This window comes from Acartia tonsa, chromosome 11, assembly GCF_053477335.1.
Source record: "Acartia tonsa isolate MP-2025a chromosome 11, ASM5347733v1, whole genome shotgun sequence".
Classification (NCBI taxonomy): domain Eukaryota; kingdom Metazoa; phylum Arthropoda; class Copepoda; order Calanoida; family Acartiidae; genus Acartia; species Acartia tonsa.
Genome location: NC_137270.1, coordinates 49,022,912 through 49,095,000, shown reverse-complemented (window position 1 = coordinate 49,095,000; position 72,089 = coordinate 49,022,912). Strand labels below are relative to the sequence as shown.

Genomic DNA, 72,089 nt, shown 5'->3' with positions numbered 1-72,089 from the left:
AGGACATTTACAATATTGAAAATGTCCGGGAGAGGAGATGAGGCTCTTGAGGCCGCTGCTGGAGGCCCCAGGAAGATTCTGAAGGACAGCCCAGGTGTTGTCTTGCTCAGCCGCCACAACAGGCTGGCGCGGCTCATCCTTCAACAGTCCCACGATGAATTGGGGCATGGAGGCCATCGTAAGACGTTGGCGCAAAGCCGCAGGTATGCATGGATCACACATGGCCGCATGGAGGCTATGAAAGTGGTCAAGAGTTGTGCTGCATGTTCCATTGAATATGCCAAGCGTTCGAGTCCCGCAATTGCTGATATTCTGCCAGATCGTGTCGAGCCCTCTGTGCCCTTCAAGGAGGTGCATATGGACCTTGCGGGGCCGATCGAAGTTACGAAACCTGGCGTTGGTACCAGGAGTTCCAAGACCAAGTACAAAGTTTGGTTGTTGATTGTGGCCTGTAGATTTACACAGGCTGTGTTTGTTGATGTGTTGACTGATTATTCAACTGAAGCCGTGCTGGTCGGCTTGAGAAAACTTCAGGCGTTTTACAATATGCCTAGAAGGGTTACCACAGACAGAGGCACCAATATGGCCGGTGCCAAGCGAATTACGGATGAACTTTTGAAGGATACCCGAATGCATTTTGAATGGCATCTGGTGCCCACCGCAGCACACTCGTTCGTGGGTACTGTGGAGAGGCAGGTTGGGCTGGTCAAGCGTGTGTTGAACAAGAAGTTGGCTGGTGCTACTGTAACCTTCAATGATTTATTGGTGTTGTGTGCTGAGACTGCAAAAGTCTTGAATTCTAAGCCATTGACCTATGCCACCCAAGGAGATGACGTCAATTGCTGGAGAATAATTTCACCTGCTGATCTGTTAGGCGGCAGGACCAACGATGCAATCTGCATCTTTGAAACAGGTTGTAAAGAGCCCATCACTAGGAGGCTGGAGAACTTGGAGGAGTTGACCCGTCAGTTCCATCAGGTGTACAAGGAGCAGCTCATGCCTGAGCTACTCAAGTCCGTCAAGTGGCGCAGCAACAAGGTGCTGCTCAAGCTGGGAGACGTGATGCTGATCGACGATAGCACAAATTTGATGAAGAAGTTCAGATTGGGGCGTGTGGAAGAAGTGCGCCCAGGTGGGAGGACCGTGGTTTGCAAGTTCAAATTATCAGATGACGCAGCCGCCACGAGTAACGAGACTTCCGCAAGACGTCTGCTCAAGATCAATCTACCCAAAGTTTAGTATAAGTATCGTTCTTGTTTAACTTTGAATTTTATTTTTACGGTAGATTTATCAGACATTTTTTTCGAAAGACAAAAAACGCAAATTTTGACTCAATTTCGTTTAAACTTTCAAATCAACGCAAGATTTTTTCATTTGAAATGCAAACTTAAGTTATTTATACGTTTACGCAAGTTTTTTCAATGATTTAAGTCTTTCCGGGACCAGGGATTTTTTTTCGCGGAAATTTTCCTAGGTACCTACGCAAATACGAACATTTTTATCCTTGTTTAATTGAAATTCGATATGATAAAAAGTAACACAATGAGATTTTTTACATCATATAAATATTTCTTAAGATTTATTATAATCACATAGATAATTTAATATTACATATATTAATTATTTCCATTTACCTTTTAACCGATGTACCTAAAGAAAAATGCAGATTTTTTTTCGCCTTGAATTAAGTAGATTCTTTGAGTTCGAAGATTTAAGCTTAATAAGACCGCTCTATAGTGTATCTTAGCTCTGTTACCTCGGCCAGACATACTACAGAACGGCAAAACTAAAGCATAAGATAATTTTATTTTGATTGCTTTGATTGATGATTCTAAAGTTTCTTGAATTATTCATGATTCTTTTAATTTTTGATTTGATTTAAACATCACTAATTATGTTTATTTTCAGTTGATGGAGCCCTGCGCCAGAAATCCTGTCGGAAATTATGCAGTATCAAAAAATTGTGATGGAAAGACATAACGTCCGTCAGGATAGCTGGAACATGGCATTATTAATATTTGAAAGATTGGTTAGTTTGTATCTTGAGGGGTTCATTCTAACTGAGGCCCCAAATTGCCTTAATTTTGACTGTATGAATATGTACAAGTTGCTTTCTTCTTAAAACAGAGAGAAATTGCAAACTCAGCATTTAGAGAAGTTCTTTTCTTATAATTGAGCTTTTGTTTTATTTTGGTAATTTAATTTGCATATTTCAATTGCAATTTTATTTTACGCAATTTTAATTCACGAAGATTTAAAATTATGAAACTTTAATTTTCCGATGTTTGATGATTTTTTTACAGTCATATTTTGTTTAGATTTAAGTATCTATTTTATTAAACATGTTAGATTTAAGGATTTACCTATCTTATCTAAGAATGTCTAGATGTAAGCCCGAGTATTTTTCCGCTGGAGAAAATGCTTAATTTTGAGAAGTTTTTTATGAAAATTCTATTTTTCTTTTCTAGCAAAAAGATTTAGTAGAAAAAATGTCATTATTTAATCTTTCTTTCTTTTGATTAAAAGTTTGAGTTGATTATTTAATTATTGATGCGATTTTTAATATAAAAAATCATTTGCCTATTATTATGTAGGTACCTAATCAAAGTTTAGGTACTATTGATTATTAATTCATGTATTCGCAATTACATGGTCTGTAATTCTAACTTTAATTGAGATTATGAGGCCATGATTAATGAGATGTGTGAGTGGTAAATGTGCATTTCATGAATGTTGAATGCTTTTCCCATTCCTTATTCCTATCCTTATGTGGTAGTGGAGTCGGTTTGAGTTATTGTGGTGTTCGTAAGTTACCATAATTAATTTTAGGCCTGATGGCCATGCCATTTTAAACTCTTGTAATTTATGCGTTATGAGATTGTGATTTGTGGACACTGTCTGCACGCATGATGCTAAGATGAGTTATTGTGTTCGATTCCCAGTGACTAGACGGGTGTGTGTTGGAATGATTTTCTTGTATTCCCTGGCAAGTTCGAACCCATTAATTCCCTTTTCCTTACACCAGAGAATGAGTGTGTTACGCGGCATTCCTAACTATCTCCGCGCTTCGCTTGTAAACAAACAAAGGCGCGCACATTTTTTCCTTGTTGATTCCCATGTGAAGAGCTACGTGAATAAAAATAATGTATTGGATGGATATACATGCGCTCTAATCCGTGGAAGATCTCAAATAAGCCTTCCTGCTTAGTTTGACATCATAATGTGGTAAGAGTTTATCTTAATTCTTAATAATAAGTGTAGTATGGTATATTTTCACGAAGAAATTTAAAACATTAATTTTTCAACAAATAGACCATTTAACTGCTAACTTTTGACATACGAATATTTTCCTTAATTTTATTGATCATTTGAATCTAAAATTATCAATTTCTGATGCTATTTAATATGTTTCGTGCCAATTTAAAGTTTTTTAGAAATTTTATATTTTTAATTAAATTGAAATCACGCAACCTCGATATACAAAAATAATAAACCATTAATACTATGTAATTAATTTTTATATTTTTGTTTTAGATTCACCGTTTTCATGGTAATAAATACACATTTGTAAACATTCACATGTTGGTCATTCGGAGGGCTTGGAGATTAAGATTTCGTGTACGGCAAGGCATGCGTACCGAAACATACCCAATGATAATACTCAAAATTATTCCTTATGTAGATACAATCAAAATCGAAAAGTTCCCAAAGTTGTTAAACCAACGAGTAAGAAAACGTTATTAAAAACTTTGGGGACTAGTGTTATATACAGTCCAATATCCTTTCCCTCCCTTCTTAATGTTCGTTTTGCATGACCGTCTCATTCGTAATTGAGCTTCGCTTTTATTAATGTTGTCATCCTTGTTTAATAAACATTTAAAATAAATCATTTTTGGAAAATCAAAGAAAAAAAAAACATTACTTAAATTAACCTTATTAATCAAGTAGAATTTTTTCACAGGGATTTTGAGGGATAAGATAATGGATGACAAATTGATGCACTTCCCCAATGATGATAAACAAAATTAAGGGTAAGGCACAAGGACGTACAAGGGGGGGGGGGTAAAGTGGTGATTACCCCCCCACAAAAACAAATTACCCCTCCATTAAAAAAAATTTACCCCCCCCCCAAATTTCCAAACTTTTAAACCAATACGTTTAATCTACCGAAAGGTAACTTTGGGGACGTATATCATTTTATCATCAATTGCCTTATACCTTAAGATCATTGCTAAAAAAATGGACTAAATAACGAAATCTTTCTTTGTAGAGATGTGCTGAAAATGGATTGCCTATTTCTTGATTAATTTCCAAATGTGTACAGCAGATAATCCAATTATTGCAAACGCTATTTACAGCTACTCCGGTCAAAGGGAAAAGCGATATAATTTATACATCATAAGTGTCCCAAACGTTTCAACCCCTAATTATAATATACAGAAGGTTTATTTTGTGTATCATCATTGGGGATGTACATAAATTTATAGGCTATTGTCTTATTCCTTTAGATCCCTGTTTTAAAACATATTTTTTTATAGAAATAAAAAGTGTTTATTTATTGAATATGATTTTATTATATATAAGTATACTGTAATATTAAGCATTTAAAAAAAAATTATTTAAAATTTTCAGGGATTAAAAGGATAAGACACTGGTCGAAAAAGAGATCATTGGTGTAAAAGTTTTATACACTTTTATTTTGCACCAACCAAAATATTTAAAACTTTGGGTACCAGTATAATATTCTCCCCGGAAAATACATAACGGGTGTTTAATAAAAAACTTTTGGTACTAGTGTAATTAACAGTCCAATGTCCCCTCCCTCCCTGAGTTCAATACAGCAATTGATATACAATAATTCGGATGTTGCGCTATATTTTTATGTACTCTAATAAAGTAATACTCCCAGCTTGCTAAAATAACAACACCCCCCATTCAACACAATTACCCCATCCCCTCCTTCATACTGGATGAATGAACTGACCAATATATGAGGACCATAAAAGAAATCTAAATATATCCACATATATATTCTATATCCAATAATACATCTCTTCAAAGTTTATATTGTGGTAAAATTTTCATTTATGGCACAGCTTATTAAGTAGCGAAGCTACTCTATAATTAGAAATCTGTAACAAAACTGGCGTTTTTTCATGATTTTGATTCTAATATTTGTGGACAATTGTCTGTAATATAATATAATTCTAATATGTATATACATGGCGGAGAACTGATTATAATCCACCGGATATTAATCCGTTTCGAAGCCATACTGGAAAACAATTTTATAAATTACATTTGATTGTAATAACAGTTTAATCAGTTTATGATTTTCCAGTATGGCTTCAAAAACGATTATTATCTGAAGGATTAGAACCAGTTCTCAGTCATACTGAAAAAAACATGTATAGCATCTTATAAGAGACAAATGGAAATAAAAATTATAGAATAAATAACAGTTTTAACTGGTTTCTAGCTTATAATTTTAATATCCGCGGAAAGCTGTCTATACTACGATGCGACAAATAACTATTCCTACTTTCTAAATAACGCAAACAGATTGATGTTGGTCCCTCTTAGTTGGTTGGAACGATCCTTACTGAAAAGTTCCAAATTTTACCGGGGTATACTGGTCATGGAGGGTGTAGGGGGGAGGGGGGTGGTGCATGGTTAGGTTAGGTTCAGGGAAAACTATAAACGGGATGACATCCCGCCGCGGTTTTCATTTGCACACACAGTTGTACAGTACAATAATTTCCCGCGTTTTTTTTACAATAGCATGGTGACAGGTTAATTTAGGGTCTGATGTTGTACTCTACATTTTATGTACATTAGAGGTTTTATGTGAGTTTTACTCAATGTACAAAAAAAAAGAGATTTTAAAAACCTAAAGATAATATTATTTTTTAGAAGCAGTATTTAAAACTTTGAAACACCTCATTTTAACCCCAAAATTTAAAAAAATCATTAGAATACCCCCCTCAAATCTTTGGAACCCCTCATTTTAACCATTCAATCTAAAACGCTTGGACGTCCCTAAGTATTTAAGTAATTATTTGCCCTTGTACTTTTAAACCTAACGTGCATTTTTGGAATGTTTTGTATTTATCAACAATTTTATAATTGATAGGTTAGGCTGGCCCAAAATTTAGACATGTAAGAAAGAGTAAAAAATAAGATATAGTTTTATAGGCCCCCATAGACGTCCAAGGGTAGGGGTAAAGGGGTGTTTAAAACTTTGAAACCCCTCATTTTACCTACCTCAAAATTAAAAAAAATACATTAGATCACTCCCCGCAAACCTTGGAAACCCCTAATTTTATCCCCCCTCAAAATTAAAAGCTTGGACTTCCCTGAATATTTAAATGATCATTGTACTTTTCATCTGCTAACCCTTCCCCCCCACCTTCCTTTACAATAAATAATTCAGTTGTAGATAAACTCTCAAACAATTAGGTACACCATATTTCAAAGTAAAAAGATTTGGATTTTATTTTGTTTTAAAAAATTCCTTTTTTCAAAGTACTTAATATTTTTAACTTTTTTTTTTGTTAAACTTATATTAATTTTAACTAGTATGAAGCTTGTTGTTTTCTTAAGAATTTTTGCAAATATGGTTATTATTTTATAGAATTGAGAAGGCTTGAATAAAGCGAAATATATTTTCTACAAAGAAGTGTGTTCTTATTGTGTAGTTAGCTCTAGCCGCGCGTTTTTTGACATTGTACTATTAAACCTTGCATACATTCTTTGACTACTGGGTTTTTATCAACAGTTTTCAAATTGATTGGTTAGACTGGCCCATAATATCAACATTTCTCTTGGGAAGGTATCGAAACATATCGGTTCAGTGGTTAGCAAGATCATTTGGTACACATAGACAAACAGACTAACATACACTAACACAGATCCTGTTACTTTTAAAAACAGATTAAATATTAGGACAGTATTAAAAGTTCGGGACATGCTAATAATTATAAAAATTGTGTCCTACTATATCTCAGTATACTTTTAAGTTCACATAAAATTTTTCTTGGTAAGGTGGTGGTATCCTCCCCTAAAATAGTTATAAACCTGCGCATGGCTTATGAGAATCTGCTCTGTAAAGGACTACACTAGCGGTTCAGCGGTTAGCAAGATCCTTAATATGTGCAATAAAAAAATTTGGGACAGGCTAAAAATTTTAGAAATTGTATCCGACACTATATCTTAGTATACTTTTTAGTTCACATAACATAAAATGATAAGGCAAAGTTGGAGAATTTTTTTTCGTCGCAAATTTATGTTTTTTCAATACTGCAGATATGACCAGGAGAGATTTAAAAGTGTATAAAAGAAGGAAGAGTCAACCTTATCCCAGGAAATTAATACAAAGGCTTTAGGAAGCGATGAAAAGTGTCATGTTTACCTTAATAAAAATATATCTAAAAGGAAGGATGAGAGGAGAAAATATAAAGGAAATCCCTAACTGCTGAAATTACAGTAAAGGTTCTCATAGGCTCTGGGGAATGTTTATAACTATTTGGTACCTTCCAAGAGAAATAACTCATAAAACAAATAAAACACCACTCAAAAATATTATTTTAACTATTTCTTTTTAAACTACTATTGAAAATGGAGGGGGTTGACTCCCCCTCCCCCTCAAGTGTAACTAGAGGCCTCTTGGGGCGTAGCCGATAGTCCTTATATAAAGTTAACAGAATATATCTGGGTCTCTACAATGTAGCTTCGCATAGGTCCTTGGAAGGTTAACAACTATTTTGGAGAAGGGTAACTCTATCCTCCCTAGAGAAAAAAAAACCCTGAAAACTTTTTCTTTTTAAACTAAAATTTAAATTAAATTCAACTACCCCCCCCCCCCCTTTTCCTAAAATGCTTCTAGTGACCTCTTTGGGGCGTAGATGCTAGTTTTAAATAAACACCTTAAAAACCAATTTGAGATTTTACGCTTGGCAGGTGCAATTAATATTATAGCTTGCACAAAAAAAAACGATGGGAGAAATCAGAATGAACCATATCTCAGTTTACTTATATGTACGTTCAAAAAGAGAGATATAACTTTTAAATTATGGGTATGACACATAACTGAGAGTTACTCCATCCTGGCGAGCATAGGATGCCAGCAAACCTGACAGGGTTATCAAGGTAAAAAGCAAATATTTTTTTTACTTTAACAGAAATTTTATGTTACCAAACAACTAAAATATCCTATAGTATTTAATCCTAATGTGAAATGTAGGCGTTAAAGTCTATTTCAAGTTCCAGGTATGATCCTGCAGGTTCTTATCCTCCAGGTCTCCAGAAAAATCTTTATAATCCTCCTTTGAACACCCGTCCCCCCCCCCCCCCCCCGGCTAGAGCCCGACTGTTAAGGGCTAAGCATTTTTAAAAATTCAATCAGGCTATATTTTCTAGTAAATTGTTTTTGTGTGTGAGATCGTATTGTATACTGTAGTCTCAGTCTCATGATTTGCAATTTTAATGCCTTATTTAAAAATAACAAGTGGTTTGTCTGTATGTTTGTCTGTTTGTACCGCAAGAATGTAGCTTTTTGTTGGTCATTGGGAAGGTTTATGACTATTTTCAGGGAGGGTACCACTATCCTCCAAAGAGAAATCGGGCCGTAGAAATTTCCCCCTTTTCTTCTTTTCTTACCACCCCCCCCCCCGCCCCCTTCTATAGTACCCCTAGAGGTTTTTAGGGGCGTAGCCGCTAGTTTAAACTTTAAATAGAACGGGGAGAGAGGGAACATTGGACCGAAAAAAATTATAATAGTTCTATTTTTTTCTTATTTGTTGTCTTTTATGTGCCTTCGGCACCTCGGGGCTATAAAAACTAGTTTTAATCTCATAATTGCACATTCTATATCCGCCGAAAGCCGTTTAGAATACAATTCGAGAAATAACTATTCTCGTATTGCTTCGAATATCCGCTGGATTATAACCAGTCCTCGGTTATACTGAAAAATCATGTATATCATTTTATCACAAATAATGTTCCACGAATATTAAAATGAAAGTCATAAAATTAATACCAGTTTTGTTAGTCTGTGCCTTCGGCCACTCGTGGCTAACAAAACTGGTTATAATCTTATTATTTTTAATTTTAATTTCCGCGGAAAGCTGTCTATAATACGCTCAGATAAATAACTAGTCTAGTCTAGATATCTTTTGTTGCAAAGCAACTCCATAAGTAGAGGTTTTATAGTTTATGGTTTTAAACAATTATATCATCTTCTATAATACAAAGTAGAATGATGTCTTTCCGTCCGTCTGTCTGTCTGTCCGTCTGTCCCTTAAGATCTCGGTAACCACTGAACCAGTCGGATTCTACTCTTCAGGGAATATACCTACTGGTCCTGTGTTGGTTTTAGGCTATTTTCTTGGGGGGTGGGACACCCCTAACCCCCCCAAAAATCAAAAAATCCCCACCCATTTTTTTTTGGCAGAAGATTTCCTTGGTCCTTTATGTTTTTTTGTTTTTGCAGAAGATTTCCTTGGTCCTTTTTTTTGCAGAAGATTTCCTTCGTCCTTTTACGAATTTCGCCTAAATTTGTTTTTAATCACCTCTTAGGGCAAATCCCTAGAGGCTAGGGGCGAAGCCGCTAGTATAATATAAAGTGGTAATCTATCTATCTATTTATCTATTTATCTATCTATCTATTTATCTATCTATCTATCTATCTATCTATCTATCTATCTATCTATCTATCTATCTATCTATCTATCTATCTATCTATCTATCTATCTATCTATCTATCTATCTATCTATCTATCTATCTATCTATCTATCTATCTATCTATCTATCTATCTATCTATCTATCTATCTATCTATCTATCTATCTATCTATCTATCTATCTATCTATCTATCTATCTATCTATCTATCTATCTATCTATCTATCTATCTATCTATCTATCTATCTATCTATCTATCTATCTATCTATCTATCTATCTATCTATCTATCTATCTATCTATCTATCTATCTATCTATCTATCTATCTATCTATCTATCTATCTATCTATCTATCTATCTATCTATCTATCTATCTATCTATCTATCTATCTATCTATCTATCTATCTATCTATCTATCTATCTATCTATCTATCTATCTATCTATCTATCTATCTATCTATCTAACTATCTATCTATCTATCTATCTATCTATCTATCTATCTATCTTTTCATCTATCTATCTATCTATCTATATATCTATCTTTTTATCTATCTATCTATCTTTACAACCATCTATACAATTATTAAACCATTATCTAAGTCACGAATTCAGTTTTTGGATACCATTTATCTAAAAACCAGAATTAGAAAACTGCTGAATCATTCCGACGATGCACACCCGCCCCCCTTCCGCGACTTTTTCCCCGCAATTTTCCAATCCACGTTCTAATTATTTCTAAAATTATACATCTATTTCTGGTTCTTGGCTATGCACTTAAAAAGTGTTTTAAACTTTTTAAAGGCGAAGCTTTTCTATAATTAGGGTCGGCCCGTCCTTCCGTAAAAGTTAGATTTTTCCGTTAATTTAGGCATGTTAAAATTGTTGTATCGATTTAAAACTTTGCATGATGATTCCTGTAGTAGTTAGGTATGATTGAGAAAGTGTAGCAATTCTATAATTTTTACCAGAATGTTCTTACGTCCATTTAAAACATGGTGATTTTTAAACTTTTCTAAAAGCAATTTTTTTGTGATATAATTATTCAATAGATCTGATTTTTGGCCTACTGATTCCTAGGACAACAAGGCACAATATTATAAGCGAAGCATCTCTATAAGCAATCCTAAAGATGTAAGTATGTATTTAAAAATTATTCTTTATATTAGCATTTTTAAAACATTATTACTTACATTTTCGAACATGTGTAATTGTATTCTATCCATTCCGATCTGACACTCTACATGTTTCAATGTTATTTTTTAAGCTTTGCTTTTATTGATGTTGTCATCCTTGTTTCATAGTATATTCAATCAAAGTTATCTTTAGAAAGTAAAGTATAACAAGGATGACAACATCCATAAAAGCGAAGCTCTGAAACGGTAGGACAAACGAACCTTAATACTTGTATAGTGTCAGAACTGAATAATCAGAATATAAATGAACAAAAGTAGAACGAAACAAAATTGTAAGTAAATCTGCTGAAAAAACTGTTTAAATGCAGGATATTGTTTAAGGACATACTTATATTTTTAGGAATTGATTATAGAAATGCTTCGCCTATACCATTGTACCTTGTCGTAATAAGATTCAGTATACAAAGAATCAGATGAAACAGATAATTTTAACATATAATAATTTGTTGTCAAAAAAGTAAAAAAGTTTCCAATCGATAGGACAATACTAACCTATTTAAATTATTGAAAATAGCTAACCGTAACGGACGAACGGACTGACCCTAATTATAGAAAATCTTCGCTTTTAACAAGTATAGCTTAGCTTCATAAGTAGCGCAGCAATCATTTTGTTCATTTAGGCATGTTAGAATTATCCGATTGATTTCAAACTTTTAATGACAAACAAGTTATGAAGTATTTAAACTGTTTATCTGATTTTTGGAACAATGATTTCTAGGACAACAAGGTACAATATTTAAGGCGAAGCATCTCTATAATCATGTCCTAAAATGTAAGTATGTAATCAAATACAAAGTGTACATGTTCGTTTGTTCTACAGGTTTGAATTCAGGGCTTCATTTTTTGGATATTGTCAACCTCGTTGCATAATTCTAATTATTATAATTAATATGTATAATGAATTTATTATTACTTGGATCTTACACCAGATTTTTATGTACTTTAATAAAGTGAAACTTGTAGCTGGTTAAAACTACGATCCCCCATCCCCTCCCCTCCTACTGTTTAAACGAACTGACCAATATAATATGCCCATGACAGCAACCCAAATTTTCCCCTATAATAATATCCACGTATATTATATATCCATTTGTGAACTTTTTTGTTTGTTTGTAAATGATTATTTTTTTTGTACAGTTTCATATGTTTTGGGATCTTAAGGGATAAGACAATGACGATAAATGCATTGTACATAATTAAAGACAACTAAACAATAACCTCTTAACCCTTAACGGTCGGGGGGGGGGGCGTTGAACGCCCCCCCCTCCGGTTTTTTCTATCTCATTTTCTATGTGTGAAAGATAAAGAGCCCAAACTGCTTGACTTTTTAAGTATGGGTATGACACATAACTGAGAGTTGGAATTTTTTGAATATCTCCATCCTGGTGGGCACAGGATGCCAGCAAACCTGGCAGGGTCATCCAGGTAAAGAGCAAAAATATTTTTTTGACTTAAACAAAGCATTTTATCATACCAAAATACTAAAAAATCCTCTAGTAGTACATCCTCATATGAAATACAGGTGTTCAAGTCACTTTCAGGTTCCAGGTATGATCCTGCAGGTCCTGATCCTCCAGGTCTCCAGAAATCTTTAAAAAGCTCCTGTGGCCGCAATTTTTGACTTAAAGACTTCAAATTTTAAACTTAAGCTTTTCTTACATGTCTACATAACGTATTAAAATTTCATGAAGATCCGCCGCCGTTTTCCCGCCGACCGCCGACTGCGGCGGCTGGCAGCTGCCAAGTACAGCTGCGGCCGCTGAAATTTATATTTTGATATTTCTAATGTAAAATTTACATAAAGAAAAACATTTTCTGGGAAAAATTTTTTCTTCTAGCTTCAAAAATAAGAAAATTACAGCCGTTTGAAATTTTTAAGTAAAAAAAGACCTAAAAACAAAGGTTGTTAAATAAAAGGGTGAAGGAAGCGAAAATTGACTTAGACTCATAAAAGGTCGGAAATTCATTATCAAACAGGGGACTTGCACAAAAAAATTTAGCCCTCTAGCTCTTATAGGAACTGAGATAATTAGGGGGGGCGTTGAACGCCCCCCCCCCGACCGATTAAGGTGCGGCAAGGGGCCCGACTGTAAAGGGTTAATTAGATAAAATTTATTGGTTGAAAAGATTGGACACTTTAATGAATTTTAATTGGTTGGTTCATGAGGTTGATCCAAACGTTTCTACCCTTAATTAAAATCTACAGATGGGATATTTTGGGGATTTGCATCAATTTCTCGGCCATTGCATTTGGTTGCTAAAATGTATTTGATTACAACTTTTAAGACATTTAACTTTATTCAGTGGGGGGGGGGGGAGTCATGAAAATCCCTATAACCGGGGGCATACACCGCTCCCTGCTTTTTTGGAAATTGTAAGAGATATCAAAAATAGAGATGTAAAGGGATAAGACAATGGCCAATAAATTGATGTTTATCCCCAATGGTGATGCAAAAATAACCCTTCTTCTGTATATAAGAAATAGCGTAAGAAACGTTTGGAAACTTAACTTAATGAACCAAATAATCAAAATTTATTAAAAGTCCCCAAAGTTGTTAAGCCAATTTATATATAAAAAAAACATTAAATAAAACTTTGGGGACTAGTGTAATAAACAGACAATTGTCCCCTCCAATGCAGGGATGCTTTATTGACTTTTTAGTGGAAATGTGCAAACCAAAGGGGGTGTATCCAACACCCTTTTACTAAAATACACACTTCATATTTATCAACTCTCTTTCATCTAGGAAAGGCTAGGATCAATAATGTTGTGAAAAAAACTTTTTTTCATGAATTTTTTTTTCTATGTATTTTATTACAGTATAAATAAAAATTCAGATAAATTTATTAAAATAGTAATTTTATTAAACAAGGTATAAAAAATTATCAAAACATATATGTTTATAATAATCATTTTATTGCAGTTAATCACCAAACCTCTGACAACAATCTGAAACAAATTGTTACAAAATAATGTAATTATTTCTTAATTAAATGTTATTATTTAGGGAGGGAGGGAAAATTGACCTGTTTATTACCCTAGTCTCCAATTTTTTTATAAATTTTTTATTAATCGTTGGCTTAACAACTTTGGGGACGTTTTTATGAATATTGAAGACATTAACGTTTCAACCACTAATTGTAAACTATAAAAGTGGATATTTTTTGTTTACCATTATTGGGGATGTACATCAATCTATCGGCTATTGTCTTATCCCTTCCGATCCCTGAAAAATATTACCTTTTAGAAACGTTCAAAAACAATTTTCAATTGACAAAAACTCTTTTAACAGTCTAGAACATTACAAATTTGTTATGATATTTTCATAGTTTAAAATTAATGTTTAATTTTTATTAGAAAAAGCTTTTAAGGGATTTAAAAAAATAAGTTCTGGGCTAATGATTTTTTTTTTATTTTTACATTCATGGGAAGTTGTCTACAATATGATACATGATTTTTCAGTATGGCTCGAACTGGTTCTAATCCAGCAGAAACCAATGTATTAAAAAAAATATTACCATTTTTAAACATTTTAGAAAGTTAACCACCAATCAACAAAAACTCCTTCAATAATCTAGAAAATTTAAAAGTTGTTACACACTACTAATTTTTAAAATTTAAATAGTTTAATAATCTTACCTTTTAAAAGCTCAACTTAGATATTCCTGCTGTTCTCTAATGATAACTAAGTTAATAATTATAATATTACAAAAAAAATGTAAAATAATATAAAGTAAAAAATATCACCTGACATTTCATTAATGCTTCTTGATCCAGAGAAATTCTTCATTTCTTATATTTTCCCCATTTTTTTTTTATAATATGGATTAAGGATTTCTCCTATTTTTATTAAATTAATTGAATGAATTCTTAAAATACACAAATGTTCAAGTTTTGTGTAACATGCTCAAATTAAACACAAAAATATGCATCATATTTAAAACTATCATATATTACTGTATTAAAAATAAAACATATTAATTAAGAGTCAACAAAATTATGTATAACATTTTTGTAATATTGCATAGAATAGATTTTATAATTTTTCTGTCAATATACTGATCACTCAGCCAGCAAAGTTCTTTGCAAATAAAAGCTAAAAGTAATATATCTATTATCTACAAACAATATTTATTTATTTTACATTTTATACTATAGAGTACAAGCAAATATCTTTAGAAACACTAAAAAGAGTCTACAAGGACTATCACATGCCAAGGTGACCACATTCAAAAGCAAATAGTGAAAGATTTTTAGTAAATTTATAACAAAAATAAAACATATGTCTTAACAGATTCAGTCATACATTAGAATTTGTAATAATTTTAGTCATGTCAATCATAAATGGTAAAATATTATTGATTTACAAGCAAGAAAAAACAAAAAACACACTAGTTAAACAAAATAAACAAATGAATACATAACCTGTATGATAAACTATGTCCAATGTAATCATCTTTGCCAAAATTACAAGTTACACTAAAATATTTTTTTTTCAACAACTAATAATAGTTATAATAAAGAGCGTTCTGCAGCTTTAGAAATGTACAATACTAAGAGTAAAAACAGGTTTGTTGGCCCTAAGATGCCAAAGGCATTTGCTAACATAAAAGGTTTTAATATTATGATTGTACATTTTTATATTCGAGAAAATTGGATTTGATATGGTATGATACATGATGTTTCAGTATGGCTGAGAACTAATCCATTGGTCATTAATTGGTTTCAAAGCCATACTGAAAATTTTATTTTTATAAATACTTTTATTTTATGTGAAATTTTTATCATTATCTAAAAACAAACTTACATCACATCATTGCCATTCACCGATATCCTGAAAGCAAGAAAAGTTATAAGATTTTATTTTTTATTTTATTTTCTCGTATTCATTCAAATCCGGTGGATAGGAACCAGTTCTCATCAATACGAAAAAACTATGTCTAGCATCGTATTATAAACCGCTTTCTACGAATATAGAAATGTACAATCATAAGATAAAAACTAGTTTTAATCTTATAATTGTACATTCTATATCCGCGGAAAGCCGTTTATAATACGATATGAAAAATAACTATTATTGTATTGGGATGGGATACTCTAACACCCAACAATATTAGGTTAAGTAACATCCATCAGACAACCAACTCTTTGATTGCACGACCTTTGCATGAGAAGTCCTGTGCTTTTTTATGGGCCTATACATTCCCTTTACTCTTCCTATAGTATTTATGTCTCAAACCTGTCATAGAAGCAGTAGGAACCATTTTTAATGTCTTTAGTTATGACACAGTGTGAGCCCTTGCAACAAGTGGATGTGCTACGTGGTGAGCTACAATCACTGGTTACCAAACGTTTACTAGCTATATTATCATATTCATTGGCTATTACTTTTAGTTTAATTTTGATGGTTCTTTCTAATCTGTTAGTGTCCAATAAGGTATATTATGTTTATGATCAAGAATGTATGCCACTCAAATCTCTGATATTATTCCAAAATAGAGTTGGGTCATATATCCTGTTTGGCTAGATATCCGGCCATTTTTAATATCCGGCCAGATATAGAAATTATCCGGATACCGGATATACAGCTGATTTCTAATGCCAGATATTAGGCCAGATATAAAGCGATTTTCAATATCTGGCCGGATACTGGATATCCATCATCAGAAATCAGCTGGATATCCGGTATCTGGTATCCAGCCAAAAAAGTATCTGGTCCAACCCTATTGTAAAATCTCACCTATAATCTCTTGCCATATGTATCCTATACTGGTAATACAACTGAGCACAGGTGGAAGATCTAGGCATCGCAGATGTCTCATAATAGTCCTTGAAACAAAAATAAGCTGTGAAACCAAAGATAAACTTTATAAATTATCCATGTTATGCACTGATAACATTCCCATCTCTCATTTTTGAAAGGCTACCCAGTTCCCAATATAATATTTACCAAACCTGATTTTAGGAAATAATTTTTAATTTGTTTCAAAAACAAGGATGAGAATAATATTGATCAACCCGGCACAAAATTGTTTACCATTGATGTTTAAAAATGTTAGGTTTTGATATATTTATTTTGAAATCAAATAAACAATCATAATTATAAAGTAATTTTATCAGTGATTGGAAAGGGGTAGTTCTAAGATAAGCATTTCAGGAGTTGAGAAATAAAGAGTAAACCTTAAAATATTTTAGTACAATATGAAAAATTAGCAGCTGTGCCCCTAGCATTTAGTAGAAACATTAATATTTCAATTAAGTTCAAATGTATTTCATGGAATCACCCCTTTGCATAAAAATGTATAGGTATCAAACTAAAAAAGATTACCTTAATATGATCGCAGTTAACATTCCAATTATCATAATTGTCTGGTTTTATGCAGAAACATTCTAAATTCTAAATAAAAGGAAATTAGTTTGATTAGAAAAAAAAAATTGCAGAAATTAAAAAAAAAATGGTAATTTATTTTTGGTATTTGTCAAGAATAAGGTATTATCAACAAGCAAAAAAAATTTTAAAAATATTTAGGGGGCAGATGAAGAGGTGGTCAATTCTATGATGTGTAGCCCCCAAATGTTAGATGAGAAACACATATATGTTTCATGATTGTTGTTGGTATAAGCTGGGTGTTTGTCCAAGATTTGAAGCCAGCATTCAAATTACAAGATGGTGAGCTAGTTCCAATCCACAATTAAACGGTTTCGAAGCGATATGGGAAGATTATTTCTTTACTTACATCTTTAATGCCTGCATATCCATTTAGGATTTCTGGATCGACTCTGCATCCTTCTATGCACATGGCCACATAACCATTTTTATTGGTTACATATGCCCGTACAGCTGATGTTGTATCATCCTGTGATTTTATTATGTTATTAATTATCGATAGAATTATAAGAGAAGAAGTATAGTGTGAACCCCTTTTTTTGTAAATCTGATAAAGGAACTCCTCCAGCTGACAAAAAACCTTTTAAAATTTTTCTGGTATATAATTTCTAGAAAGCTAACTTTATATTAAGGAATTCAACAATTCATAGCTAACTTATTAAAGGATTTGTAATATGCTTTACACTATACTAGAAAATAAATTGTAACATGATATAATTTACATGAGAAAAGCTTTATCTTAAGAAATGCGACTATTTACAGCTGACTCTTTATATGAACAAAATAAAAAAAAAAATATGCCCTTTCCTCTTACCCATATGTGTACAGTACCCTGTCCTGTTTTAGAAAAATTTTGTTAAAATTTTTGCCCCCAGCCATAATATGGTTTATTTATGCAAAATAATGACCCATGCAAAATATTTTTTCTGTAATGCAAAAATTGCGACGGTACAAGCACTGCAAAATTTTTAAAATTTGCAAAAAGACCCGTTTTTAAAGCTCTTGTACCATCTCAATTTTAAAGATTTTTTAAAAATTTCAATTCTAGTGTGTCAAAATAAACCTGAAATTTACCAAAAAAATGGGGGCAGTCTCAATTCTAACATATGAAGGACAAAGGTGTAGCAAGTAATCTTTTAAAGTAAAAATTGCCAGATTTCATACACAAATAATAGGGTTAGGCCGGATTGGATGGATACAGATATCCGGTTGATCTATAATTCTGGATATCAAGTATTTAGGTTTATATTGACACACTAGAATTGAAATTTCATAAAAATCTTTAAAATTGAGATGAAACAAAAGCTTTAAAAACAGTCTTTTTGCAGATTTTAAAAAGTTTGTACCATCTCAATTTTAAAGATTTTTAAGAAACTTCAATTCTAGTGTGTCAATATAACCCTAAATACTTGATATCCAGAATTATGAATCAGCTGGATATCTGTATCTATCGATTCCAGCCCAACCCCATTATATATGTATGAAATCTGGCAATTTTTACTTTGGAAAATTACTTGCTACACCTTCTTCCATTATATGTTAGAATTGAGACTGCCCCCATTTTTTTTTGGTAAATTTCAGGTTTATAAAGACACACTAGAATTAAAATTTTGTAAAAATCTTTAAAATTGAGATGGTACAAGAGCTTTAAAAACAGGTCTTTTTTGCAAATTTTAAAAACTTTGCAGTGCTTGTACCATCGCAATTTTTGCATTACAGAAAAAATATTTTTCATAGGTCAATATTTTGCATAAATCAACTATATTATGGCTGGGGGCAAAAATTTTAACAAAATTTTTCAAATCCGGGACAGGCTAGTGTACAGTGTATACACAGTACAACGCTAGGTCCTGTTGAAAACGTTATGAATGTACTGATGTATTGCTATTTATTGTTATTTTATTTTTATATAATTTATTTTGAGGTAAACATGAAACAAACTATGAATTTATGTATTTTAAATGTGTATATTAGATACGAATTACAAATTAAAGATTATAAATCATGTACATTTGAAGTCCGAGATAATATTTTTTTGTTTTAATAGAAATTCAAGAAAAAAATATGATTTTATTAACTTAAATTAATAAAGGGATAATTATTATTTTACAGCGATTGCAATAGATGAAGCATATTTATTATTAATGCACAGATAAAACATAGATGTGAAACAACAATATGAAGGCAGTACTTCATGTGATGGACTTGATTCGAGTAATAGTTGAAAGAACAGCTCTAATTAACTCTAATGTTGAAAACTAGAAAACTTCAGTTTAATTCAACCAATGAGATTTCATGTATGCTCTGAAGCGTTTCTCCTATTGGCTCAATCAGACATTACCTCTCTTTCTTAGTACCTTTATTTTGATTATCAAGTATGACAATAAAAGTTATTTATCACAGACAGCTTTTCATTAATATTAAAATGGAATAAAAATTTGATAAAAATGGTTTCATTTTGATATTTGTTGACAACTGTCTGTAATACAATGGTGTACATTATTTTTCCAGTTCTAACCTATTGGATATTAACCAGTTTTAAAGTCATACTGGAATATAAAGTAATGCCATTTTTGCAGATAGTACATCGTTCTCAAAATTTTCCATTTACTGAAAACTAAGGAGGAAAATTTTTGTCAGTACTCATTACTAAATCAACCACCGCTTTGAGAGAAAATATGTCATTTTTTTGTTGAAAATATACCTTATATCTTTTGACACGTTTTTGCAATCTTAAACAACCTCTTGAAACTAAAATTAAAAATGTTTTACTAGAAATTTTTAGTTTTGAAATTTTGATGAATATCTAATTGATAAAAAATAAGATAAGTGTTCAATAATAGATTTTTATTGTATCATATTATAGACAGCTTTCTGAGGAAATTAAAAAAGTGTTTGTGGGAAATTGTCTCTATTACAATGCTATATATGAGTTTTAAGTATGGCTGTAAACTAATAATCAGTGGATCATAATCAGTTTTAATGCAATAAATTACAAAACTAATTCTGATCCAGCGAATATTAATCGTTTTCAAAGTCACATTGAAAAAAAACTAGGGATTGTTGGTTCTGTGACATCACCTTTTAAGGGGAGTTTCTTATTTTTACAGAAGCTTTTGACAGGTTATTTTAGGTTAGCTAAGTTTTACTGATTATCCTGCAGGGTTAAAGCACTCCACTGGGGATACTGTGAATATACTTCAAAACCAACCTTAAGAGGCGATATCAAAGAACTGACATTACCCAAAACTTCTTACCAAAGGTAGGGATTGAGTGGGATGGTATAATTTGGAGTACGATAAGATAGAGCAAAGATGAAAAAATCATCTTTTATCATTTTTTCTAATTCTGCAAAACAAATCATTATAAAAATTAGTTATTTTTGCACTGTATTGTAGACAGCTTCCCATGGATAGGATATTATATATAATTAAGATAAATTCTCTTTTAGGCCAGCAAAACTGGTATAAAATTATTTATAATTTTAGAACATTATTGTAAATACTATGCGATACATCTTGTTATAGGATAAATTTTGTCATCATTTGTATTATTTAGTTCATTCAATGCAGAGCTGCTATAATTAATGAAGGACAGGTAACTAAAAATCATTTTTTTTTTAAATTTATGATCTATGATATCTTAAAGCTGACCTACCTAACTGGCATAGATCCTTAGTGTTCGGACCTAAGTAGTGATGGAGTACGACAAAACACTTTTGTATATCAATAACAGCCAGTTCAAGCGACATGTTCAAGTAGTATGATTTGACAAGTGTCCCAAATTATGACATTAAAATGAATAACATCTTCTGCAAAGAGCTTGGAATAATGGTGATTACTGAATATCCAGACCACTCAATTATCTCCTTTCTTAAACAACCAAGGGAAAGTTGCACAAATGTATTGCGACTGAAAAATTTGAGTTTCCACAATCACATGGGAATTTGAAACCACATCACAATAACTAAGTTTGTTACCAATGAGCTTCGAGGTGCCTAAGGTAAAGCAGCTGTCCAAGACACTATTATATCTGGTCCAACAGCCCCATTTCTCCTTTTTGGTCAAAATTAGTGACACGTTCCATAAACCAACTCTTTGGCTACACAACCTGTATGTCTAATAACCTTATCAGCAACAGCATGTTGTAATGCATTGTGATGGGTTTTTGTCCAAGGCTTTAAACCTATTCTTACTTTTGATATTATGAATCTGACATAGCAGCCGTGAAAATCAATAAAATTCAAATGTGTTTAGTTATGACACTGGTTTGTGAACAATGGTGAGTTGATATACTACATGTTTCACGTACAAGACCCAATTAACAAATGATAACTATTTACTTTTACATTTTCCGTCTAGACATTTGATCAATTTGTGAGGTTGAAAAAAACCTATTTGTCTATTAAAAATTTATCATAAATGATATGACCCTCAACTGGGATGACAACAATCATATGCAGTGAATCTTAAAAATCATGGAATGACAAATGGACAAAGCTTATTATAGAGCAAATGTAAAGATTTACTGTCTAATTAAAAATTTCAAATCCAATAAAGTAAATAAAATAATGGTGACTTGGGTGACGCTTCGGGTAGAAGCTCTCTCCAAGTCACCTTTGAACATACTCTGCATTTTTTAATTGCAGTTTAGTTTAACCAACCCTTTGATTGCACAACCTTTGTCCGAGAAGTCCTAACTCTTCCTGGTTATGAGTTGCGCTGGTCTTGGGCCAAGGCGTGCCCTGCCCCCTACTCTAACTATTTATGCTGTGCATCTGACATAACATAACAGCAGTAGGAACCATTATTGTTTGTGACGCCGTGTTGGACCAAGATTACAACCTTTGACCTTTCCAACTATAAGCAGTTGCGCTTTTTGTTGAACCACAGTCAAAGAGTAGGAAAATAAGTTACTAATGACTGATCATTGTCAAGTGTAAGTGAACTATATATAGCAATACTCTTATAATATTATTTAATGGTAATAATTGGAATTAGCCACCTATAAGCCAAATATAACTTCATTTAACCCATTAGTGACGAACCGGGTATTAAAACCTGGTTCCACCCGGTTCCAGAAAATGTTAAAAAAAACAGTTTCCAGTCTTCAAATTGCATCATTCTCAGTATGAATCCCCCCTCTACTACCCTGGTTTTCATTTCCCCCTAGAGCAGGCAGTTTTGCTTAGTTCAGTTTGCCAGTATACCTCAACAAAATTTTTAAACGACCTTAATTTTGGTTAATTTAAAATACCCCTTCTAACTTTTTTGTTAGTAAAGTTGCTGATTTTTTTTGTGAAATCTAAAGTTTATTGACAAGTACATCTATTTGTGAAATCGTTTTATTCAAATTATTATTTTTTATATGATTTTTTTATCGTTTTTTTACGCCCTATTATGACCCGGTTCGTCATGGCCATAAATACCCAGCAGTTTTAAAACCTGGCTCGGCTTTGGTTTTATTACCCGGTTTTAACTTTTCAACCATTAAATATTTGTTTATGATTTATTATTCTTGAGCCACCCTAATAAGTATACCCTAGTAATCTCTATATGTGTCCTCAAATATTTTTATGCTCTTTTTCTGATATTTATCACCCAATTTTTATATGTTCTTTTTTTGTAGTGTGTGTGTTTTAAAACTTCGACAAACGTTTTTTTTTAACCGAAAACGGCGGCACCTATAGCCGAAACACTAAATTGGATATAAATTGCTTTGTATATTACTTGTAGCTCTATAGATTACATGACGTTGTGTAGTTTTCAATTACGGATCGTATCAAAGTTCTAAAAAGTGTTCATCTCACTTTGGGCGTTCAAAAATTACATTTTTCATTTTTTTGTCGAAATAACTGGGTATTTAGAAAATGGGTCTCAATGCCTATTGGGAATTTATGGCCATGCCGAACCGTTTTTTTTGCAACTTTCCTGTGCACGCCACTAGAGCAAACCAAAAAATTGGAATTCCGTTTTTACCATTATAAAGCTTCCCTGAGATTTTCAGCTCGATCAGCCCATAAAAGTGGCGCTGGGCACTAATAAGTTAAGTTAAAAATTACCTGTATTAATTTTTCATATTTTTTATGATTACCATCAATATTTTTCTATTTCATAAGTGTATATGAATAATAGGATGTTTGTCTGTAATATTTATGTAAAATTGATAAATAGTACTTTTTAATTCTTCAAACAAGCATATATTAATGTCCTTCATATAGTCCATTTAATTTGATAAGCTGGACAATAATTGCTTTTTAATGAAAAACAAGGATGACAACATCCATAAAAGAGAAACTCAAAAACGGGACGACAAACGAACATTTACACTTGTAGAGTGTCAAAACTTAATGATTAGAATTTAAATGTATAAAAATTGTAAAAATATATGTAAATTTGTTGAAAAACTGCGCTAATACAGGATAATAATTAAGACATACTTACTTTTTTGGTAATTGATTATAGAGATACTTTGCTTGAAACATTGTACTTTGTTGTCCTAGGAATTAGTATTCCAAAAATCAGGTCAATAGAATTATTATATTACATGAAAAATTTGTTGTTAAAATAGTTATAAATCAATAGGTTTATAATGGACGTATGGACATTCTGGTAACGATTATAGAGTTGCTACGCTTTCTAAATCATACCAAACTACTACAGGTATCACCATGCAAAGTTTGAAATTGATAGGACAAAGCTAACATGCCTAAATTAAGAATAAAAGCTATCCGTTCCAGACGGACAGATGGACAGAGTGTCCTAAATTACAGAAAAGCTTCGCTTTTAATAAATTGAACTATGAAGCAAGTCTTTATACCATAAAAACTTAAAATAGTACCTTTTTTTCTTCAAACAAGTATATATTGATGTCTTTAATTTGATGGGCCGGATGATAATTGCTTTTTAATGAAAAAAAAATGTATAAAGTACAGGGCCTGGCAGCCGCGTGTAAGCACAAGTAAAATTATCATTTTTTATCTTTAATTAAAATCCAAATTTGTAAACTGTGTACAAACAGACAAATTTTAGGCCGAGAAGGCGCGGATGCCGAGCCTTGATTTTGTACTATGTAAAATTGATCAAATAGTACATTTTTTTGGTTCAAACTATTTCTACCCAAATCGCAATGAAATTATTTAAGTAAACAATGTCTGCAGGCACGTGTTTACCCCCAAAAAGAAAATTTAAAGAAAAAAAATAATTTACTCGACTCTGAGGGTGCCGTAGGCACCCAGAACCATTTTGAAGTGTGTATATTTAGCACCCCCACCCCCAAACATTTTATTGCACGCCATTTTACCCCATCCTTTATATTTTTTAACCCCCCCCCCCCTTTAGGGGAGGATGGGGTGTAACACAAACTTCTTTGAGTTTTTTTGTGTGTAAAAGATAGAATGAAATTTTAGGAATAGCAACTTTCATGAGCGTTTTCCAATTTCTTTTTTTAGTTTCTTGAACCCACCCACCCACCTATCAACCATGTTATAAAAAAAATTAAATAAGAGGGGCCTATATCTGCAGTGTCCTAACCCAGCAGAACTACCCAATAAAAAAAACCTAATCTGACCTAAAAGTATTAAATAAAGAAACAAAAAAAAACCCACCTCCATCCCATATTTTGAATCTATTTTAATCATTAAGGTGGAGTGGATTCTTCACTGCTTCAGGGATCTAATGGGATAAGAAAATGGCCGATAAATTGATGTACATGCCCAATGTTTATAAACAAAATTACCAACCTGCAGATTACAATCAGTTGTTGAAATATTTTGACACTCAACATAATAAACCAACCAATCAAAGTACATTAAAAGTCCCAAAAGTTTTCAAGCCAACGAATAAGAGAACCTTATCATAAAACTTTGGGGACATTATATAATAAAGCTCATTGTCCCCTCTCTCTCTCTCTCTCTCAGGATTTCTTGCTCACTTTGTAAGACACTTTGTGGAAAATGCCACACAAAGTTGCAATGCATTAATGTATGTATTCTGTGTCCTTGAGAATGGACAATTTTATTTCTGTTAGGGTTGGGCCGGATATCTGGCTAACGTACGATATTCGGCAAACTATCGGATATCCGGATAATTACTGGATATCTGGTATCCGGCCGGATATTAAAAATGACCGGATATCCGGCCTAACCTATATTTCTATGGCTATCAATAAATGTGTATCATTAACAGTGGATTCAAATCCTTTAGGATGTCTGTATGTCTGTGTCCAAAATGTTTTTTTTTCTACAAATGTATAGCTTCTTATAAGTCTAGGAAAGGTTTATAACTTGTGGAGAAGGTGAACACCACCCAGCCTCCAAAATTTAATCTTAAAAAATGCCCCCCCCCCCCCCATAAAATATTCTTATTTTATCTTTTTAATTTAAAGGGAGGGGGTATTGATCCCTCCACCCTTTCCCACTCTATTCTATAATTATAAATTAGTATTTAACTCTAATGGAAATTTAATTGAAGGTTTTTTCCTAGATTGACGTTTTTTAAACACAATAATAGCATTCTCAAATGAACTTTATAAACAACTTTTGTAAATAATGACATTTGAATAAGTACCCAAACTATTCAGGGAGGAAGGGACAGTAGACTGTGTAAATTGTACTAGTACTCAAATTTTGTTTTAACCCTGTTATCTTATTTTTACTTTGAGTACTGAATTTTGATTTGACTTAGTTTGTTCTCAACTAAGAGTGTTCAAATTGAAGTGGTAATTATGTTTCTCGTATTCATTTGAATCCGGTGGATAGGAACCGGTTCTCATGAATACGAAAAAACTATGTCTAGCATCGTATTATATCCAGTTTTCTACGAATATAAAAATGTACAATCATAAGATTAAAACCAGTTTTTCAGCCCGTGCCTTCGTGAAACTGGTTTTAATCTTATAATTGTACATTCTATATCCGCGGAAAGCGATATAAAACGATAAAACGATGCGAGAAATAACTAGCATCATTATTGGGACCGGATTTATCAATTCATCATTCATTGTCTTATCCCTTATGGTCCCTGAAACTATTAAATAAAACAAAATTGTATAAAACTGTACATGCAAGGTCAGCTGAATTTGAATTTCCTATTGTGTACGTATCACCCTTATCCTATCTCAGTATTTACTACTTGCTAAAAAAGCTTCAAACTTCCAAAAAAAAATACAATATACATTCAAAATTTTAATTTTTCAAATTTTGAGATTTTTGGAAGTTTGAAGTTTTTTAGCTAGTAGTAAATATTGAGATAGGATGAGGAAACACCAAGGAAACTGTGTACACAATCGGCAACCCAAATTCAGCTGACCGTATAAATGATAAATGATGCAAGGTACATACAGTGTTTTTAACTTTTTATTAGCGAAGATACTCTATAATTGCTGCAAACATGGGAGAAATGTGATTTTCTCAGCTGTTATTCAAGGTAGATGACTGACTTTTTTGTGCAGATTCCTTCTAGCATGGACCATCCAGTATTTAATGCACTTTTTCTGTCAGTATGTCAGACAGGCTACAAAATAGGAATATCAAAGCATTTTCATTATATGAAAGGTTATGTTCTTGATTTTAACAAATGCTCCATAAATCTCCTTATCCGTATTCCCATCCATGATTTTATTTGTGCTTCGCTACTTATGGATGTTGTCATCCTTGTTTATAATTCTATTTTAAGCATTGAATGAATTAAAAGTTAATTTGTCCAGTTTTATATCAATTATATTTGTTGAATGCTGATATATGTTGCAAATTCGTACTAGCGATTTATTGAATTTTAAATTTCATATTTTAATGCATTTTATTTGAAAAAAAAACAATTATATTTGTATATAATTTATTTTACCAACTTATTATAATAATATTTTTAAAATAATGGGGACTTTTTTAACCACTCATTTATTAACACATGCCGCATGCGGGGCCTATGGCTTTTAGCCCCTAACCTGTGCGGCTACCCATTGCCAATTACAACCTAGCCTTACCTGATCAAAAGACATGAACATGAAGTATAGGTATTAATCTCTTAGTATTTTTTTTCAATTTTTAAACTATGACTCTCGTCGCATCGCTCGGCCCCCTAGCCTATAGCCTAACCTAACCTAATTGAAAAAAATGCTTTCTCTGCCAGAGTCATCGTTCTGTCAAGGATGGGGGGGGGGGGTACATTTTTTATTCAAACAACTTTTTTTATATTCAATATCAAACAGAAAAAAAACTAGCTGTATAAAAATGGATATATTATTACTTAGATCTTTCACCGTATTTTCATGTTCTCTAATAAAGTATTACTTGCAGCTGGCTACAATAACGATACCAGCTATCTACCTCCTTTACCCCACACCCTCCCCCCCACTGGACCAATAAATGGTGCCAATATTAGCAACTTAATTTGACGACAAATTTTCCCCTGTCAGTATATTCTATATCCAATGTTATAAACATTTATCATAGTTTAGTTAGTCGTCTTTTCAGTAAAATTATTTTGAAAGGTTTTGTGATTGTACTTGCAATATATTTGGAAATTTCCTTATATAAGTTTTACCAAATGGAAAAAAAGAATCATATATAGGAAAAATACTTTATCGCCTACACCCGTAGATTCTATATCCACCTTCTAGCATATTGACTTATTTTATTGACTCAACCCTCTAGGGGTTAGTAAACACACACCAACCCCCAGAGGTTAGCATTTACCCCAAGTTATACATTTATATGTACTTTCGGCTGTTTACCTAGAGTCCTAGAGTTAGAATATTGTTTAGGGGCGATTTCTTTTGGGAGGGTGGTTATAACCTCACCAAAAACAGTTATGAACCTTCTCAAGACTCATAAGAAGCTACATTGTAAAGGATAACCATATCAGTTATATCCCTAAGTACACACAGAAACACAAAGATTCTTTTACTTTTATTTCAATTTAGAAAATAAATATAAAGAAATGCATTAAACTTTTATTAATTCTGTTTTCATTTATATAATTTCAATATCAAAACATGAAAGAGAGGGGTAGGTTTCTGGTAAAATCCGTAAAGGTTATTTGTTTTAAGTTAAAAATAGTAGTAGAACGATAAAAAAAATTTATGTTAACTTTAAAAAAAAAAAATTGTCTATAGTTCTTTTCAATAAGAAATACACTTATTTAGTGAATATTATCATTCTACTACTAGTTTTAAGCCTTTAATCAAACACCTTTACGGATTCTGCCAGAAACCTACCCCTCTCTTTATCAAAATTACAATAAGATGTAAGGGTTATTAATTAGGTTTGGGCTGGATATCTGGCCATTTTCAATATTCAGCTGGATACCGGATATTGAAAGTATCCAGATACTAGATATCCGGCTGATTTTTAATGCCGGATATCCGGTTATCAGGCCGGAGATCCGGTAATTTGCCGGATATACGGCGTTTGGCAGATATCCGGAATCCGGCCAAAAGTATCTGGCCCAACCCCAGTTATAAATGGCCCACATGGGTTAATATCACACCCCTAGAGGGGGAAGATACCACACTTTGAGTTTACTTTCAATCCATGGTGGTTAGTATCCATCCCAAGGGGGTTAATATCCACCCCCTGCTCCAATTTTAATGGGTCCAGTTTGTTCCTAAAATATGATAAATATGTAAACATGAAAGATAGATAGATGGATATATACTATGTATATAAAGAGAAATAGATAGATGTATAGATATAAAGATAAATATATTAAGAGGATAGATATAGAGATAAATAAATAAATATTAGGATAAACAGATAAATGGATAGATATAAAGATAAATAGATAGATGGATAGATTAATAGATAGATGGATAGATACAAAGATAAATTGATAGATGGATAGATACAAAGATAAATAGATAGATGGATAGATACAAAGATAAATAGATAGATGGATAAATATAAAGATTAATAGATAGATGAATAGATAAAAAGATAGATAAATAGATGGATATATATAAAAATAAAAAGATAGATGGATAGATATGAAAATAAATAGATAGATGGATAGATATAAAAAAAAATTGACAGATGGATAGAAGAAAAAAAAAATAGATAGATGTATAATATATCTTTAAAGAGAAATAGATAGATATAAATATAAAAATGGATAGATGTAAATATAAATATATAAATAGATAGATGTAAATATAAATATATAAATGGATAGATGTAAAGATAAATAGATAGATAGATAGATTAATAGATAGATGGATAGATAAATAGATATATGGATAGATAAATATAAAATGAAACCAACCTTTAATCCATCATCAATAGAATCAGCATCCTCTAGTTGTCTCTGATACTCACTCTTGGCAGGCCAGGTCACCTGTTAATAAAACAAAGATGACAACAACCATAATAAAAAGCTCTAAAAAGTTTATTAAAAAGAGTAATCCTAAAATGCTGCTAAAATGTTACGTGTGACGTCAAAAAAGGGAAGGATAGGATGAGAAATGGGAAAGGAAAACCCTCAAAAAAGATGGATTTTTATGACCTCACATGTAACAGTTTAGCAGCATTTTAGGCTTTCACTATTAAAAAGAATAGTAAAACATATGGACAGTAACAACAGGTCAATAAATAAATGCACATTGGTCAAAAATGAATTACTCATAGTTGTGATTATCAAAAGGTATTCAGAAATATTTGAACAAGCTGATAAATCTAAAAACTTTATATAATGGAAGATGAAAATTAAATCTGATTTCAAACAATAAAATTTCAGGAAGTATAAGATTTGAGTAAAACTAACAAACAACCAACAAAAGTGTCACATCTGGCATATCAGCTGTGGGAACCATTTTTAATGACTCTAGTTATGAGATGCAATCTTGAGCTATGATTATAACCCATCACCTGCCTGACAACAAACAGATGCTTCTTTGTTCAGATTTTTAAGAAGCATTCAATTCATTCTATCTACTTTTACTATTAATGTCACGCATTTGACATATCAACATAAGGAGTTCCATTTGTAATGACTTTATTATGACGCGATGTTGAGCTAGGTTTTGAACCTGTCACCTTCCTTATAACAAGCAGATGCCATAGGTCTTAAGCTATGACCTAAGGTCTAACCTTACTATAGATATATAAGTGTTTTGGGTAACATATCAATTTCCAGAAAAATTCTCTAACACACTTCTAACATAAGATGAACCTGAATTACCTGACACTTTTGTGGAGCACCATAGCCTCCACCACCTTGGGAATTGTTGGCCTGGAAGTTCTGGCAAGATCTTGCATCATACCTAAATAGATTATGATTACACTTCAATTTAAACCCTTTGAAGATATTTTTATCAGTTTTTAAACCAAGATGGGTCCATGTCTGTTTTGTGTTATAAATGTTTTGTTTAAAAGAACTCTTTTAAACAATTATATAGCGCAATTAATGCGTTATATACTAGAATTGATACCTACAACATACGGCAAGTCAGATAGACAAACAGACTGACAACCATCAAAACTGATGAAGAGACAAAGAAATAGAAAAATAGATAAAAATAAAGACAAAATAACAAATCAAACACAAAAAAAACTTACAAAAATACATAAAAATTTACAAAAACAAGAAAATACTGGTTAAATGATGTTGCAAAATTATTTGCATCATTGCAGAAATGTACAACCAGCTACATGTATGGTCAATATGTAATAAGATTATGAAATTGACATAGACAAGCAAAAGATAAACATAACCAAAGTCTATATAACACACAGATAGATACTTCAAAGATTTCTATAACAATTCACCTGAGTTCATATTTGTCTCCTAGGTTGCATTTGAGTTCATAATCAATCCAGCACCCAATAGAGGATAGTGAAGTGTAGACTCCGGGAACTCCATTGCCACATCCAATACCCCATGCAACGATTCCAACCTAAATCAAGAATGGTATATAATTTATTCTAGGTTCCCCGCATAGCACATCTAATACCTAATTCTATACTAGGTATTGGATATACACAGAGAGATAATAACATAGATAGATTTATAGCTATAGTGCAAGTTTACCTGGACATATCTTTCAGAGTCATGTTTATTTGGGCAGACAAGTGGACCACCGCCATCACCAAAACATGCATCCTTGCCCTCCTCACCACCAGCACAAACAAAACTTGGGTGCAATCTGAATTTTAAAAAGTTTGTATGATTATTATACATATATATTCATGATTTAGATACATGATAAGTAAATTGGACCAATAAAAACACAGTTGATTAGCCTGTGTTCACAATTTGGTATGAAAGTTTAGATATTACGGAGAATTCCTAACAATTGATGTTGACCACAAAATTTAAATTTTGAATATAGAAAATGCTTATTATAATTTGGATTATTTTTATTATTGGTTAGGCAGCTAGACAAAAAACCTTTGAATTTCATAACTATAAGTTATAACTGCCTGGAAATCATTTTCAATTACTCTTTTCATATATGTCACTTTGCATTACTTGGTACAAACATCTATAGAATAATTCTAAGTAGTTTCTTTTACATGGTTGTTTCCCTAAATTCTATTAAAGCATGCATAAAATTTGACTGAAGGAACAGGTACACATCTGTCCTTTTAGTGGCATTTAATCTTCTGTTGCTATGTTTCATGTATGACACTAAAATTGAGCACATTTCAAACTTAAGACAATGCTTGTTGGATGTTTGACTGTTGGATGATTATTATCCTAATACCCTATAGCAATGGAGCATCACATCCCATTATATGGAAGGTAATTAACTAGGTAATAACACTCTACCTGAATCGTCTGCCAAGTTTGGTTGTTTTGAGCTGATCCACACATGAGTCGGTGGGAACCATTGGCATCTGAACTGACTTGAGGATCACTTGGTATTCACCATCCTCCCATTTGTCCTTGCCCCAGCCCTGACATAAATCAATTATTATCAAATAACAGTTTTTCTTGTATTCATTTGAATCCGGTGGATAGGAACCGGTTCTCATGAATACAAAAAAAACTATGTCTAGCATCGTATTATATCCAGTTTTCTACGAATATAGAAATGTACAATCATAAGATTAAAACTAGTTTTTTTAGCCAGTGCCTTCGGCACCACGGGGCTAAAAAACTAGTTTTAATCTTATAATTGTACATTCTATATCCGCGGAAAGCCGTTTATAATACGATACGAGAAATAACTATTCCAGTATTTATATCTACAGAAAGCTGAGGTGAATTCTTAAAATAACTTTTGCCTCACTCAAATCAGTCTGCCCCACTAAAATTCTAGTGAGTCAAAATTATCCCCTCTAAATTTTTAGCGAGCCTCACTGATTTTAGTGAGGCAAATTTTTTAAGAATTCACCTCTGATAATAATATGATGCGAAAAGTAACTATTTCAGTATGGCTTTCAAACAGATTAATATCCGCTGTATAGGAACCAGTTCTAAGCCATACTGAAAAATCAGTATCATATTATATTCAGTTTTCTATGAATTAAAAGAATGTTCAATAATAAGATTGGAATCAGTTTTATAACCCTAAAAAGCTGTTTGTAATACAATGCGATAAATAACTATTATCAAAGAGATTATTATAGAATAGTTATTTATTGCAATATATTATAGACAGTTCTCTGTGGGTAGTAAAATGAAAAGTAAGATTTTTCTAGTTGTTTTGCCCTGGGGAGTTGACCACTCAGGCTTACAAAGCTGATATTAATTTTATGAGTTTTTATTTTAATATAAGTAAAAAATTCTCTACAATATGATGCAATTCATGATTTTACAGTGTGTTCTGGTTCTAATCCAGCAGAAATTAATAAGATTCAAAGTAATACTGAATTTCTCTTCTTGATTTTATCAATATAAAAATAAACGTGGAGTAATCAATCTATATATCTTTTATTAATCCATCAATTACAATTACAAGGGATGGGACAATGGGCTGTTTAATGTTTATTATACTAGTCCCCAAAGTTTATAATAACGTTTTCTTATTTCTTGTGTTACCAAATTTGGGGACTTTTATTTTTATTGGTTGAGTTGAGTTTCCAAACTTCCAATTACTTATTGTAATCTACAGAAGGAATAATTGTGTGTTTCATCATAGGGAATGTACATTAATTTATCGTCCATTGTCTTATCCATTCAGATCCCTGCAATCACCCATCTTAACATGGCATCATCCTGGAAATCCTCATTGACCTCACAGAGTGGTCTATCTATCTACTTATCTATGTAGAATCACCCACCTTAACATGGCATTCCGTATCATCCTGGAAATCCTCATTGACCTCACAGAGTAGTCTATCTATCTATCTATGTAGAATCACCCACCTTAACATGACATTCCGTATCATCCTGTAAATCCTCATTGATCTCAGAGAGTGGCCTATCTATCTATCTAGAATCACCCACCTTTACATGACATTCCGTATCATCCTGGAAATCCTCATTGATCTCAGAGAGTGGTCTATCTATCTATCTAGAATCACCCACCTTAACATGACATTCCGTATCATCCTGGAAATCCTCATTGATCTCAGAGAGTGGCCTATCTATCTATCTAGAATCACCCACCTTTACATGACATTCCGTATCATCCTGGAAATCCTCATTGATCTCAGAGAGTGGCCTATCTATCTATATAGAATCCCCCACCTTAACATGACATTCCGTATCATCCTGGAAATCCTCATTGATCTCAGAGAGTGGCCTTTCTATCTATCTAGAATCACCCACCTTTACATGACATTCCGTATCATCCTGGAAATCCTCATTGATCTCAGAGAGTGGCCTATCTATCTATCTATCTAGAATCACCAACCTTTACATGGCATTCCGTATCATCCTGGAAATCCTCATTGATCTCAGGCAGACAGATGGTGTCAATATGTTGTGATAACACAAATTCTAAACACAACACTTTATATAGAATAATTTAATAATTATGGCCGTAAACCTAGATAGACAGAGAGAGGGGACAGTAGGCTGTTAATTACACTAGTCCCCAAAGTTTTATAATAACAATTGTTATTTGTTGGCTATATATCTTTGCGGACTTCAGTGAATTTTGATTGGTTGATTTTTAAAAGTTGAGTGTTCAAACGTTTCAACCACTAATTTTGATCTACAGAAGGAGTAATTTTGTGTAACATCATTGGAGATGTACATCAATTTATCAGCCATTATGTTATCCCTTTAGATCCCGTACATCCCCTATGGTGATAAACAAAATTACCCCTTTTGTAGATTAAATTTAGTAATTTGAACATTTGAACACTTAACTTACCAATCCATAAACCGATTTTTCAAATTATTGGTGGAAAACTTTGGACCGTGCTTGTTTGTACCCATCAAGATTTTTATATAAGTCCCAAAATTTCTTAACATATGCGGTGACACTATTAAATAAGTTTAATGGGCCAGTATAATTTACAGTCCAATGTCCCCTCATTCCCTGAGGCAAAGGGATAGTTTTTATGTATCTAGACCATATCTTACATCTTACAGACAACAAACCCATTGTTAACACATGTTCAATACTTGGCGTTTTTAAAAGCGAAGCTTTTCTATAATTAGGGTCGTTCCGTCCGTACGTCCGTAACAAATAGCTTTTTCCGTTAATTTAGGCATGTTAGAATTGTCCTATCGATTTCAAACTTTGCATGGTGATTCCTTTAGTAGTTAGGTACGATTTAAAAAGCGTAGCTACTCTATACTTATTACTTAAATGTCCGTACGTCCATTTTAAATGTTGATTTTTTACTTTTTTAACAACAAATTTTTATGTGATCTAATCATTGGACTAATCTGATTTTTGGTATATTAATTCCTGGGACAACAAAGTATAATGTAATAAGCGAAGCAACTCTATAATCAAGTCCCAAAAATGTAAGTATGTCCATAAAAATTATCCTGTATTAAGCAGTTTTTCAACAAATTTAGTTACAATTTTGCTTTGACTCTTATAAATTTATATTATGATAATTAGGTTCTAACACTATACAAGTGTTAATGTCCGTTTGTCCTACCGTTTCAGTGCTTCGCTTTTATGGATGCTGTCATCCTTGTTCACTATAAATGACACATAGCCTTCTATCTTTTACATTAAGGAAATGAAAACGTTCATCAAACCTACCTACCTCCTCCGCCCTCCCCGGACTGTAAAGGTATTTTTTGTGTGTAGCTTAACTACTGAACTGATTAAGTTCTCCATTTTATGGAAGCTTCTTATTTGGTTCAAGGATGGTTTTAGGCTACTTAACATTAATCTAAGTTTGGTTTTTGGCTATTTTCCTGCTTTCCTTACTGCTTTAAATACAGAGCAACTAGATGCTATTAGCGCAGCCAACAATTAATATTTAGCTAACATTTTCAAAAAGCTATGTTAGACATTGTTGTCCTATTTTAATTAATTAATTTAAAATTATTTTCTTCAAAGTTGTACTTTGAAACACATGTCTGTTCTATTTTCAAAATTTGATGATTTTGCTTTTTTGTGATTTTAGTAGCGCAGCAGCTATTCAATAGTTCACTTTGTCTGTCCGTTTGTCCATCAGTCAGTTTACAACTTATTTGATCCTTTAGTCATGCTACAAAAGGAATATATTCATTTATAAAGGTTTTAGTGATATTCTAATATTTATTTTATCTTAGTTTTCTTCGATCCTTTCGTTTGTCTAGCGAAGACAAAGAAAGTCCCTAAAAAATAAGCATGTTACGTCATAAAAACGAGGGATATCCATCTCTTTTTTAAGGGTTTTCTTTCCTTCTCCTCCTCTCCTCATCCCTCATTTTTATGACGTCATTGAGGGACTTTCTTCGTCTTCTGTCCTGCCATATTTTTTTTGTGCTTCACTACTTATAAATGTTGTCATCCTTGTTTTCTATATTTTTTCTATACTTTTGAAGAATGTGCTGATTTTTCACAGCACAACATAGTAAGTGTATAAAAGCAGAGAGGGAGGGGACAATGGGCTGTTTATTACACAAGTCCCCAAAGTTTCGTTGTCCTAACAACTTTGGAGACTTTTAATGAATTTTGATTGGTTGATTTGTCAAATTGAGTGTCCATACATTTCAACCCCTAATTGTAATCTACAGAAGGGGTAATTTTGTGTATTAACATTGGGAATGAACATCAATTAGACGGCCATTGCCTTATACCTTTATATACCTGGTATAAAAGTCAGTCTCTCGTTATTTAAATTTATTAAGAATACAGAGTCTTTTCTGAATTACAGTTTATTGTTAGTTTCAGTGCATTTCTAATACTGAATTGCGAGGTGAACCCCCTTCCTTCACCACCCTTAAGGGCTCCTAGAGGTCTCTAGGGGCGTAACTGCTAAGTACTACGAAAAACTTCCCCATCCCCTTAATTGAATTAGCTTCAAAATACGATTGGGTTTAAAATAATGCCATGGTCGTAGCGGTCATGCGTCTCGCGTCATATTGGCAGGGTGACGCACATTTCATATATCAGTTTTCGCTATTTGATTTACTATTTTTCTCTATAAGATAAAAAAGATGCTTGCTAGATTATCTAATTCGCTATAATATAAAGATAATTTTTCTCAAATCGACAAATCTGGGGTCTGAAATTTGCGTATCCCTTCTAACCTGACGCAAAACGCACAACCGCTACGACCGTGGCATTATTTTGTCCACTATCCAAAATCAGGGTAAAAGGTTTCTGTGCTCTACTAGGCACTTTGAGGGAAATAATTTTGGTGCGCTATCAGGGATCTAAGGGGATAAGACAATGGCCGATAGATTGATCCCAAAAAATCATACAAAAAGATACCTACCCCTTCTATAAATTACAATTACCGGTTGAAACGTTTGAATACTAAACTTAATAAACGAACACATACAAATTAAAAAAAAAAAATTGTAGAGCCAGCAAATAAGATAACATCATTAACAACCTTTGGGGACTAATGCAATATTCAGCCCATTGTCCCCTCCCTCCCTGGCAAAAAAGTCCTTATTTAACAAATGGAAACTAATATCAACTTGTAAATCTTGAATTTCTAGATTTTTTTTGTAATATTATTAACACATATGTTACAATAAAATAATTTTAGATAAAAATGATTTTTTTTAAAATGAAAATTTAGTTTTTAAATATATTGCGAGTTATAAAATAGCAAGGATGACCGAATCCATAAAAGAGAATCTTTAAAATCAGAAGTAAGGACAAACGAAAAAAAAATCTTAAAAATCAAACAAACAAGGATGACAACGTCCATAAAAGCGAAGCTCTGAAATGGAAGGACAAACAAACATTAATACTTGTAGATTGTCAGAACTGAATTAGCAGAATATTAATGCATCAGTACAATCAATATTGTAAGTAAATTTGTTGCAAAACTGCATAAATAGATAATACTGTTTAAGGACATACTTAATTTTTTTGGACTTGTTTATAGAGATGCTTCGCTTATAACATTGTACATTGTTGTAATAGGAATCATTTTTCAAAAAGAAAAATCGGATAATTTTAACATACAAAAATTTTTTGTCAAAAAAGGTTCAAAATCGACATGTTTAAAATGGACGTACGAACATTCTGGTTTTGATTATAGAGTTGCTACGCTTTCTAAATTGTACCTAACTACTACAGGAATCATCATGCAAAGTTTGGAATCGATAGGACAATTCTAACCTGTTTAAATTAACAAAAAGAGCTTACTGTGACGTTTGGATGGACGGACGAACGGACCAACCCTAATTATAGAAAAGCTTCGCTTTTTAAATTGTTATCAAAATGTTTTAAAATCAGTATGTTTTAAATGGACGTATGGATTTTCTGATAACAATTATAGAGTTCCTACGCTTTCTAATTCGTACCTAACTGTTATAAGAATCATCCTGAAAAGTTTGAAACGATAGGACAATTGCGAATTTATCGAAAACGGACGTACAAACGTACAGACCGACCATAAATGTAGTTAGAATTTGCTTTAGAAATGTATATGGTGCTTTCCTCAGAAGAAACTGTCAAGCAATAAAAACTCTCCCTCTTATTTTTAAAATACATTCAAAAAAGGGAAAGGTGGGTAATTTTTCATTTGTTTCTTTGTTAAATCAGGTTAGGTTAGGTTATATTGGGTACTGGGTAACCCTGCAGGGGTTAGTGCAACCTTGAAGGTGTTAGTTTATCTACCTATCTATTTATTAATTCATTTACCTTCTTCTAAAAGGAGTATCTAATATACATATCTATCTAACTCTACATTATCTTTTTCTATCAATTAATTCATTTACCTTCTTCCAAAATAAGCAGAGCCGAAGTATAAGCCAGATTTCTTCTGTCAAATTCCGGATGTAAAATCACTTTCTTAACCTAAAATAAAATAAGAACAAGCATATTTGGTGATCTTAAAATTTATACAAAAACAACCTCCTTTTTAATCTATTTAACCGTTAATCTATCTATTATTTAATCTAATTATCAATTAATCAATTTATTTATATATTAATCAACTAATCTAAAAATCTTTACATTAATTAAATAATATATTTGTAAATATTTCTATCAATAAATCCATTAATATATCAATTAGTCTATCAACCAATCTATCTATCCATACATTTTTTCATTAATCTATCCATCAATCTATCAATCAATCTATTAATCAGTTTATCAATCTATCTATCAATCAATTTATCAATCAATCTATCAATCAATCTATCAATCAATATATCAATCAATCTATCAATCAATCTATCATTATATCAACAATCAATCAATTTATCAATCAATCTACATATAAATCAACCTATCAATCAATATCTCAATCAATCTATCTATCCATTAAGCTATCTATCTATTAATCAATCAATCAATCAATCAAATTTACTAATCAATCTATCTATCTATCCATTAAGCTATCTATCTATTAATCAATCAATCTATCAATCAATTTATCTATCAATCTATCAACTTACCACTCTATCTTGATGCTTCAGTGGTTCACCAGTAGTTTGAGTGTCCCATTCTCCGCATCTGACTACCAGCTTTTCGGGTACCTCTCTAAGAATTTGAACATTTTGTATTTAAAAGGGATTTTTTTATACTAAGCAAAGATGTGTCCTATTGATTTCAAACTTTGGATGATGAGTGTTTGAAGTTTATTATTAACCACTGAACCGAAATGGTTCCACTTTGCAGTAAAGCTTCCAGGAAAGAGTTATTGCTATTTTGGAGAGGGTACCTCCCCACCCTAAATCCCCCCCCCCCCAATTAAATAAACTTTTTCTTTTTTTATTTAATTTAAAATTGAGGGGTCTACCTAACTATTCCCTCAAGTAACCCTAGAAAGCCATGATGATGAATAGAAATACTTACACAAAAGCCTTAACTTTGTGGGCGGCTGTCAAAACGGCTCCGGCAGCTATCAGAGAAGCACCACCAGTAAATACTTTCACCTAAAATATAACAATATTTTGTTGGCAGCAATACAACTGCGGTGACTATTAATACAGCTGCGCCAGCTATCAGAGAAGCACCAACAGTAAATACTTTCACGTTAGATATTACAATAATTATGGGCAGCTGCCAAAACGGCTACGGCGGCTTTTAGAAAAGCTCCGCAAGTAAACATATTCTTATTAACTGTTAAATTGGCAGTTAGCAGAAAAAGGTGCTAATATTAACGATAATCCTTATTTAAAAGTAACAGGATGTCTGTTTGTGTGTGTGTAACTAAGAATATCCATGGAAGGTTTTAACTTTTTGAGAAAGGGTACCTCTACCCTTCCAAGTTAATAAAAAAAGTCCCACAAAAAAGATTATTTTAAACTAAAAAAAGGGGATGCTCGATGGTCTATCTATCTACCTATCTATCTATCTATCTATCTATCTATCTATCTATCTATCTATCTATCTATCTATCTATCTATTTATTTATCTATCTATCTATCTATCTATCTATCTGTCTATCTATCTATCTTACCTCCTTAGTAGTATAGCCGTCCGCCTGTTCATCCAGCTGCAGGACTGCGCAGATGTGCGGCCACTCCCCAAACTGTGACTCTCCCTCCTGATAAGAATAGTGTTAATATTTATGCAAAAGTAACAGGATGTATGTTTGCCTGTACCTTAAGATTTTCTAACTGCTGGGCAGATATGGTTCTCCTTACAATGTAGCTTCTTGTAGGTATATGAAAGGTTTATATAACTTTTAGGGAAGGGTGTCGTAAACCCACCCTCCAAAGACAAATCATTTTCTTTTTTAAATATAAAATGCAAATTGAAGAGGGGAGTCGACTTTACAACCCCCCTTCCCCCTCTTTTCTTTCCATAATTAAAACAGGGAGGGAGGGGACAATGGGGTGTCTATTACATTAGTCCCCAAAGTTGTATAATAACATTTTCTTATTCGTTGGCTTAATAAAGCCTGCAAAAAAGACACCGTTCTAACGGCAAAAAGACTGCCACAAGTAGACCCAATACCCTAAATTTGAAGCCTTCAGCTTTAACAACAAAAATTGTATGTACGATGAAAATTTTGAAAGATTTCCATTGTTCATAATAAAAATTACAATATTAAATAAATTAAATTACAAAGTGGACCAACGACTTATTCTAATCTACAAAAAGGGAAATTTGTTAATCATAATTTAGTGTTGTTTACATCAATTTACCATCCATTGCTTATCCCTTCTGATTTTAAACTGAATATACACAGCAACTAGGACAATTGTTGCCATAAGAAGCGCATCGTATTATGGAAAGCAATCCACGGAAATTCAAATAAAAAAATATAAGACTAAAACTAGTTTTCTTAGCACTGAGGGACCTTAGGCCCAGGTTAACAATATAGGTATTAATCTTATAATTTTTATTTTAATATTCGAGGAAAATTGTCTGTAATATGATACTATGCATAATTTTGGAAATGGCTGAGAACCGGTTCTAATTCAGCGGATATACATCGGATTGGATGCCATAACGGAAATATAATTATTTCACCTTAAATCCTTGAATTCTGACACCAAGGCCATAATGGTTTCTTCGACCACACCTAAGTAAAACCATAGTCATTAAAAAAAGGCTTAATATATTAGCAATTAGATATTAGATTGTACTTTTTTTAAAAAACAAAAGTTATAATTGTATTTATGTAATAAGAAAACGATAAAATTACATGCATTAAACAATCAAAAAAGTGTTTTTTATTTCATTAATGTTTAATTGCTGTAAATAGACAGTATGCTTATATATATAAAGAAGTTTTGCATGTTAATAATTACAGTCAAATCTAATTTCTTTAATTCAATCCGATTGTAGATTTTGGTTTCCAGTAAACTACAATTTGTACTTTTGCTTGTACGTGAATAATCATATTGTGCTATACATTCCTGCCACTTTTAACAAAAGGATAAAGTTCTTACAATCAAAGAGTTGGTTGTCTTTCAAGTATTCTTGAAATAATAGTGGCTCCGCCCCCATTAATACTTACTGTGGCTTAAACTTTTGTTTTTCCAATTCTTTGCACTGTCCATAAGCACATGGTACACCTTGACCTCCAGTATTTCCACCATCCGTTTCCTCTTCTATAATAGGATGTTTGTTTATATGTCTGTCTGTCTGTCTATCTTTCTGTCTGACTGTCTGTCTATTTATATGTCGATATGTCTATCTTTCTATCTATTTATCTATATGTCTGTCTATCTATCTGTTTGTCTATCCGTCTGTCTGTCTATCTATCTGTCTGTCTATCTGTCTGTCTGTCTGTCTATATGTCTATAAGCACATGTGACACCTTGGCCACCAGTATTTCCACCATCCGTTTCCTCTTCTATAATAGGATGTTTGTTTATCTATTTATCTATCCGTCTGTCTGCCTGTCTGTATATCTGTCTGTCTGTCTATCTATCTATCTGACTGTCTATCTATCTATCTGTACATCTGTCTATCTGTCTATCTGTCTATCTTTCTATCTGTCTGTCTGTCTGTCTGTCTGTCCATAAGCACATGGGTATCCTTGGCCAACAGAATTTCCACCATCCGTTTCCTCTTCTATAATAGGATGTTTGTTTATTTGTCTATCTTTCTGTCTATCTATATATCTGTCTATCTGTCTGTCTGTCTGTCTATAAGCACATGGTACACCTTGGCCACCAGTATTTCCACCATCAGTTTCCTCTTCTATAATAGGATGTTTGTTTATCTATATATCTATCTATCTATCTGTCTGTCTGTCCATAGGCAAATGGTACACCTTGACCTCCAATATTTCCACTATCCGTTTCCTCTTCTACAATAGGATCTTTGTTTTTATGTCTATCTATCTGTATATCTATATGTCTGTCTGTCTGTCTGTCTATAAGCACATGGAACACCTTGGCCACCAGTATTTCCGCCATCAGTTTCCTCTTCTAGAATAGGATGTTTGTTTATATGTCTGTCTTTCTGTCTGTCTGTCTGTCTATCTTTCTGTCTGTCTGTCTAACTTTCTGTCTGTCTGTCTAACTGTCTGTCTGTCTGTCCATAAGCACATGGGACACCCTGGTCTCCATAATTTCCACCATCCGTTTCCTATTCTATAATAGGATGTTTGTTTATCTGTCTGTCTGTCTGTCTGTCTGTCTGTCTGTAGATCTATCTATCTATCCATCTGTCTGTCTGTCCGTCTATTTTTGTCTGTCTATCTATCTGTCTATCTGTCTGTCTATATGTTTGTCTATCCGTCTGTCTGTCTATATATCTATCTGTCTATCTATATATCTGTCTATCTGTCTGTCTGTCTATAAGCACATGGTACACCTTGGCCACCAGAATTTCCACCATCAGTTTCTTCTTCTATAATAGGATGTTTGTTTATATGTCTGTCTGTCTGTCTATCTATCTGTCTGACTGTCTGTCTATTTATATGTCGATATGTCTATCTTTCTATCTATTTATCTATATGTCTGTCTGTCTATCTGTCTATCTGTCTATCTGTCTATCTGTCTATCTGTCTATCTATCTGTCTGTCTATCTGTCTGTCTGTCTATCTGTCTGTCTGTCTGTCTGTCTATAAGCACATGGTATACCTTAACCACTAGTATTTCCACCATCTGTTTCTTATTCTATGATAGGATGTTTGTTTATATGTCTGTCTGTCTGTCTATCTATCTGTCTGACTGTCTGTCTATTTATATGTCGATATGTCTATCTTTCTATCTATCTATCTATATGTCTGTCTGTCTATCTGTTTGTATATCCGTCTGTCTGTCTATCTATCTGTCTGTCTATCTGTCTGTCTGTCTGTCTATATGTCTATAAGCACATGTGACACCTTGACCACCAGTATTTCCGCTATCAGTTTCTTCTTCTATAATAGGATGTTTGTTTATCTGTCTATCTGTCTGTCTGTCTATCTGTCTATCTGTCTGTCTGTCTATCTGTCTGTCTGTCTGTCTGTCAGTCTGCCTGTCTGTCTATCTGTCTGTATGTCTATCTATTTGTCTGTCTGTCTGTCTGTCTGTCTGTCTATCTGTCTAAATGTCTATCTATAATCTATCTATCTATCTGTCTGTCTATCAGTTTGTCTATCTGTCTATCTGTCTGTCTATATGTCTCTCTATCTGCCTCTCTATCTGTCTCTTTATCTGTCTCTCTATCTGTCTCTCTATCTGTCTGTCTGTTTGTCTATAAGCACATGGTACTTCTTGGCCTCCAGAATTGCCACCATCAGTTTCCTCTTCTATAATAGGATGTTTGTTTATTTGTCTGTATATATGTATGTCTATCTGTCTGTCTATCTATCTGTCTGTCTATCTATCTGTCTGTCTGTTTGTCTATAAGCACATGGTACACCTTGGCCTCCAGAATTGCCACCATCCGTTTCTTCTTCTATAATAGGATGTTTGTTTATCTGTCTGTCTATCTGGTAAGAACAAATTTAAGATTATAGGCAATATTTACAGAATTCCTGGTGGTAACTTAAATAACTTTATAGAATGGTTTGGAGAAAAATTAACATTTCTTAAAACTGACCCAGTTTTTAAAAAATCTGATGAAATTATATTTGGGGGTGATTTCAATGCAAATTTTCTAAACTTTGATTCCCACAACCAAACAAATGATCTTTTGAACCTATTAATATCCACTTCTTTTCTACCAATGATTACTCTACCTACTAGAATTTGTCAAAATTCAGCAACTCTCATTGATAACATATTTAGCAATAAAAAGCAAGAATTTTATGAAAGCGGCCTAATTATATCTTCTATTTCTGATCATCTCCCAATTTTTTACTTAAATGTAACTTGTGAAAAAAATACTTCAAACCAAAAACAATATTATTATGATATGAGTCCAAATAACATAGAAAACTTTAAAGAGAAACTCTCTTCACAAAATTGGGAAGGTGTTAATAATGATAATATTCCGAAAACTGCCTTTGAAAGTTTTGGTAACATATTAGAAAAGTACTTTAAAGAGAGTTTCCCTTTAAAAGAAAAATGTGTAAACAAAGGAAAAGTTCCTATTAACCCGTGGATGTCACAGGAGTTATTAAAAATCAGAAAAGCCAAAAATAGGGCCTTTAAAAACAAACTTAAACATAGGACTGAATCTGCTGAAAATAAATTTAAATGCCTAAATAATAAATTCAAAAAACTTGCTAGAAAAGAGAAGAAAAAATATTACCATGAAAGATTTGAAGATTGTGTTACTGATATCAGAAAGACTTGGTCGCTAATTAACTTAATAGTCAAGAAAAAAAAGTGTAAAAATGACGTGCCTTGTGTTTTTACAGATGCACAAAAATCCTATAATACTTTCTCTGAGATAGCCAATGGCTTTAATGACTTTTTTGTTGATGTTGGGCCAAGACTTTCTGAATCAATACCTCAATCTTCTAAATCTTTCAGGGATTTCTTGGGGGATCAATATGATGAAGAATTTAACTTTCAGGAAGTAAACTCTTTTATTATCAATATAACTTTGTCCAAATTAAAATCAAAATCAAGTGTAGGTAATGATAATATCTCTATGAAACTTTTAAAAGAAATAATGCCAATAATTGTAAAGCCTATCATTCACCTGTTTAACCTCTCTTTAAACACTGGCTACATTCCTGATAACTATAAATGTGCAAAAATTATGCCTATTTACAAAGCTGGTGAAAGAGATAGATTTGACAATTATCGTCCTATTTCCATACTTCCAGCCCTCTCTAAATTACTTGAGAAAATTGTTGCTTTTCAAATGATTAGATATCTTGAGGGAAACAAAATGTTATATCAACATCAATATGGCTTCAGAAGGCCAAGAGACACACAACAACCACTGATACATTTAATCAACAAAGTTTATGACGGACTGAATAAGCCCCAATCAGAATACAGTGCCTGTGTGTTTCTTGACCTTAAAAAGGCATTTGACACGTGTGATATACCAATTTTACTATCCAAACTAAAACACTATGGTTTTAAAGGTGTATCTGCAAAATGGTTTGAAAATTATCTAACTAATAGAAAACAGTATGTTGAAATAAATGGTGTAAAGTCCAAAGAAAAAGTATTAACCCATGGAGTACCACAGGGCTCTGTCATTGGACCAATTTTGTTCTTGTTGTATATAAACGACCTTCCAAATTCAACAACCTTATTTTGTAGCCTTTTTGCAGATGACACAATATTTTGTAAAACCTCAAGTAATTTAGAAACCATAAAAACATCATTAAATAAAGAATTAGATAAGGCATCAGTATGGTTTAGGGCAAATAAACTTTCTTTAAATGTATCTAAAACAAAATACATGGTCTTCAGACTTAGAAGTATGCAACCTGTCAATAATAACTTTAGAATCTTCATTAATGGGGAGGAAGTTGAGAGAATCAGCAATGAAAATGAAACAAAGTCTTTTAAATTTGTTGGGGTACATCTTGATGAATTTCTCAATTGGAATGAGCATACAAAAATGGTAAAAAACAAAGTTTCTAGTTCTCTATATGCATTAAATCAAATAAAAAATGTTCTCCCATCAAAAACTTTGAAAACGATTTATTCCTCAATGATTTTGCCTCACTTAAATTATTCTAATATCACATGGGGTCTCTCTAAAAGTAAAGATATTGATCAAATAAGAAAACACCAAAAAAGGGCAATAAGGATTATTGTAGGTGCTAATTATAATGCACACACTGAAATTTTGTTTGGACAATCTAAAATCTTAAAATTTGATGATTTGGTAAATTTAAACATTTTAAATTTTATAAGTAAATTTTTTCATAAGAAACTCCCAGAAAGCTTTGATAACATGTTTAAAGTTCTTTCTTCTCAGAGATCAAAAAAGTTACTGATAAGTATACCTAAAACAAAACATCTTGAATATTTTCCAGCAGTGTCATTTCCAAAACTTTGGAATAACTTGAGAAATGAAATAAGGCTTTCAGACTCTGTAAAGAAATCATTGTCCATGATTAAAAAAGATTATCTTTTAAATTATAAATCATTTCATTGCAACAAAAGAAAATGCTTTTCCTGTAAGAAATAAAATCTGTACCAACTTCTGTAACTGTAAATAGTTATTTAGTCAACCCACTTAATTATTGATCTATTAAATTCGTGTAAATATCTTTATATAATAAATAATTTTTGTAATTTCTGGCTATAAATAAAATGATAAATGAAATCAATTAAAGGGGTAAATTTACGGCCTACTCCAAGGCTTAATTACTCCTTGCTATGCAATTTTTAAAATATGATTTTATATGTATATTTAATAATTTAAATGTATTGCATTAGTTAATAAATTCTATTCTATCTGTCTGTCTGTCTATCCGTCTGTATGTCTGTCCATAAGCACATGGTACACCCTGTCCTCCAGTATTTCCAACATCCGTTTCCTTTTCTATAATAGAATGTTTGTTTATTTGTCTATCTATCTGTTTATCTGTCTGTCTATCTGTTTATCTGTCTGTCTATCCGTCTGTCTGGCTATCTGTCCATAAGCACATGGTACACCTTGGCCACCAGTATTTCCACCATCCGTTTTCCTCTTCTATAATAGGAAGTTTGTTTATATGTCTATCTATCTGTCTATCTATATATCTGTCTGTCTGTCTGTCCGTCTGTCCATAAGCACATGGTACACCTTGACCTCCAGTATTTCCACCATCCGTTTTCCTCTTCTATAATAGGAAGTTTGTTTATCCGTCTGTCTGTCTGTCTATAAGCACATGGGACTCCCTAGCCTCCAGAATTTCCACCATCCGTTTCCTCTTCTATAATAGGAGGTTTGTTTATCTGTTTGTCTGTCTGTCTATCTGTCTGTCTGTTTGTCTGTCTGTCTAGAAGCACATGGGACTCCTGTCCTCCAGTATTTCCACCATCCGTTTCTTCCTCTATAATAGAATGTTTGTTTATTTGTCTGTCTATCTGTCTATATGTCTGACTGTCTGTCTGTCTATCTGTATATCTGTCTATCTATCCGTCTGTCTATAAGCACATGGTACTCCTTGGCTACCAGCATTTCCATCATCCGTTTCCTCTTCTATAATAGGAATAGGATATTTGTTTATCTATCTAGCTATCTGTCTATCTGTTTGTCTATCTGTCTGTCTATCTGTCTAAAAGCACCTCCAGTATTTCTACCATGGTTTCCTCTTTCATAATAGGATGTTTGTATATATATCTATCTATCTATCTATCTATCTGTCTATCTATCAATCTATCTATCTATCTATCTATCTATCTATCTATCTATCTATCTATCTATCTATCTATCTATCTATCTATCTATCTATCTATCTATCTATCTATCTATCTATATATCTATCTATCTATCTATCTATCTATCTATCTATCTATCTATCTATCTATCTATCTATCTATCTATCTATCTATCTATCTATATATCTATCTATCTATCTATCTATCTATCTATCTATCTATCTATCTATCTATCTATCTATCTATCTATCTATCTATCTATCTATCTATCTATCTATCTATCTATCTGTATATCTATCTATCTGTATATCTATCTATCTGTCTATCTATATATCTATCTATTTATCAACCTGAATTTTCATTGCCAGGATTGTAACCTCCATTATAATCTCCACCTTTTTGTATACATTTTAGATATAACAAGCAGGTATCGAAAGGGATAAAGCAATAACCGATAAATTGAGATACATCCTTAATAATGACACACAAAATTACCATTTTAGAAGAATATAATTATTGGTAGATTAAAATTATTGGATTATAGTTTGGTCACTAATAGTTTATAACCAACCAATCAACATTTAATAAAAGTACCCAAAATAGACTTTGGTTACTTTGTTATATATCTAATTTCCTCCGTTTTCTTCTTCGCTGCTTGACTCATAATAATCCTCTCTTTCACCTCCTAATTTCATATATGTTCTTTATAAAAACTAGCGGGTACACCTCTAGAGGCCTCTACGGTTGGAGGGATTTTTTAATGAGGGTGTTAGTACTCTCCTCAAAATAGCTTTAAACCTTAATATGATAAGCTACACTGTAAAGGAAAACCATATCGGTTCACTGGTTAGCAAGATCCTTTAGTACAAATAGACAGACAAACATCCTGTTATTTTATTATGAGGATTTTAAATCTTGAATGTGGGAAGTTAAACTTATTTTGTACATCCATAGATTTCTCGAGTTTTACATCAGACAAAGCTATAATCTTTAATGAAAAGGGAACCCATATTGGTCCAGTGGTTACCGATATCCTTCAGTTATACAGAAAGACAGATATTCAGACATACTTATTCGCTTTTGTTTATAAAATCATCCTATTGAATTTGAACTTAAGTATTAAGAACATTCCTGAGTTAGAAGAGCCACCATTGTAGCCACCTCCACCTGATGATGAGGGGGTGGTGGATTTAACAGGGGCTGCTGTAGTGGTTGTTATATATTCTCTATCCTAGATAGATATATAGATAGATATATAGGTAGATAGATAGATAGATAGATAGATAGATAGATAGATAGATAGATAGATAGATAGATAGATAGATAGATAGATAGATAGATAGATAGATAGATAGATAGATAGATAGATAGATAGATAGATAGATAGATAGATAGATAGATAGATAGATAGATAGATAGAGTGTAGCCCCCTCCCCCTAATGAGGGGGTGGTTGATTTTACAGGGGCTGCTGTGGTGGTTGTTATATACTCTCTATCCTAGATAGATACATAGATAGATATATAGGTAGATAGATAGATAGATAGATAGATAGATAGATAGATAGATAGATAGATAGATAGATAGAGTGTAAATATTAATTTTAATCTAGAGAATGGTTATTTTTTTGGAGATATACACCAATTTATCGGCCACTGTCTTATCCCTGTTTGATTATAAAATGAAACTTTCCTATGTGAAATTCGAATAGAATATTCTTAACAAAGGAGACAAAGGACAGAGAGCCAAATAGATAGATAGATAGATAGATAGATAGATAGATAGATAGATAGATAGATAGATAGATAGATAGATAGATAGATAGATAGATAAATAGATAGATAGATAGATAGATAAATAGATAGATAGGTAGATAGATAGATAGATAGATAAATAGATAGATAGGTAGATAGATAGATAGATAGATAGATAGATAGATAGATAGATAGATAGATAGATAGATAGATAGATGAAGAGGGGGTGGTTGATTTTACAGGGGCTGCTGTGGTGGTTGTTATATATTCTCTATCCTAGATAGTTAGATAGATAGATAGTTAGATAGATGGATAGATAGATAGATAGATAGATAAATAGATAGATAGATAGATAGATAGATATATATATAGATAGATAGATAGATAGATAGATAGATAGATAGATAGATAGATAGATAGATAGATAGATAGATAGATAGATAGATAGATAGATAAATAGATAGATATATAGATAGTTAGATAGATAGGTAGATAGATAGATAGTTAGATAGATAGAGTAAAGCCCACTGATGATGAGGGTGTGGTTGATTTTACAGGGGCTGCTGTGGTGGTTGTTATATATTCTCTATCCTAGATAGATAGATAGATAGATAGATAGTTAGTTAGATAGATAGATAGAGTGTATCCCCCTCCCCCTGATGAAGGGGTTGTTGACTTTACAGGGGCTGCTGTGGTGGTTGTTATACATTCTCTATCCTAGATAGATAGATAGTTAGTTAGATAGATAGATATATAGATAGATAGGTTAATTGATAGATTGTTCATCTGTCCTTCTGTCTAAAATACTTATCCTATAACAAACATATAAGCTAGGAAACATTTCACCTATCCATCTGTCTATCCATATGTCTGTCTCTTTGACTAATGTCTGTCTGTCCATCTGTCTGTTATAATTACCTTCAGCATACATCCAAACTGCTAGGACACATTTCATCTATTTGTCTTTCCATCTGTCTATCTATATATCTGTCTGTTCATCTGTCTATCTTTCTGTCTGTATGTCTGTCCATTTGGCTGTATGTAATGCTCACCTTACAACAGACATCCAAACTGCTGGGACACATTTCATCAGATGAATCAAGAATACCAAAGTTAGGCTCTTGGTTAGATAATCCACTCCTAAAAGAATTTATACTTAAATTGATATACAGAGAGATGTATGAATCCTGTCTGTTTGTACTGATGGATCTTGCTAACTGCAAAACTGATATTTACAGGATAGCCTCTCATTGGTCCTGAGAAGCTTTATATCTATATTGGGGGAGGATACAGCAACACTCCCAAGAGAAATGACCCCCCCAAAAGAAGGTGTTATTAAACCTTCTCAAGTGCTCCTATGGGTGTAGCTGCCAGTAGATAGATATCAGAATAATTAGAGAGAGACATAGGTATAGATTAGGGTTAGGCCGGATATCCGGCCGGATATCCGGCCATTTTCAATATCCGGCCGGATACCGGATATTGAAACTATCCGGCCGGATATCCGGCTCTATAATTTTTTATACTTTACACCAAAAATCTCTGCTTTTTAAAATCTTAAATGGCTATAATTTTCTTATTATTGAAGCTAGAAGAACATTTTTTCTGAATAAGTTTAACTTTATGTAAATTTATATAAGATTTCTGAAGAAATTTTTTTTTTACTACTTTAATATCTGGTAATTTGGCCGGTTATCCGGCCAGATATCCGGTAACCGGCCGGATATCCGGCATTTGAAATCAGCCGGATATCCGGTATCCGGCCAAAAAAGTATTCGGCCCAACCCTAGTATAGATAGATGTAAGATAACTAAATATATAATAATATCCATAATACATAATACATTCAAGAAAGAACTAAACAAAAAAGGTTCGACTTTAATATCCTAAATGAGGTTTTTTAAAAATTATTTTATGAAGGTGTTTACTTCCTAGATGTAAAATTCACTTTCAGGTTAAAAACATTTAGGGAAGGTGAAACACATTCTTGCAGGCTTTACTCACCAATTTACTCCACACTATAAAAAGCTTAGTCTTTGTAGAGTTTCACATTAAAAGAAATTTCAATTGATAAATTGGCTGCTTTATCTTAATAGAAGAAGAAAAACCAGCTTTTCAGCAAAGTTCTCTAACTTAAATATACTTTGGCAAATGTCTGCTAAAATGTATTACTAAATCTAGGTAGATGACGAATTGGTCTATAAGATTTCTGATTGTAATATTTGTTGTGCAAGTATAATAATAGTGTGATATCTATATCTAATAATGTTTGTTTAAATTTTCTAAAAAATAAACATGCACTGACTATAATTGTTTAGTTTATGAATGTTAATAATTAGTTTGGATATTTATAATTCACTACATCCTCTCAGCAATACCCTGAAGTCTCAGTACAGCCTCAATGATAAAGTCAAAAATTCCAATGATACATAACCTAACCATAACCCAAGACTGCTTCCAATTTCAATAATCAGTCTAAAAGTATCATAACCATTTGTCTCATGTTCAATTCTCATAACATCAGTAAACTTAAATTGAGCCCAGTTTTGAACATAAGTTGCCTTTGCATTATGTACTATTTGAACAGTGTAAATCAGCTGTTTGCAGGGAGGCATGCACCATTCTGATTCATTCTTGGAATCTATCATGAATAAGGTATCAGTTGCAATACTATCAATTAGTAATTTCGCCTTTGCAGCAGTATTTCTATCTTTAAAACCAATTTGTTTTGTGCAAACAATTGATGAAACATTTTCTTCTTGTCTAAACCATGGTGGTAAACATCCAAGAACCTTTTTGAACAATTTAGATAGGCATTTTCAATACATTCAGAGTATCCTGAAGCACTGGGATAATTTTTACAATTTCCACTATCATTACGCTTTTCTAAAGCTGTGGTTGTTACACTAGCCAATAATGATGTGCTTTGACTGGACTTGATTATTTCAGGAATAGCAATGTTGTCCCCTTTCATTGACAATGTATTTAGCCTGTGATTAGTAAACCTTTGAGGGTCAATCAGATGAAGGGGTTCATCTCTTTTCAGTCCAATGTATAATATCTGTCTACAATTTCATAACAAACAGTAAATGGTTGAAAATGCTTCAACATGATTATTTTCTCTTTATTCTGCTTGTAGAATTCAATATGTTTAGTGTTAATGTTGGTGATGTTAAGAATATCAGATTCAAGTTCACTCCAAGTTGAATTATATTTTCCTTGCCAAGAGATGGAGTTGTCGAAGCCATTAACCTCTCCAGACAATAAAGATATATACCATTCATATCCCAATTCTCTACCTCTTGAACCATTAAAAAACCTGTGATCACAAAACATTATCCTTGGTCGATAACTCTCATCCCAAATTTTTTGTGAAGTGGTTATTACGGTAGGAGATTCATGATATCTTTGAAGAAATGTAACTGCCTGATACATAAATACAGCTAGAGAAAATATTTGTAATGTATTGCGTATTAAACCTAACGTGTTCATTGTTTTAATGTTATTGATTATACATAATTTAGAGAAAGATTTGTTTGAAAGTGTTTTTAACTAGATTAATGTATAGTGGATACTAGCTGAAGCATTCAAGTATGGAAAGTAAATTGAAACAAGCATAGTGTCTTCAGAAGAAGCATACTTATGGATAAGTTTCATAAAACTAAACTTGCATTGCAATGGAAGGTTGCGGCATACTTTATTTGTAGCTTTCCCAAAAGTGATAGACATTGCTTTGATTACTGTAATTCATAACCCTAAATCAGCTCATACCAATAACGAAATTAATTCGGAAGAAAATCACGAAACCTATACGTGTTTTTCAGCTGTTGTTGGGGGGCAACACATCGTAAAATTGACGACCTGTCCATTTATCCCCCAAATATTATTTTAGATTTATTTTGCTTGTTGGTTATACCTTATTCCTGACCCTAAATGAACCCTCCTCTCTAGATTTTCTTTCTCATTTTGTTGTTTAAACCTAGAGAACTTCAACAAACTTGTATTTTGAAAAGGGGCAATTGTACACAAGTGGAAATTGAAACATTTTAATATTGCCATTCTGGCAGGCACAGGATGCGAGAAAACCTTGCTGGTTCATCCAGGTATTGATTAAGATATTTGCATTTGGACCTTAAGAAAGCTATAAAAGTGATTAAATATGCAAAAATAATAAAAACCAAATGGAGAAGACAAACCGGACAGAAGCATATGGGGAGCTCTTGTCAGGTCCTAATGCTCCAAAAAGGAGTAAAGAGCCAAAGAAGATGAATGTATAAATATGAGTGTCTATGACAACTTGAAGTTTCATGTCTGATGTCCAAGTCTCCAGGAAACTTTCAATGTAATTTTGACTTAAATTTTTGTCAGGATCAAGGTGTTAGTAAAGGTAACAATTACAGTGAATGTTTAAATGTTGCAAAATTTTCATATAATAAGATACTCACACAGTGATTAAGACCTCTAGATACTATAAATAGGAGTTGACACAATAGGTGTGGGCCATTTAACCCCCATTACCCAATGTAATAGAAGAGCTAAGGGCCTAATCTTTTAGGGTTAAATTACCATCAAAACATTAATTGTAGAAAAGGTTTGCCATGTTACAATAAATAATTTAATTTTATGTAAAATGTAAGTCTTATAAAAGCCTAACATATTGATTTGACAAACAAAATGTTTAATTTTTTGGGAGGGTTATTCTTTCCATACCCTTTTGTTGCCACTAATTTGAAACCTTTGTGTAATTTTTCATAATTTAACCATATTCAATTTGTATTTTTAATTAAATTAAAAGTATTTTAAATGTATAATGAGTTATAATTTCCCAATTATCATTGCATTGATAGATAGGCAGACAGACAGACAGTTAGATTAATAGATAAACAAATAGATAGACAGAAAGACAAACAGATAGATTAACAGTTAAACAAATATATAGATAGATAGATAGATAGATAGACAATTGCCTAATGTCCATCACTCATTAGCCATCGGTTATAATTTCCTAATAGATTGATAGACCGATAGATTAATAAATTAACATATAGATAGAGATAGATAGACAATTACCTATTGTCTATCAGTCCATATCCATCGGTTATAATTTCCCAATTTTCATTGCATTTATAGATAGACAGACATATAGATTAATAGATAAACAAATAGATAGATAGATAGACAATTACCTAATGTCCATCAGTCCATATCCATCGGTTATATTCTCACCATTTTCATCGCATAATTAGATAGACAGACAAACAGACAAATTAATAGATAAACAAATAGATAGATAGATAGACAATTACCTAATGTCCATCAGTCCATATCCATCAGTTATAATCTCCCCATTTTCGTTGCAATGGTAGATAGACAGACAGATTTATAGATATACACAAAGACAGATAGATAAACATATAGATAGATAGATAGATAAACAATTACCTAATGTCCATCAGTCCATATCCATCAGTTATAATTTCCCAATTTTCATTGCATTGATAGATAGTCAGAAATACAGACAGTTAGATTAATAGATAAACAAATAAATAGACAGAAAGACAAACAGATAGATTAATATATAAACATATAGATAGAATGATAGACAATTACCTTATGTCCATCAGTCCATATCCATCGGTTATAATCTCCCCATTTTCGTCTCATAGATAGATAGACAGACAGATAGATTAATAGATAAACAAATATATAGATAGATAAATAGACAATTACCTAATGTCCATCAGTCCATATCCATCAGTTATAATTTCACTATTTCCATCACATTTATAGATAGGCAGACATACAGACAGTTAGATGAACAGATAAACAAATAGATAGATAGATAGATAGATAATTACCTAATATCCATCAGTCCATATCCATTAGTTATAATCTCTCTATTTTCGTCGCATTTATAGATAGACAGACAGATAGATTTATAGAAAAATTTATAGAAAGATAGTTAGATAGACAATTACCTAATGTCCATCAGTCCATAACCATCAGTTATAATCTTTCAATTTTCATCACATTTATAGATAGACAGACATACATACACATAGATAGATTAATAAACAAATAGATAGACAATTATCTAATGCCCATATCAGTCCATGTCCATCGGTTATTATCTCGCCATTTTCATTGCATTGGTACATAGACAGACATACAGACAGATGGATTAATAGAAAAACAAATAGATAGATAGATAGACAATTACCTAATGTCCATCAGTCCATAACCATCAGTTATAATTTCACCATTTCCATCACATTTATAGATAGACAGACAGGTAAATTAATAGATAAACAAATATATAGATAGATAGATAGACAATTACCTAATGTCCATCAGACCATAACCATCATATATAATCTTTCAATTTCCATCACATTTATAGATAGACAGACCTACATATACATAGATATATTAATAAACAAATAGATAGACAATTACCTAATGTCCATCAGTCCATATCCATCGGTTATAATTTTCCCATTTTCGTCGCATTTATAGATAGACAGACAGATAGATTTATAAATAAACAAATAGATAGATAGATAGACAATTACCTAATGTCCATGTCCATCGGCTATTATCCCGCAATTTTCATCACATTTATAGATAGACAGACAGATAAATTAATAGAATAACATATAGATAGATGGATAGACAATTACCTAATGTCCATAAGTCCATATCCATCGGTTATAATCTCCCCATTTTCATCGCACTGATATATAGGCAGACAAACAGACAGATTGATAGATAAACAAATAGATAGACAGACAGACAGACAGATGGATTAATAGATAAACAAATAGATAGATAGATAGGTAGACAATTACCTAATGTTCATCAGTACATAACCATCGGTTATAATTTCCTCATATCATTGCATAGATGGATAGACCGATAGATTAATAGATAACACAGACAGATAGATAGAGTAATAGATAAACAAATAGATAGATAGATAAACAATTACCTAATGTCCATAAGTCCATAACCATCGGTTATAATCTCCCCATTTTCGTCACATTTATAGATAGACAGACAGATATATTTATAGATAAACTTATAGATAGATAGACAATTACCTAATGTCCATCAGTCCATACCATCAGATATAATCTTTCAATTTTCATCACAATTGTAGATAGACAGACGTACAGATAGATTTATAGATAAACAAATAGATAGATAGATAGACAATTACCTAATGTCCATCAGTCCATATCCATTAGTTATAATCTCCCTATTTTCGTCGCATAGATAGATAGATAGACCGATAGATTAATGTATAAACATATAGATAGATAGATAGACAATTACCTAATGTCCATCAGACCATAACCATCATATATAATCTTTCAATTTTCATCACATTTATAGATAGACAGACATACATACACATAGATATATTAATAAACAAATAGCTAGACAATTACCTAATGTCCATCAGTCCATATCCATCGGTTATTATCTCCCCATTTTCGTCGCATTGGTAGTAAGGCACACACTCATACCCCTAGAAGAAACAATGGGTACTTTTTACATAGAACTTTGGGTACTTTTTACATAGAACTTTGGGTACTTTCATATAATTTTGATTGGTTGATTCAAAACTACAAGTATCCTAACCATTATCTCTAATGTACACAAAGGGTATTTTGTTTATAATAATTGGGAATCTACTTTAAATTATTCTGTATTGTCTTATCCCTTAAGATATCTAAAAATTATGGCGAAAAAGTTTGCACATTGCTAGTTTGTACAACTGAATCAAGTTTTAGTAACCATCGAAAATATCATGTTTATTATTTGTTATATGATGTTGTTGTTCTCTTTCAAAGTAACCCCACCCCTCCATATTATTTTAGTAATAAATATGAGGGAGGGGGGGGGGGGGCTAGGGTCAGAGTTTTTACCCAAAAGATTAACCCGAATGGTAAGCTCCTAACCCTGCAGGGCCTTCTCGTAAAGTGGCCTATAACTCAATTTATAATAACATTTAGAGAAAAAAAAACACTAAAACTCGAAATCCTACAAACTAAGGGGCTGGGGTTAAATACTCGACTCGGCACTTTTTTGTGAAACATCAAAATAATGGCAAATCTACTCTATAATTCACTTTGTCTGTCCGTCCATCAGCCCCTTTTTCAGTTTTTATTGAAGAAAAGTGATTTTCTCAGCTGTTATTCAAGATAAATTACTGATTTTTTGTGTAGATATACCCTTATTAATTAGTATGTTAGTGTCTCTCTCTATCTATCTGTCTATCTACTTACCCTATTCTTATAGTGTTCACATTTCAAATTCTGGGCAGCCTTGATCACTTGGATAACCTTCAGCTCTTCATGGAGTTCCATCATTGCAGGCTCAGAGCTGGAATAGAATAGAATAGATAGATAGATAGATAGATATATAGATATATATATATATATATAGATAGATAGATAGATAGATAGATAGATAGATAGATAGATAGATAGATAGATAGATAGATAGATAGATAGATAGATAGATAGATAGATAGATAGATAGATAGATAGATAGATAGGTAGATAGATAGATAGATAGATAGATATATAGATAGATAGATAGATAGATAGATAGATAGATAGATAGATAGATAGATAGATAGATAGATAGATAGATAGATAGATAGATAGATAGATAGATAGATAGATAGATAGATAGATAGATAGATAGATAGATAGATAGATAGATAGATAGATAGATAGATAGATATATAGATAGATAGATAGATAGATAGATAGATAGATAGATAGATAGATAGATAGATAGATATATATATATAGATAGATAGATAGATAGATAGATAGTTATATAGATAGATAGATAGATAGATAGATAGATAGATATATAGATAGATAGATAGATAGATAGATATATAGATAGATAGATAGATAGATAGATAGATAGATAGATAGATAGATAGATAGATAGATAGATAGATAGATAGATAGATAGATAGATAGATAGATAGATAGATAGATAGATAGATAGATAGATAGATATATAGATAGATAGATAGATAGATAGATAGATAGATTGTTAGATATATAGATATATAAATAGAGAGATAGATTGATAGATAGATAGATAGATAAATATATAGATACCTAGGAGAAATCATCTTTCCACAATCGTCATCGCCTGGCAACTGAGTAATCTCAATTTCCTAAAAAAAAAAATATTATTTTTTTTTATGACGTCACATGGCAGATTTTTAAGACACTTTGTAAAGATTACGTGGCATATTGGACTGTAAATTATGATTGTGGTACCCAAAGTTTTAGAATCATGCTCCCAAATACGCTAGCTTACATTTTTGGGTACTTTTATAAGTTGGTTCAATATGGCAGTGTTTCAACATTGTCTAAATATAAAAGGGGTAATTTTGTTTATCATCTTTTCTGAAAAGTTTGAAAATAATAGATGATTCTAACATGCCTAAATTAAAAATATCATAGCTATCCTTTACGGACGGACGGACGGATCTAGCTTAAATGTAAAAATGTTTTTGCTACAAAAAGTGCGTTTATAGTTATTTATCGCATCGTATTATAGACAGTTTTCCGCGAATAGTAAAATATAGAAAGTAGTGGACTTATTACAGGTTTGTTGGTCCTTGGAATAAGAAGGATAAGGCTAATAAGATTAATCCTATAAAATTTGTTTTATTAGAAAATTACCTTAAATTATATGCGATACATAACTTTCCACTATGGCTTAGAACTGGTTCTAATCCAGTAGAAATTCACCGGATTCGAAGCCATACTGCAATAATTATTTATCGTATCGTATTATAGACAGCTTTCCGAGAATATTAAAAAGAAAAATTAAAACCAGATGACCCGTGCTAACAAAAGAGGTATTAATTATATTATTTTTATATTAGTGTTTGCAGAAAATTGACTATAATTCGCAATATGATACATAACCTTCCATTATGGCCCTAAACTGGTTCTAATCCAGTAGAAATTTACCGGATTCGAAGCTATACTGCAATAATTATTTATCGTATCGTATTATAGACAGCTTTCCGCGAATATATAATGTACAATTTTAAGATTTTAAAAAAATACTCGTAGAAAAGTGGATATAAAACGATGCTGGACATAATTTTTCAGTATGGCTGAGAACCGGTTCTAAACCAGTGGAAATTAGTCAGGTTCGAAGCCACTCTAAAATTTTTAACCTTAAATCCGTCACCACTTTTACCGCTACCAAGATCTCCATATCTTAAATAATATATACTTTAGCGTAAAAAGTACAATAAACTGTTATGCTTTAATATTATAAAAAGTCGTTATCAATAGCAAGAAATAATAATTTTATTTAAAAGTAACATGGTGTTTGTGAGTCTGTTTGTCTGTCTATCCTTATACTAAAGGATCTTATAGGGGTTGTGAAGGTTTTTTTCATTTAAAAAAAAAGTGGAGGGTGAATCCCTCCTCCCTCTTTCTTTAAGTACCCCTAGAGGCTAAACTCGTCAATAGAAAAGGAGCAATTCATCCTTTCTCACCCTTGCAACAGGGGTGTAAAAGGGCAAGGAGTAATAATTACTCCACCTAAAAATCTGCAAGGGTAATATAAAACAAGGATGATAACATCCATAAAAGCGAAGCACCGAAACGGTAGGACAAACGGACATTAACACTTGTATAGTGTCTGAATTGAATAAACAGAACATAAAAGTATAAGGGTCGAAGCAAAATTGTATATATATTTGTTGAAAAACTGCTTGATACAGGATAATGTTTATGGACATACTTACATTTTTAGGACTTGATTATAGAGTTGCTTCGCTTATAATATTGTTATTTGTTGTTCCAGGAATCAATATACCAAAAATCAGATCAAACGGATAATTAGATCACTTAAAAATTTGTTGTTAAAAAAGTAGAAAAATCGACATGTTTAAAATGGACGTACGGACATTCTGGTAATGATTATAGAGTTGCTACGCTTTCTAAATCGTACCCAACTACTACAGGAACCATTATGCAAAGTTTGAAATCGATAGGACAATTCTAACATGCCTAAATTAACGAATAAAAGCTATCTATCTCGGACGGACCGACCCTAATTATAGAAAAGCTTCGCTTTTAAAAATAAAATATATTACTCCTTTACTTACATCCCCTCCTATTGAAAGCCCTGGATTGCAGTCATAAAATTGTTTCATGATATTTTTGTAGATTAGTTTCGCTACGATTTATGAAATTTACCTTGCCGAGTCAAGACCAGTTCCAAAAATGTCCTAAAAAATATAAGATAATTATTAGTATTATGGAATCATGGTAAGAAAATGAAGAAGTGGGTTCCGTATTATTATCACAGTAGCTTTTAATAGGTTATTTTAGGTTAGGTTAGGTAAAGGATTGTCCATATAGGAATAGAAATAGGAATAGGTCTAATAACCCAGGATAACTAAGGGGAAGCCAATTGCTCCTTTACTGTCCAAACACCCAGGGTATTAGGTTAAGTAACACCCATTAGAAAACCAGGGTATTAGGTTAAGTAACACCCAACAAACACCCAGGGTATTAGGTTAGGTAACGACTAACAGACAACCAACTCTTAAATCGTACAACCTTTGTCTGGAGGTCCCAACTGTGCATGGTAAGGAGTTGCGCCTGTTTATAGGCCAAAGCACTCTACCCATTCGAAATATTAATGTTACGCATGTGACATAGCAGGAGTTGGAGAATTTTTAACATCTTTAGTTTTGACGCGGTGTTGATTATAAATGTACATGAATATGTAACCCTATGAAAACCAGGAATCTAAAGGGATAAGACAATTGCCGATAAATTGATGGATACCCCAATGATGATACACAAAATTACCCCTTCTGTAGATTACAATTATTGGTTGAAACGTATAAACACTAAACTTAATGTCAAAATTCACTTCAAAGTATCCAAAGTTGTTAAGGCAACGAATAAGAAAACATTATTGAAAAACTTTGGGGACTCAAGTAAAAAAAAACACCCCATTGACCCTTCTCTTTCTGTATGGAAATCCTAACTTCCTAATTTTGCATAATTGCACATGAGAAAATATCATATTATAGTCATTTTTCCGCTAATTAGATGGTTTACAACCGGTTCTAATCCAGCGGATAATAATCGGATTCGAAGCCCTTATGGACAATGCATTATTGGACAAAATATCCAACAAAATAAACTTTCTAAATTTGATCAACTTTAAAAAACAAATATTTTAATTAAAATTAGATTTTTGATAAACTTTTTTAAAAAAAATAAAATTAAAGTTATGATTAATTTCAGCTGGAATTAAACCGGTTTTCTTACGTAAAGAAAAAAAAAACTTGATATTTTTTTATTATTTCAAGCTAAAAGTGTACAAACTTAAATAGGGAATCACGAAGCCTTTAAAATCACGCAACCTTTAAATCACGAAAATTTAAAAATCTAGGAATCGATCTAGCACCGCAATTAATAGACAAATCTTAATGAAACTTGATGGAAATATGTAGGATAAAAGCATATTGAGAAAAAAAAACACGAAAACTTAAAATCTAGGAATCGATCTAGCACCCAAAGTAACAGACAGATGGACAAAACAATGTATAGATTAGATGTATATATGTCAAAGGAATCTTTACTAAAAATTTCAGCTGTCTATCTTGAATAGGAGCCGAGTAAATCACGTTTCCCCCAAAATGTTTCAGACATACATACATACAGACGCACATTTCAAATTATGGGGTAGCTTTGCTACTTAAAAAGCGTAGCAACTGTATAACTTACATTGATAATTTCGGTCTAGCTTATTTTTGTTTATCATAATTGGGATTGTAGATTAATTCATCATCCATTGTCTTATCCCTTAAGATCCCTGGTTGAAGAAATGCAAGAATGACATAAAAGCGGAGCTGTAAAATAGGGTTGTACCGGATATCCGGCCATTTTCAATATCTAGCCTGATACCAGATATCCGGATACCGGTAATTTGCTGGATAACCGGCGTTGGCCGGATATTTGGCCGGATACCGGATATCCGGCATTAGAAATCAGCCGGATATCCAGTTTTCGGAATCCGGCCAAAAAGTATCTGGCCCAACCCTACTTTAAAATTAAAAGGAAGGACAAACGGAAAATAACGTGTCAGAACTTAGTAAGTCTAAACAAACTTTTACATAAATCTGCTGCCTAATTGCTTAAATACAGTAATAGTTATTTCTCGCATTGTATTATAAACAGCGGCGCCGAAGTCACGAGCTAAATAAACTGGTTTTAATCTTATGATTGTACATTTTTATTGTAGAAAGCTGGATATAATACGATGCTAGATATAGTTTTTTCGTTTGGATGAAAACCGGTTCCTATCCACCGGATTCGAATGAATACGAGAAAAGGACATACTTTCATCATTAGGATTTGATTATAGAGATGCATAGCTTATAAAATTGTTATGGACGAACGGGTATCCCAATGCTGGAACCCAAACTTTTATAAACACATTGTTTCATTTGGTGACTCAAACAATAAGACTATTTGTTTAAAAATCTTGTTTGGTTAATTCAAACTAAAAGTGTCTAAACGTTTCAACCAATAATTGTAATGGGTGCAAGAGAGCAAGAGAGCGTAGCAACTGTATAACTTACATTAATCATATCCGGATCTAATTCGACGGCTAGCCCGACTGAGGCCGCGCCGACAATTAATAACACTCCACTCCATATGTATTTCTAAAAAAAACATAAAATAGTTATTTATTGCATCGTATTATAGACAGCTTTTATTATTTATATTTTAAGGGGGGGGGGGGGTTATTGCTTGAAAGGTTACTTTAAGGGAAATCGCAACACAAGAATATCATAATCCACAAGTAGCGCCGCAATAACAAGCTGAAAATATTTCAATATTACATCTAATCTTATTACATATTTAGTAAATGTAATTTTTAAGAGACAATAGACAATACTTGGATTTTTATACCTTATTATCATGTACTCTAATAAAATTAAACTAGAAGCGGGCTAAAATAACATTCACCATCCCTCCATCCTCCTAAATTACTAAATTTACTCTCCAACTATTGGAACTATTAACGAACTGACCAATAAATAGCAAACTTTTTTGACGACAATTAATCCTATGTCATATTATCCACGTATATTCTCTTCATCCATTAGTTATAAATCCTTATTTTAAAGTAATAGGATGTGTGTTTGTATGTCTGTCTGCTGAACTGATCGGGTTCTCCTTAACAAGGTAGGTCCCGGGAAGGTTTATAACTATTTTGTGGGAGGGTTCCACCACCCTTCCAAGAGAAATCCCCCCTAGAAAAAAATTACCCCCTCAAAAACAAATTTAAAAAAAAAATAAACTAAAATCAAAAATGGGTTGAGGTCTCTAGGGGCGTCGCTATTAGTAACTATAAAAAGGGAAGCAATAAAAGTTCAAATGCAAAATCAAAGAAAAAGTTTAGCCTAAAATAATACAAAACCTTTATGACAACTATAAAGACAGCGAATAAAAATGGAATTAGGAATTATACATTATTTATAGAGTAGTTCAAGCTTACTAAAATAGTTATATTTATCATATTATAGACAGCAATTCGCGGATTATAAAATGAAACATTATAAAATTAAAACCAGTTTTATTAGACCCAAGGGGTCTTCAGGGCTCACTAAACTAGTTTATTCTTTAATTTTTAATCTTAATATCCTCAGAAAGCTGTCTATAATACGATGCGATAAATAACTATTTTAATAACTTAAAAACAGCTAAAATAAAACATAAAAAACACAAAAATTATAAGAAAAACAAATAAAAATGTAAAATCTTACCCGTCCCATTATAAGTTGAGTTATAGACTAGTTTCTTCTTGAAAATAATGAATACACAGCTTGTATCAGTCCCCAAAATTCTAACTAGTTCCCACATGTGTGTTCTAAGTTTATATACAACATATGTAAAAATACCCAGAGATTTAGGAAAAACCTTCAGTTTAACAAGGATGACAACATCCATAAAAGCAAAGCACTGAAACGGTAGGACAAACAGACATTAACACTTGTAGAGTGTCAGAACTGAATAATCATTATATAAATGTATAAGAGTCAAAGCAAAATTGTTAGTAAATTTGTTAAAAAAACTGCTTTATTCAGGATAATGTTTATGGACATACTTACATTTTTAGGACTTTATTATAGAGTTGCTTCGCTTATTACATTATACTTTGTTGTCCCAGGAATCAATATACCAAATTATAGAAAAGTGTTTATAAATACAGCATATGTCAAAATACCCAAGATTTAGGAAAAACCTACATTTTAAAAAGCGTAGCTATGCTATAAAGAAAGGGTCTATACGTCTGTAAAAGCGAAGGAACTCTATAATTAGAATATGTACGTCTTTAAATGTGTTAATATATACTGCATATGGCAAAATACCCAAGATTTAGGAAAAACTTTCATTTTAAAAAGCGTAGCTATGCTAAAAAAAAGGGGTCTATACGTCTTTAGAAGTGAAGATACTCAATAATTTGAGTCTATTTTAATTAAAAATCATCCATAAAAAAAGAATTTTTATGATAAAACTGTTTTTGAGATCTTAAACATCAACCTTACTTAAATTCTACAAATAAAATTATCAAATGAATTGTATGAAAATTTGAAATGTCTTTGTCTATTAATATTTTAATCATTTCAGGGATCTTAAGGGATAAGACAATAGACGATAAATTGATGTAAACCCCCAATTCCGACAAACAAAATTTTACAATTAGTAGATTAAAATCATTATACAAGTTTAAACACTACTTTATAATCAAAATCGGATCATGGAAAGAAAACGAATTTGCGGGTTTCGTTGTACTTTTCAATTATCCTATTTTTAGCCCCTGCGGAGGGCTCTAGCCCTGCGGGGCATATTTTCGAACCATGGATTATTAACATTTACTTAACCTAACCAAACCTAAAATAACTTTTCAAAAGCTACTGTAAAAATACAATGAAACCCGCAACTTCATTTTCTTTATATGACCCTCAAAATCTTATAATAAAAACCATCTTTTTTGGGCACATGTATAATTAACAGTCCAATGTCCCCTCCCTCCCATGACATATGCTTTAGTTTCGCTTCTATTAATTTTATTAATTCTTCAATGACCTAAATTTAGATCTATCTAATAAATATACAAGGGTAACTACATTCATAACTAGCAAAGCTCATTGATATAGAATACTGAATTAAATCCACAACCTATTATATATTGAGCTCAAAACCTCCTCTCATCAAAAAAAAAGAAAGTCGGGGGGTTGGAGTCGGTAGTTTATTATTTTAGTTTATATTAAATAGGCCCCCAATAGACATTAAACATGAGTATCCACCCCTCCCCCCCCCCCCCTTATTATTTTTCCTTATTTCAAAATTAGGGAGGGGGGGTTCTTAAAAGCCACTTAGAGTGAAAGCACTAAAAACGTGATTGGTCATTTGATTATTGACAGAAAACCAAAAGCATATATCTTTGATATAATTTAACATCAAGGATTTAAGGTATAAGACAATAGACGATTCATTAATACACAGTTGATGCATTTGTAAAAGTTTGATTACCTATATCCTCTCCCTCACTGCCTACAGAGCATCAAAAACGCACTGAATGATGGATACGTAAGTAATAAGTATATAATTATTAGACATGGAAATCCTCACAAATAAATGTAATCGCTAATCTTTTAATGCAAAATCCCTACGAGATACTAGCCCTGTAAGCCTCTCCTTATCTTAACTTAAACTAACCTAACCTTAAAATATCAAACTACTTTTTTGTCAAAAAGTTTGTGTGTTATCTCGATGCAATTTTAGGTTATCCGGCAAATTTTAAGATTATATTCAACAAAACAGACGGACAAACGAACGTTGACAAATTTAAAGTTACTTCACTTATATTATAAGATCAGAATCACGTAAAATTTGTTAGAATATCTATAAGATCAACATGTTTTGTCTTGTGTGTAAGAAATGGTTTCGACAGACTGACGGTTAATGTAACTTATGGGAAAATGGTGCTTTGGTTATAAAATCTTTTTCAATAGGGTTTTGAAACCGAAATTAATATCCGCTTGATTAGAAACGGTTCTCTGTCACACTGAAAAATAATGTATTGCATCGCACTACAGACAATTTTTCACGAGTATTAAAATATAATAAAATAAGATAAATATCAATTTAATTAGCCTAATAATTTTTCATTTTAATGTCCTAGGAAAGGTGTTTATAATACGATGCAATAAATAACTTGTTCTTCTTTTTTCTTTTATCAAAATTCAAACAATTTTTTATTGCTACGCTTTTTACGACCAAATTTTGTAAAATAAAAGACAGCTATGAAAAAAAGACATTATTAACAACATACTGACGGACAATGTGACTTATGGAATAATGGTCATTAAAATTAATCAGCCTTTACCTTAAATAGAAACCAAATAACTCCAAAAGTATTTAAAATACGTAGTCAGCCGTCTATCTTCAATAGCAAGTAAGTAAATCTTGGTAAATCTTGTGGTATAGTCCCTTTCGTGGCAACACCTCTTAAGGGGCGTTACGTCGTATTTTTCCATTAGTTTTTTTTAGGTTAGTTTTGGTTAAGTTAGGTTAGGAAATTGGCCCCGCGGGTTAAACGCTACTGTATAAAATACGACGAAACGTCCCTTAAGAGGCCAATCTTTATTTGAGATTAAGCGTTAGGGACAAACGAACAAACAACCAAAGTGAGTTATAAAGCAGCTTTATCTTTATATAATTGATTTTCAAAATACTTAATAAAATGTAAAATATTTAAAATCAATAGTAAAATATAAACATTTGTTTTATCTTAATATCAACTTGAAAATCAACAATTGCAAAAATAAGAGAAAAAACAAGGATGACAATATCCAATATGTGTCATATTATTTAGGGAGGGAGGGGACATTGGGCTGTTTTATTACACTAGTCCCCAAAGTTTTGTAATACTATTTTCATTTTCGTTGGCTTAAAAACAACTTTGGGGACTATTATTAAATTTTGATTGGTTGGTTCATTAAGTTGGGTGTACAAACGTTTTAACCACTAATTGTAATCTGCAGAAAGGATTATTATGTGTTTCATCATTTGGGATGTACATTAATTCATCGGCTATTGTCTTATCCCTTTAGATTCCTACATAAGCATCTAGGGGCCTATATTAAGAGTCGGTATAACAATAGTCTAGACTAAAACCATCTCAAAGACTTTAAGCATGAATTACTGTACGTACTTTCTATCGTAATAGAGTACCTTCGCTCAAAATTGCCCAAAAATTAAATATCATTGTTTTTCAAAAATAAAAAAATAAAAATTGCTTATTTTATTCATTTTTTTACCAAAATACTAGAATTTTCATATCATTTTTTGTCGGCAGAAAAATTGTCTATGCCAGCAGTTTTGCCCCTTTAAATAATCGCAGCATTTATTGTCATAGCATCAGTTCCAAAATTCTATCTTTAGTAGAAACTTGAAAATTAAATTCTACATGTGTTAAACTAAAGATTTCTAAAACGGCGTTTTAATATTAGTATTACAGAACAATTTTAAGCCTTGCTTGGGCTTTAATTTAATTGTTATTTTGAGTATTTTTCTATTTTTAAGAATCATATATGTTATACATTAAACAGATTTTTGTCATATGTGAAATTTAATTTTTCTTACTCAGTCATTTCATTTTGTTTTATTTAAGACAATCGTTTAATCAGTTTTTGCTTAGTTCATTTTTTTAAAAATGTATTTTAATTTTGTATCAATGCGTTAATGTATAACATTTTCCAGTATGGCTTTGAAACCGATTAATATCCGCTGGATTTGGACCGGTTCTCAGCCAAACTGAAAAATCATTTATAGCATTGTGTTACAGACAATTTTCCCCGGAAACTAACATAAAAATCATAAAATTTAGTGTCCCCGGAAAGCTGTTTATAATACAATGCGATAAATAACTATCATTGTATGTATTATTATTTATTACATCGTATTATAGACAGCTTTCCGTGAACATTAAAATGAAAAATTTAAAAATGTTTTGTAAGCCCCGATTGGCCGAAGGCCCGGGCTAACACAACTGGTAATAATTTTATGTCTTTTATGTTAATTTTCGTGGAAAATTGTCTATAATATGATACTATACATAATCTGTTAGTATGGCTGAGAACCGATTCTAATCCAGCGGATATTAATCGTTTTCGAAGCTATACTGAATAATAAATTTAATCTTTATATTGTTAAGGAGGGAGGGGACATTGGACTGTAAATCATATCGCCCCTCAAAGTTTATAGATATATTTTGTTGTTTTTTAGCTTAAAAACTTAATAGTGTCTAAGCTTTTCAACCAATAATTTGAATCAGGGTTAATTTTGTTTATCACAATTAGGGGTTATATAAATTTATCGTCCATTGTCTTATCCATGAAGATATTTCAGAATGTGATTTATTGTAATAGTTATTTAAACGCATCGTATTATAGACAGCTTTCTACGGTTATTAAAATATAAATTTATGTTTTATTAGCCCCGACGGGACAGGGCCTGTATTGTTGAAAATTGTCTGTAATACGATACGATACATGATGTTTAAGTATGGCACAGAACCGGTTCTATTCCAGCGGAATTTAAATGGTTTTAAAGCCTCTACTGGAATAGTGCTTAGTTTTCTAATCCTATTATATAAAGTAGTAAGGTTTTTTTGTGTCTATAGCTTAAGATTTTGATAACTGCCTAACCGATTGAATTCTCCATTTTAAGGCAGCTTCTTATAAGTCCCTGGTAATCTATAATACAAAGTAGAATGATGTTTGTCCGTCTGTCCGTCCGTCTGAAGCTTAAGATCTTTGTAACCACTGAACCGATTGGATTCTAATCTTCAGGGTATATACCTCCTGGTCCTGTGGTGGGTTTAGGCTATTTTCTTGGGGGGTGGGACACCCCTAACACCCCCCAAAAACAAAAAATCCCCCCCCCCTTTTTTTTGCAGAAGATTTCCTTAGTCCTTTTTTTTGCAGAAGATTTCTTTGGTCCTTATTTTTTATTTTTTTGCTGAAGATTTACCTGGTCCTTTTACGAATATCACCTAAATTTTTTTTGATCACCTCTTGGGGCGAAGCCGCTAGTAGTAAAATAAAGCATTTCTGTAGTATGTCAGTTATTATCTACTTGTCAAATATTATTTCGTCGATTTTTATCTATATAGGAAGAGGACATTGAACTATCATATACACTGGTATCCAAAGTTTTCTTAAGCTTAAAAACTTTGGAAACTTATATTGAATCTTGATTGGCTAGTCCAAAATTTTCAACCAATGATTTAAAATGATGAGAAGGGGTAATTTAGCATATCATCATTGAGGATTTATATATAATTATCGTCCATTGTCTTATCCCCCAAGAACCAGGAATCTAAAGGGATAAGACAATGACTGATGAATTAATGTACATTCCCAATGATGATAAAACAAAATTATCCCTCCTGTAAATTATAATCAGTAGTTAAACATTTAGACGCTCAACTTAATGAACCAACCAATCAAAATTCAATAGAATTCTCCAATGTTGAAAAACATTATTATAAAACTTTGGGGACTGGTGTAATAAACAGCCAAATGTCCCCTCCCTCCCTGTTTTTTTTCAGGTGTAAAAAGAAACTGTGAAATGTATTATTATACCACGTCCGCCTAGTAATCCTCGATATGGTATACTAGAGTCATATTTTTATCATAATGGTATGTGTATGAAATTTTAAATCATGGATTGTGATAAAAATGTGATCTTTAGTATGCCCTGATCCACACCTTTAACATCTTTAGTATGCCCCGCTCCACACTTTTAACATCTTTAGTATGCCCCGATCCACACTTTTAATATCTTTAATATGCCCCGATCCACACTTTTAACATCTTTAGTATGCTCCACTCATTAGAGGGAGAAAGGGTTAAATAACTGTATCTCTCTATCGCAACCGCCTTATGCAACCTTTCTATTGGGTCATTGAAAATCAACTAATGTTGTTGCTTATATTAACACAGCCATGTAGCAGAAAATAATTTAGAAGCAGACGAAGAAAGTTGTTGAAAAAGGAAGGGAGGTAGTTGTTTGTATATACATCTATACTATAGATGAAAAATTGGACTGTAAATTATAGCGGTCCCCAAAGTTTTATAACCACGTTTTTTAATTCGTTGGATTAAAACTTTAGGTACTTTTCTTAAAGCTTGATTTGATTGTACTCTTTAAAAGGGGTAATTCAACTTATAATCATTGGGGATGTACATATATTTATCATCTATTGTTATATGTCTATGATAAAAAAAATATATAGTAATAAATTGTAATTTATTTATTGAAAAGTATCTCGAAACCTTTATACAATAAAAATATACAAAAATTATATTTTTTGCTATTTTAAAAACAAAGCTTTTCTTTAATTAGGGATTGTCCGTACGTCCATTCGTTCGATTACTTAGGAGATAGTATTGTCCTGTCGATTTTAAACTTTGCATGCTGATTCCTGTAGTAATAGGTACTGCTTAGACAGCGTAGCAACTCAATTATCACTTGAATAAAGTCCGTACGTCTATTTAAAGCATCTTGAGAGTTCAAACAGAAGGGTTTATTTGCAATATCCAGTGTAGATCAATTTATCGTCCACTGTCTCATCCCTTTATATCCCTGAATAATCTGAATTTTAATTTCCGAATGTGTACACACTTTCCTCGGTGTTTCCTCATCCTATCTCAATATTTACTACTAGCTAAAAAAGCTTCAAACTTCCCCAAAAAATCTAAATTTTAAGAATTAAAATTTTGTAATAAATCGTTTATACATTAGAAAGTTTGGAAGTTTGAAGCTTTTTTAGCTAATAGTAAATATTGAGATAAGATGAAGAATATTCAGTTCATAAGCATTTAATTTACAGTGGATTTATATTTGGCAAAATTTTTTCTTTGTTTTTCTCATGTCATAAAAACATCTAACACTGGCAAAAATGTATAAGTATTATTGTCATTTATACAACTAAAATGCAGTTTGCCATAAATACATCCATACTTTTTTATTGCACTGGCGAAAATACATCTAATGTACATTTGCTGGTAGTGTAAATGATAGTCCCCCATTTATGTACATATGTATATGTTATATTACAAGGGAGGGAGGGAACTCTGGCCTATAAATTATATGTTACCCACAGTTTAATAAACATTTCCTGTCATTGGTTGTCTTTAATATTTTGGGTATTCGATTGGTTGGTTCAAACTAGAAGTTTCAACTATTAACATCTAAAGAAGGGGTAATTTTGTGCATCACATTGTGGATGTATATCAATTTATCGGACCTTGTCTTATTCCTTT

General features: G+C 32.1%; 2 protein-coding genes across 4 annotated transcripts; both read right to left on the bottom strand.

The window, feature by feature from the left end:
* Positions 1-14,371: 14,371 nt before the first annotated feature.
* LOC145332192 (uncharacterized) lies at positions 14,372-20,614 on the bottom strand. The gene is made up of 7 exons (XM_080177148.1): positions 20,522-20,614; positions 19,969-20,015; positions 17,614-17,733; positions 17,205-17,273; positions 16,617-16,705; positions 15,684-15,710; positions 14,372-15,355 (listed from the first exon to the last, which is right to left on the bottom strand). Exons 1-7 carry the CDS (start codon positions 20,589-20,591, stop codon positions 15,268-15,270), a joined length of 510 nt encoding a protein of 169 aa, XP_080033274.1. The 5' UTR covers positions 20,592-20,614; the 3' UTR covers positions 14,372-15,267.
* A 7,585-nt stretch (positions 20,615-28,199) lies between these two features.
* LOC145332833 (uncharacterized) lies at positions 28,200-64,649 on the bottom strand. 3 transcript variants are annotated; one of them, XM_080177900.1, is made up of 25 exons: positions 64,518-64,649; positions 63,327-63,410; positions 60,922-60,953; positions 59,889-59,931; positions 58,810-58,868; positions 57,952-58,048; positions 57,112-57,191; positions 50,713-50,800; positions 49,042-49,139; positions 48,545-48,595; positions 48,259-48,305; positions 42,587-42,622; positions 41,704-41,761; positions 41,214-41,265; positions 40,195-40,281; positions 39,588-39,667; positions 39,188-39,272; positions 38,504-38,582; positions 34,059-34,144; positions 32,027-32,154; positions 31,286-31,400; positions 31,024-31,151; positions 30,437-30,518; positions 29,522-29,593; positions 28,200-28,867 (listed from the first exon to the last, which is right to left on the bottom strand). In XM_080177900.1, the coding sequence occupies exons 1-25, from the start codon at positions 64,524-64,526 to the stop codon at positions 28,823-28,825; spliced, it is 1,821 nt and encodes a 606-aa protein (XP_080034026.1). In that variant the 5' UTR covers positions 64,527-64,649; the 3' UTR covers positions 28,200-28,822. The 3 variants fall into 3 exon arrangements, with proteins under 3 accessions (XP_080034026.1, XP_080034025.1, XP_080034024.1); XM_080177899.1 differs by lacking the exon at positions 42,587-42,622 and adding an exon at positions 42,357-42,392; XM_080177898.1 differs by lacking the exon at positions 42,587-42,622 and having other exon boundaries at positions 41,704-41,797.
* Positions 64,650-72,089: the final 7,440 nt, after the last annotated feature.

Coding starts and splice junctions, on each gene's coding strand:
- LOC145332192 (XM_080177148.1), bottom strand. CDS start 20,591: ATGATTTTTTCATCTTTGCTCTATCTTATCGTACTCCAAATTATACCA. Junction 20,016..20,521: donor CCACTCAATCCCTACCTTTG/GTAAGAAGTTTT, acceptor TTTTAATTTTAG/TTTCAAGAGGTTGTTTAAGA. Junction 15,356..15,683: donor GTGAATGGCAATGATGTGAT/GTAAGTTTGTTT, acceptor AAAATATTTTAG/TGTAACTTGTAATTTTGGCA.
- LOC145332833 (XM_080177900.1), bottom strand. Junction 50,801..57,111: donor TATGGACTGATGGACATTAG/GTAATTGTCTAG, acceptor AAATTCTTTTAG/GAGTGGATTATCTAACCAAG. Junction 34,145..38,503: donor TCTGCTTATTTTGGAAGAAG/GTAAATGAATTA, acceptor TGTTGTGTTTAG/AATTTGTGTTATCACAACAT.